The sequence below is a fragment of the Theropithecus gelada genome, chromosome 2 (genome assembly GCF_003255815.1).
Source record: "Theropithecus gelada isolate Dixy chromosome 2, Tgel_1.0, whole genome shotgun sequence".
Taxonomy (NCBI): domain Eukaryota; kingdom Metazoa; phylum Chordata; class Mammalia; order Primates; family Cercopithecidae; genus Theropithecus; species Theropithecus gelada.
In genome coordinates this window covers 121,056,423-121,127,190 of record NC_037669.1, presented here as the reverse complement: position 1 = coordinate 121,127,190, position 70,768 = coordinate 121,056,423, and the positions used below count along the sequence as shown (strand labels likewise).

Here is a 70,768-nt window from a genome sequence, read left to right as displayed (position 1 = left end):
AGCATCTGCCAGGTTGTAAAGTTTTTTAAGGACAGAATCTGACTCCTGTTTTTAGCACTATTGCACTTAGCACAGCACCTTACATAGAGTAGATGCTAAATGCTTTGAGTTATATGTCAACAGCACCACCATTCTCTTAGCATCCCACATTATCTCAAACCCTTCTTTCCCCTTCATATCTAAGTAGGCACTACATCTTGTCAGTTTTCATAATTTCTTTTTTTAAATTCCTATTGCTTATAATCTTGAGTACAAGACTTGGCACTTTATATCTGTACTAGTAACTTTCTAACTGATCACCAAATCTCCAGGGCCTTCCCTTTCAATTTATTCTCCAAACTATCACCACATTCATCATAACATAGTTTCCTTATGGCTCCTGCTTTTAAATCTTTAATTTCTCTCCTTTGCATATTGGATATTTAGCACTTAAAGCCTTTCAGTCCCTGGCCTTCACTTAACCTTGCTAGTCATAGCGCTTGCTCTTCTCTATATGAGCTCTTCACTTGAACAAAATCAGTCTAAGCTAGGCATGGTGGTGCACACCTGTGGATTCAGGTACTTGGGAGACTGAGGGCAGAACCCAGGAGTCGGAGGCTGCAGTGAGCCATGATTGCACTACTGCACTCCAGGCTGGGAGACAGGGCAAGATTCTGCCTCTAAAACTAAATGAATAAATACATCCATAAATAAAAATTTTAAAAACAAACAAAATCAGTCTATTAAACATGCCCTGAATATGCTTTGTTCATTCTCATCATTAGCAACTTGTTCCTTTTAGTATGCTTGCCTGGATATCTGCCCTCCATCCCAATGCCACCCCTTCCATGATAGTGTACCTGTGCTATGGAGTCTCTTTCCTCACCACAGCAACCTTCTTTCCCTAAACATCAATAAGCTTAAATCTTATCACTCATTTGGCACATAGCATATTGTACTACAAATGCTCTCTTCCAAGGGAAATATAAGCTCACCAACATCAACTTATAGAAAAAACACTATGGGAAACATTATTTTAACTTGGTTCTACTCAATAGACATCTGTTCTTGAGCTTCATCATTATTATCCCCAAGCCCATTATAGAAATACGACAGAAATATTGGCATCCCAATCGTTGAAGTATTTTCTCTTCTCCCAGAAACACATAATATCCAAAGTTTCTGTCACATATACTCAAAACATTTTCTTCTAACCATTTTATCTGTATTTCAGAAGCATCTTTGGTGTACTATGTTGGGTCCAACTTCTTTAAATTCTGCAGCAGTGATCCACATGTCCTGGAAGGCAGACAAAGATGCAAGAATAGAACCTCCCATCCACACTGATATTTTCCTTTCTGGGGGAGCTATAACTTGCACAGCGGTGTTGGCAGGAGCCATCTTTGCTATATCCTTAACTAGCCGCTTGTCTAAACCAGGGAAAGAGGTTGATCCCCCGGCAAGGATAATATTGGAAAAGAAGGAATTCCTCAGGCCTGTATCACATTTCATTATGCTGCTAAGGCATATCTTATCAATGCCAGGGGCCTCAAGGTTCATACAACATGGAGAGAAGAGGGCCTCTGGACAAGAAAAGAGCTGGTCATGGAGCCGGACGACCTGCCCATCAGGTAGTTGGTAAACTTTCTCTAGACAATCAGGTTTCTTGGCCATTTCCTCTTCGTAGTTCATTGCCACATAACAAAAGGTCTCCTTGATGTCTTCAACAATCTTTCTGTCTGAAGCACTAAGCAACATGATACCATGGTTCTTCATTAGCACCATGAGGTAGTTGGTGAGGTCAAGGCCCGCCAGATCCAATTGCTGCACACCATGAGGCAGACAGTAACCCTCAAAGATGGGCACACTCTGGGTAACCCCAGCACCTGAATCCAGCACAAGACCAGTAGTGAAGCCAGCAGCAAAGAGAGCCAGCACAGCCTGGATGGACATATAGAAGGCAGGAACACCCAGATGCTCAAAAAACACTTCCACGATCTGTTGCCGGTTGGCCAGTGGGTTCAGGGCTGGCTCAGTAATCAAGACTGGGCCATCACATGGCTTCAGCTTTAGGTTATAGTCATAGATATGCTTCCACATGATCTCCATGTCATCCCATGAAGTAATGAGACCACGCTCCACTGGGTAACTGTAGGGAGAGCACTAAGATCAATGACAGCTTTTTATTTTTCTAGTTCTATTGTCTTCGACCCTCAGTTAATTCCCCGTGTTTATTACCAATATCCCTTTATGGGCAATAACTGCCACAGCCTCTCACAGAAGGTAAGTGTCAGCAAAAATTAGCACAGCTACTTACCTCTGCAATTTTTGTTGCTTTCTGTTTTCTCTCTCCTTTGGAAGTTTGTGACTTTTAAAAAATGGGAAATGTCCACATTATAGTATAGTTTAAATGTCAATTGAAGAGAATAACCCAAGTGACAAAAGGAACCATGAGTTAATATTCTTTTTTGTTTGTTTGTTTGTTTGTTTTGGAGACGGAGTCTCACTCTGTCACCCAGGCTGGAGTGCAGTGGCGCCATCTCAGCTCACTGTAAGCTCCGCCTCCCAGGTTCACGCCATTCTCCTGCCTCAGCCTCCCGAGTAGCTGGGACTACAGGCACCCACCACCTCACCCGGCTAGTTTTTTGTATTTTTTTAGTAGAGACGGGGTTTCACCTGGTTAGCCAGGATGGTCTCGATCTCCTGACCTCGTGATCCGCCCATCTCGGCCTCCCAAAGTGCTGGGATTACAGGCTTGAGCCACCGCGCCCGGCCGAGTTAATATCCTTGAATGAATTCGTTCGATAACTTTATACGTTTGAATGCATTTGATAGCCACAGAGAGAAAAATGTTCAATTTTTTAGATGTGTGGTACCCATGGAGATTTGTGGCCCGCGCGTTTGTAGTAACTCCAGCTGGCTGGGGTTTTCCTGCTCCCTGCTTCCTTATCCTTTCTGTCCCCATTGCGCACCTCCTTTGGGGTTCTTCCCTGCCCCACCCCAACACCCCCAGTCCCCCCGCCCCCAGCCAACCCAACCCCAGCCCCACCCCCAACCTCCCCAGCCCCGCCCACCGCAACCTCCCCAGCCCCGTCCCCCAACCCCCCAGCCCCGCCCCCCACAACCTCCCCAGTTCCACCTCCCCAGCCTCCCCAGCCCCACCCCACACAACCTCCCCAGCCCCACCAGTCTTGCTGGGAGAAGGAGGTACCTGATGGACAGCGAGCTCCTCCAGTCCTGAGCTTGGTCACCCACGCAGAGTTCTAACCCGCCCGGCGCCGCGCGGCTCTGGCCCTTGGCGCGGCCGATGATGTTCGGGTAGATAAACTGGGGCTCCCTGCTCCCAGCCAGGCCCGCCTTGATCACTCCCGAGCCGTTGTCGATCACCACCGGAAGCTGGCAGTGGTTCATGCCGCCGCTGCCGCCGCCGCCTCCTGTCTCTGGGCCGCTCTGGCTGCGGGCTCTGTCGGGGCCAACTGCCTGAAACGCCGCGTCACAGAGGCCCCGGCACGGCCCAGTGAGGCCCGAGTCCTGGGGCGCAGGCGGGGGTTCGGGAGGCCCCCAGGCGCAAGGACTCGCTGGACGCACTGTGCTCCTCATGTCACCGCCCGCTATTGCTTCTCGCAGGAACTGGGCCACCCCAACCCCTGGAATCCCGGAATCCTAGTATCAGGAAAACCCGACTTTCCCATCAAAAGATTCAACTCTAACACTTAACAAGTGCATTTCTCAAATACCCAGAAGAGCTATAAAAGCAGTTTTATTTTCAAAGCCACTGAATTCTGCTTAATTGGTGGCGGTTCCGGGGAGTTCTAGAATTCGCCCTTGAAACTGGGGAAAAATGAGACTTAAAAGGGAAAAGTTGTCGCAGGAAGGGAGGCAGTGTCTGCTTCTGAAATGTTAAACTTCTAAAATAAGGAGAAAAATGCTAGAATTTAAATGAGTTTTAAGTACGTTTGTTATTTTTTCTGTACACTGGGCAATGCTTTGTTGTGTTTCTTCCTGTGATTTCCAAGCAAAATATACGCAATTAAAACAAAATAGTAGTTCCTCGAATTATATTAATTCGAATTATATCCTTCTGGTGTAATCTGCAAGCCTCATTCCCTACTCTTGATTTTTAGACCGAAGGACGTGCCCGCCTTTTTGGAAGAAAAGTGAAGTTTCTCAGGTCATAGGAAATTCAAGTTTGGAAAAATTTAAAAGTACATTGCATGTCAATAAACGCATCTTGGTGTCTGATTCTGCATACCCTGTAGAGAATTTTAAAACAAGCAGTCAATTTAGAACTTCTGCTTGGTCTTTATAAGCAAAAGGAGGAAATTCAAAAGTAATTTTACACGTCCTTCCACCAGCAGCTGAAAGGATGGCTTTTTCGCGGCTAAATAACGAAAGTTGCCTGCTTCGCCCCGGAGTCTGAGCAGCTCAACCTGCGGAAAGGATGTATAATAAAACCTTCTTTCCCAGGAGACAAAAAAAAAAAAAAAAAAAAGTGCACCCAAAGGAAGGGCAACTCGGGAGTGTCTGGTTTCTACCGCGGTACCCAGGCGCTTTGGAAGAAAGTGCATGCAGATTCAAGCTTTTGAAACGGTTTCGCTCCATCAATTGGGCATAGATCATTTTTCACTTGGAATTGCGAATTGACATATATATATATCAAGGACTCCACAACAAAAATTGAGCGGCGGGGTTTCCGTAGTGTAGTGGTTATCACGTTCGCCTAACACGCGAAAGGTCCCCGGTTCGAAACCGGGCGGAAACAGCCCAAAGGACGTTCTTTTCTTTGCTTGAAAGAAAGCGTGAGATCACTTTTTTTTTTTGAGGTTAGCATGAGATTAATATATATCGGTCTTTCAAAAGACATGATCTTGATAGCAATTTGAGAGTCTGAACTGTAAGTTTTTATGTTACTTTATNGACATGATCTTGATAGCAATTTGAGAGTCTGAACTGTAAGTTTTTATGTTACTTTATTCGTTCACCAAATGTTTTTATGGAAGCCTTGCCACGTGGAACACGTGCCCCGGGTTTTAAAAAATGAATTTGACTCACCAGCTAATACATAAAGAATACTGTACAGCCTAGAAGGAAAGATCAAAGTGTAAAAGTGGTTAGTCCTGTCGCCTCCTGAGCGTTTTTGTATTATGTCACTTGGTTTTTCGTCTGAAGTGTATGTAAATAATCGTATTAAAAATCTTCTACTCCAGACGCAGGAAAACCTTTTCCGGTATAAAGCCCACCTTCCTCTAATGTTGCGCATGCCCACTGTGCCCAGCTGCTCCGCTTTCGTGCATCCCAGACTTCTGTCACCAGGTAAGGGCATCTTGGAAGCTGAGCCACAGTTGGCTGGGGCACAAAAAAACCAGGGGGTGCCAAGAGTTTTCAGGTTCGTAAGCGGGAAAGGGGTGCCGAGTCTCAGCTAAAAAATCCCCCATGGCAGAGATCCGAGTATACATGCAGCAGTTTCCACCGGTGGGGGCCCCGAGAAAGGGGAGGATGATGGGAGAAGACAAGCAACTACAAGCCCCCATATCCAGTGCGCAGCTGGCTTCAGGAGAGAGGCCCGCGGCGCAGTGCTGCCGGGCCTCGGCGCAGAGCCCCGGCAGAGCGCCAGACGCTGACTGCCGACACCAGAATGCTCGCGATGAGGAAGACAGGCGGAGCGCTGCGAGCTAGCGAGTCCTCAGCTTTCGTATCCATGACGCCTGCTGCTTCGAGGGACCCCTGGCATGCTGGGGAGTGGGGCTCTGTGGGCCATCCTGTCCCGCCCTGGCCGGCGCTGGATCCCCACCGCCCCAGAGCCTCCCGCACGGCCACGGGTTGACAGAGCCGGACATGACGCCACCGTGGAAGGAAGGGAGGGGCGGAGCGTGGCGCGGTGACGTCCTCCCAAGATGGCGGAGACAGAGTGAAGAAACTGTGTTCCCCCACTTGGGTTGCTATCGGTGAGTTCCTACTTCACCCCTGGCCCGCCATTCCCGGTCTCTCCAGAACCTCGGCCATCGGAGGGCAGGCTCCTTGGAGTTCCCGCACGGGTCCGGGCGCAGGTGGAAGGCTTGGGTTAGGCAGCCCCGGGGTGGCCTGGGCCACAACCTCTGCTGTGGCATTTCGCGGGAGTGGGAGCTGGGCAGAGGGCAGGGCGGCAGAAGCCGAGGAGGGACTGGCTTTGGTTGTCACTCTCGGATGCCGCCTGGCGTAGAGAGAGTGGGAAGGGAGAAGGTGTGGCCTCCTCGGCGCGAGTGATAGAACCTTTGACAGCAAGCCGTGGCCCGGCGCATTCCCGGCTCTATGGGCAGCCACCTCGCGTTTTGGAGAAACTGCACTGGGGAAACTAACAGGTTTTGGTGACTTGAGAGCAGTTTTTAAAAACTCGTACTGTTCTGCCCCTATCAGTCCCAAGAGATCATGTCTTAGTGGCTTAAAAAATTTTTTTGTAACATAAGTATGTCCACTGAGCTTGAAAATCTGAGGGTTCAACTGATGTGAAGGCGTCAAGTTTTGCGGTGCTTTTTTCAGGTGGTAGAAGGGTTGCCATTCACCGTCACTTAGTGATATGTCCAAAGGATTGTGTTAGTTGGTCAAGGGAACCAAAGATAGAAAGGCACCCATCCCTTCATTCTTAACCATATATGTTTGATAAGGATTTTCAAGGGGGGCTAAAATTGTTAAAGTTATGGCCTCTGTCCCTTCCCTCACTGAACGTTGATGAAACTTACGGTTACTGATTTACTATTTCTTTTTGTCTTTTAGATCAAGGGTAGAATTCCATTCTGATATCAAAATGCAGTATTCGCACCACTGTGAGCACCTTTTAGAGAGACTGAACAAACAGCGGGAAGCAGGTTTTCTTTGTGACTGCACCATAGTGATTGGGGAATTCCAGTTTAAAGCTCATAGGAATGTGCTGGCCTCCTTTAGTGAGTATTTTGGTGCGATCTACAGAAGCACTTCTGAGAATAATGTCTTTCTTGATCAGAGTCAGGTGAAGGCTGATGGATTTCAGAAACTGTTGGAGTTTATATACACAGGAACTTTAAATCTTGACAGGTAAAGTACACATTTTATTTCCAGTTATAAAAACTAGTCAGTAGTCTTCACAGCAAAAGTAGCTTTGTGTTTTTTCCCTTCATTCTCTGAACTCAAATTCTTCAACTATTTTGTGCATACAATGTTTGTTTTTATAAAGAAATCAGTATCACTGATTTAGGATGAGCAGGCAATATTTCATAAGCACAGAAACCACAGATAATAAACAGTAAGATTTCTGACACGTTCATCTACTGAAACAGAGCCTGTGATTTCACTTACGTAAACTTGAACATTAAACACAATGAATTTATTTTATTTTATTTTTGAGACGGACTCACTGTCACCCAAGCTGGAGTGCAGTGGCGCAATCTCTGCTCACTGCAACCTCTGCCTCCCAGGTTCAAGCGATTCTCCCACCTCAGCCTCCCTAGTAGCTGGGACTACAGGCGTGCACTACCACACCTGGCTAATTTTTGTTTTTTTTTTTTTTTTTTGGTAGAGACAGGGTTTTACCATGTTGGCCAGGCTGCAAACACAAAAAATTCTAAGTGACTTCCAGTTTCCCATTGCTTTTTGGTCCTTGTATTCCTCTGGTCTCTCTCCCTCATTCTGACTCCTGTTATCTCTATTAACCTACCAGTACTAATACTGAAGTAAGGTCAAAGATGCTAGAATGCTTCTCTAAGATGCTTACTATTGTCACTGCATTAACAAAAAGTGGGTTCTGAGGAATCTGATATTGCAGGCACTGTGTGTCTCCCCTATATAATGAACCATATAATTAGATTAATATCAATACATTTACTGATTGTAGGGGAAAAGGTGGAGGGAATAAAAACAAAGAGAAACTGATTAAATTACTCCTGTCTTATTTCTGCCTCTCCTATGAAAGTGGGAACATGAGTAGACTGTTCATAATCTTCTGACATAGGAAGATTATAGGCTTTGGAATTAGATCTTTCCTGTCAGTTGCTATGTCTCCTTGAGCATGATGCAATCTCTCTGGGCCTCAGTTTCCCCATCTGTCAAAATGAGATGGTAAGAACTACCTTGAGGCTAAATAAGGTTTTACTTGATCCTTATTCACTTCCCTGTGAACATTAATTTCTTTATTTTTCTTCTTTACCCTCTCCTCCCCCTTTAATTCCACGTTTCTTGGAGAAAAATTAGAAAAAAGAAAAATGAAACACCTGAAATTCTGCTACCTACTGATAACCCCTGTTAACCTTTTGATATATATTAATTCATTCTTTTCCAGATCTCAGTAGAGATGTGCATGTATACAGTAAGCAAAATCTTTCCCTCCCTTTTATATTGCAGCTCATCATGGAAAGATACTTATTTAAAAATCTAGAATCAGGGTGCTCATTAATCCTTTTGACAATGAAACATTCTTGTGCAAGAAGTATCCACTGTGGGGAGGGGAGGGAGAGAAAAGTAAACTTTCATGCTATTTTGGAATTATTTTTAAATTTTGGCATAATGAAATCTTCAAGTGAGTTCTTGATAAGTTGATTAAGGGAAAAGAGCGTGTGAATTTTGACTGGCCTTCAATTTAATAGTTTCCCTTTCTCAATTAACTATGCAAAAAAAAAAAATCTTCATTTGAATACACAATAGAGCACTTTTCTTTGAGACTCCATGCAAAGAACCAATGTGAAGAACAGCCAGGTGTTTTGTTCAGTCTCTTTTGGTACGTATCTTTCCTGGGGACTGGGGAGCTAACTCCTCGAGTTCAGCTAGAAATGCAAGAGAGGACTTATACCAAAATAGAAAGGCTTACAACTTAGTGATTAAGAAAACAGGTAGAATAATAGAATTAGTTGGCTCAGGGGCCACATTACCTTGGTCAAATCTTCATTCTAACATTCTGTGCTCTTGGACAAGTTACTTTATTTCTTTGGACTTCTGATTTTTCACTTGTATGTAAAATGAGGATTATAATAGATTTCATAGGCATGTCCTGAGGATAATCTTATAAAGCATTTTGGCATATACCTGGCAATATGTAATTAAATGACCTTCAATGACTGTTCACAAGATGTTATCTAATACTTATAAACAAAAGCAAATCTGTTAGAAGTAAATGTTGATTGGTGCTCTTAACTGTGACTGAGATTATAGCCGTCTATGAAATAGTTTGTATGAATTACCATTTCAATGTTGAACTTTTTTTTTTTTTGAGACAGGGTCTCTGTCGCCCAGGCTGGAGTGCAATGGCACGATCTTGGTTCACTGCAACCTCCACCTCCCAGGTTCAAGGGATTCTCCTGCCTCAGCCTCCCAAGTAGCTGGAATTACAGGCACCCACCATCATGCCCGGCTAATTTTTGTGTTTTTGTAGAGATGGGGTTTTACCATGTTGGCCAGGCTGGTCTCCAACCCCTGACCTCAGGTGATTCGCCCACCTTGGCATGCCAAAGTGCTGGGATTACAGGTGTAAGTGACTGCACCCGGCCTTGAACAATTAATATATGACTTCCTGCTAACTTATATTGGTCTTAAAGGCTACCTGACCTTGTTATCTGTTTGGCAGTTCATTTTATGGAGCAGTAAACACAACTGGAGACCAAAAGATCTTTTTTAGTGGCCCAGCCCAAAAGACAATTTTTAAAAAGCTGTTGTGACGCTAAATTAAATAAGGGGAAACATACAGATGGCACTTGAGGCAAAGCAAGTTTAATTAGAAGATGATGAGAACATGGGTAGAGATTTGTAGATACTGTAGGATACTTTTAGAGATCTTAGAGGTTCATGACACTAGTTATTTTTTATTTCAAATTTTAGTCCTTTAAAAAAAATAGTGTCACCAGCACTATATTTACATTGTCAGCTATGATTAAAACCCTTTTCTGGCTTATACTTACAACAAAGAGAGAAAGAGATCATCTTCCAAAAGATAAACCGTATTTAGGGGAAAAATCAAGTAGGAAGATTATTTGAGAGTAAGGGGTGTGTGTGTGTTTCTATCCTCAGATACTTATAACAGTCATATTTTTAGTGTTAATACCAACTCAGCTCTAATTTTACAGCTAAGAAAGTTGAACCCCCCAAAGATGCTGACTTACCCTAATTAAGTCAGCTAGTAATGCCAGAGTCAGTGCTAGATTAATCAAACAACCTTTCACCACATTGTGAATTCTGAAGGGCAGAGACTATTTATTTATTAATATCTTAGTACCACACATGGTAGATGCTTAGTAAACATTTGACTACAATATTGAACACGGTTGCTTAAGTCTTTCTTTGTAATTCTCGTATCACAAACACTCCAGCTAATTTGGGTTGAGTATCACCAAAAAAGGTTGAGAGGGTTGCTAGAGAGAGTTTAACATTCTAAAACCTTGTTCCTCTAAGTGGGTTCCTGTTAGCAACATTGGCATCACCAGGGAGTGTATTAAGAAATGCAGGCAGGGCTGGTGGCTCACACTTTGGGAGCCCAAATTAATCCTACCATTTTGGGAGCCCAAGGTGGGAGGATCACTTGAGGCCAGGAGTTCGAGACCAGCCTGGGCAGCATAGCGAGACCCTGCCTCTACAAAAAAAAAAAAAAATAGGCGTGGTAGCACATGCTTGTGGTCCCACTTACTTGGGAAGCTGAAGCAGGAGAATCACTTGAGCCGAGGAGTTCAAGGCTGCAGTAAGTTATCATTATACCACTCCCGCTTGGGTAACAGAGAAATGCCCCATCTCAAAACAGAAAAAAGAAATGCAGAATCTTAGGCCCCATCACAGACTTACTGAATTTGAATCTATATTTAACAAGATTCCTGGGTTATTCGCACGCACAGCAAAGTTTGGCAAACATAATTAAAGTCCCTCACAGGGGAGCAGGAGAAAATAGTAGGAAACAAGTGTCATTAGACTTTGCCTCTTTTTGCCTCTTGCCAATCCAGAAAAGTTGGTTGCTATCTGAAGAGGTCTCAGGATGAATGGAAGAGGTAGTGAGTTGCCATCAGCTATTTTTGTGTTCTAGGGTTTTTTGTTTTTGTTTTTTAAAGCCAGAAAATTTAACATTTAATTTTTCTGCAGTGGTTCACTGACAGCTGTGAATAGCCATTATCTTTCATCTCTTGAAGTTCTGTAAAATTGGAGATTTTCACCTAAACATTATTCTGAATGCATTTATAAATATATTTTTCTCTTAGTGATGTCTTTTTCAGCATTCTGCTTCATTAGGTCTTTAAAATACATTGAAGTATATATGCAGCTCTGTTTCAGAAAGTTTTTCTTTGATCAGAATATTGTCATGTAGCCTTGTTTCCTTACAGTTGGAATGTTAAAGAAATTCATCAGGCTGCTGACTATCTCAAAGTGGAAGAGGTGGTCACTAAATGCAAAATAAAGATGGAAGATTTTGCTTTTATTGCTAATCCTTCTTCTACAGAGATATGTAGTATTACTGGAAACGTTGAATTGAATCAACAGACTTGTCTTCTTACTCTGCGAGATTATAATAATCGAGAGAAATCAGAAGTATCTACAGATTCAGTTCAGGCAAATCCTAAACAAGGGGCATTAGCAAAAAAGTCATCTCAAACAAAAAAGAAGAAGAAGCCTTTCAACTCCCCGAAAACAGGGCAGAATAAAACAGTGCAATATCCCAGTGACATCTTAGAGAATGCATCTGTTGAATTATTCCTAGATGCAAATAAACTGTCCACACCTGTAGTAGAACAAGTTGCACAAATAAATGATAATTCAGAACTCGAGTTGACATCAGTTGTGGAAAATACTTTTCCAGCACAAGATATTGTGCAGACTGTTACAGTGAAACGGAAACGTGGAAAATCACAGCCAAACTGTGCTCTGAAAGAACACTCTATGTCTAATATAGCCAGTGTCAAGAGTCCTTATGAGGCAGAGAACTCTGGGGAAGAGCTGGATCAGAGGTATTCCAAGGCCAAGCCAATGTGTAACACATGTGGGAAAGTATTTTCAGAAGCCAGCAGTTTGAGAAGGCACATGAGAATACACAAAGGAGTTAAACCTTACGTCTGCCACTTATGTGGAAAGGCATTTACCCAATGTAACCAGCTGAAAACGCATGTAAGAACTCATACAGGTGAGACGGGTGTATGGGGAGATATAATTATTTTTATACTGTGACTAAAATAGTGTATTTTTATAGAGAGTACTTAGCACACACTACTTGTGATCAGAAGTTGGTATATTTTTCTATTCATCAAAGTATTTAACAGTGTTAAACTGTTGAAAATTTGTTTGTAATTGTAGCCAAGTATTTAATGGCTGTTTAAGCCCTATTGCATCAACTCCTTATACCATTTTCCCTCCAAATAAGCATGTTGATTTAGCTTACCAAGTATTTAACAGAGACAAAGACATTAAAACTGATAAAGAGAAAATGTAATTACAATTCAGGCCAATTTTCAGATATTGCCAGCACTTATTACATACTTTCTAGACTTTGTTGACTTCTGAACATGTTCATTGGAATTACACATACAGTGTTCCCTCAGCTTCTACAGTTGCCTTTATTTTGCATGTCCTCTGGTTGTAAAGTATGAACACCCATTGGTACATTTAGATTCGTACTTTTTAATTTATTTATTTATTTAATTTATTTATTTTTTTTTTTGAGACAGTCTCACTCTGTTGCCCAGGCTGGAGCGCAGTGGTGAGATCTCGGCTCACTGCAAGCTCCGCCTCCTGAGTTCACACCATTCTCCTGCCTCAGCCTCCAGAGTAGCTGGGACTACAGGTGCCTGCCACCATGCTCAGCTAATTTTTTGATATTTTTAGTAGAGACTGGGTTTCACCATGTTAGCCAGGATGGTCTCGATCTCCTGACCTCATGATCTGCCTGCCTCAGCCTCCCAAAGTGCTGGGATTACAGGCGTGAGCCACCGAGCCTGGCCCTAGATTCGTACTCTTTTAAATGCTGTATGTACTTCTCTCATTTTGAATTCAGAAACACTAATTTCTTCTAATTTTACTGGTGTTTTCAATGGTCTGGAAAATATTGTATTTGTTTTCAATTCCACCAGTTAACATTTTCTTAATAACAAAGCTAGTACTGTTGATGAAATCTTATATGACTTATGCAACCAAAACACTATTTTCTTCTAAATATAAATTTTATTGTCCTTTAGGTGAGAAGCCATACAAATGTGAATTGTGTGATAAAGGATTTGCTCAGAAATGTCAGCTAGTCTTCCATAGTCGCATGCATCATGGTGAAGAAAAACCCTATAAATGTGATGTATGCAACTTACAGTTTGCAACTTCTAGCAATCTCAAGATTCATGCAAGGTAAAAAACCAAATGAGTTGTTTGATCTTTTAGTCTCTTAATCACCGTAGTCTTATGAATAGACTATTATATTAGAATTCAGGACAGTAGAATTTTAATTGTGGCTCCACCAAACGGTATTAACACATTCAAGGAACCACAAGGAAGCCATAGTAGTTGATAGGAAATAAGCGAGGTCGGGGGACTACTAGGAAATAAGGTCAGACTGATCCAGAAATAAGATCAGAATGGTCCAGAATGCAACTTAAGAGGATCATTCTGGCTGGTATAGGATTATAAGAGTGGAATCAGGGTAAACAGGAATCTATAGATAAAAGCCAAGCAAGGGTGATGGTGGTTCAGGCCAGGGTGGCAGCAGTGAAAGAAATAAGTAGTAGTAGATTCTGGATATATTTTAAAGTTAGAAATAACAGAATTTGCAGACAGATTGATTGTATGTGAAGTCTGGAAGAGAGTCAAAGATGATTCTGAGGTTTTGGGCCTGAACCCCTATAAAGATGGAGTTGCCATTAACTGAGATAGAGAAGGTTTGTGGGTAGAACAGTTTAAGTGGAAGTGCAGGAATTTACGATTACAGTTATGAGCATGTTAAATTTGAGATGACTTATACTTCTGAACAGAGATGTACAATAGATAATTGGTTATCTAAGTCTGCAGTTCAGGGGTCTGGTTTAAGGTGAAGATACCAGTTTGGCAGTCATTAGCATATGACAGTATTTAAAGCTATAACCCTGGCTAAGGTCACCAAGAAGGTGAATGTGGATAGAAGAAATCAAAAGATGGTCCTGAGGCACTCTAACTTTATGGTTCTGAGAGATGGGTGAGAAACAGCAGACTTAACTAGGAAGGAGCAGCCAGTAGAGGAGGAAAACCAGGAAAGTGGGCTGCCCTGGAATCCTAAGTGAAGGAAGTTATTCCGGTTGGGAGTGGTCAGTTGTAAAATTCTGATAGGAAGATGAAGACTGGATTTAGCGAAGTGGGAAGTCAGCAGTGCTCTTGACAAAAGCATCATTAGTAGAGGCTAGTAGAGAAGAAATGGAAGTAGAATACTTGGAGTCTCAAGGTTTTGGTAAAGGGGATCAGAGAAAGGAGGAGCAAGTAAGGTCAAGGGTGTTTGGTTTTTTGTTTGTTTTTGTTTTTGTTTTTTAATATGGGAGATATCAGTATATTTGTATACCATAATCCAATGGAGTGAGAAACATGGATGATGTGGGATTGGGGAAATTGCAGAAGTGATATCATTAAGTAGGATCTCAAGTATACATACTGGAATTGATGGATTCAGATGAACTGTCACCCTCATGTTATATGAATTTTTCTCAGTGAAATAGGAAGCAGGGGGTGTCACCTGAGAATAATAATGGGTGAGGAGATGCTGATGGTTTGAGGAGAGAGTTTTCACAAGTCAAAGAGTGACTAGACTCGTGGAAATAATTGCCTGCAGTATTAGGGGCCCACTGACAACCATATGAAGATCATGGAAAAACTTTTTGAATTGATCTCAGAACTAATGTTTTGATAATAAATATTTGTTTTTGGCAGTGTTTACACTGAAACAACTACTGATTTTAAATACATAGTCTTGGCCTGTTAAGATGACATGAAATAAAATGTGTAAAAAATTTCATGAATTCTTGCTATATAGACTGATCTCCAAATTGTTTTACTTACTTAACTTTATATTTATTTACTAATAGGAAGCATAGTGGAGAGAAGCCATATGTCTGTGATAGGTGTGGACAGAGATTTGCTCAAGCCAGCACACTGACCTATCATGTCCGTAGGCATACTGGAGAAAAGCCTTATGTATGCGATACCTGTGGGAAGGCATTTGCTGTCTCTAGTTCTCTTATCACTCATTCTCGAAAACATACAGGTGAGTTTGACAGGGAGAGACTGCTTAAAATAAAGTTATAAATAAAAGAAAAAGGGGACTTGGGCCTTTAGCGAAGTAGATTGGAAACTTTGTAGTTAGATATCTGTTTGTACTTCTATGAGCTGTTTATGATTTTCACATACTGGTTAAATATAAAAGCTGACTTATTTTCTAGAATAATACAAGGTGGGTGAAATAAATTATATAACTTACACATTAAAATCAGTGAGATAATTTTGATATTATATAAACTTGCATTGAGATGCGTTTTGTGACTTTAAAAATACCTTTTCAGCTTCCTGAAGGGTCATCTTCTATAGTTAGGGTTGGGGAGTGGGTTTGGATTGAACATGGATTTTTTTAACTTCTTAGGACCTTTCCTACGCAGATATTCTGAGATTTTCAAATTAAGTAATTCAGACACAAAAGAGCAGTTTGGAAACAAACTGCTTTTTTAGGGTACATTTTTAAAAGACTTCCCTACATGCTTTTATTCTCCTTTATTAATATAGTAGATAGCAAGAATATGTGGGTTTATGAATTGACATGTTCTTAATCATACAAAAATCAAATTCCATGCCCAAATCATCTCTACTAGAAGGGACATTTTTAGGAATAAAGTTTTAATATATGAAAACTTATGAACAGTATATAATAATTACTAATATTCATTTACTTGGATCACTGAAAATACCTCTAAAGTACAATATAGAGAGGTTTTAATTTAAATAATATTTCAGAAAAGCTTTAGATTATTTGTAATTGATAAATATTATATTGGTATAGTACACCACTTCGCTATCTTTTATTTTCCATCTAGGTGAAAAACCATACATATGTGGTATTTGTGGGAAAAGTTTTATTTCCTCAGGAGAGCTCAACAAACACTTTCGGTCCCATACAGGTCTGTGTTTAGGGAGAACGTATTATTTTTTGTTCTCTCTTAATTTCTTTTTATGTAAACCTTGACTTTTAAGCCATTATGGACTATATGGTATTTAGTCATACTATACCTATAGCAATATCTTAATGTATAAATATCAACTTATTTGCTTTTTTTTTTTTTTTTTTAGTTGTTTGGAGTATAAATTAAATTTGTTAAAGAATTGTGTTGGTTTTCCAAGAAATATGCCAGATAATCAATAGTTTTTAAATGATTTGGATTAAATTGCACAGATATACCAAGAAATGAAAAGGAATAGGTAATACCAAGATAACATCAGATTTTCTTACTAAACAGTGTTTAGTATGCAAGTTTTAGGAACAAATTTTAATTTTGACATGTTTATCGTAAAAAGTAGTTTGTAAATTGTATAAAGAAAATATTGAATGTAAAAAATTTTAAAAGAAAGGAAAATGCCACTTTGAAAGAATACTGTTTTAACATTCTTTTTTTAAAAATTTCCTCCTCATAATTCCTACCTAGAATAATGTGAGTACTTAATAGAGATTTAGTAACTTTTTGGTGACTTTATATTCGCACACGCTTTAGTTTACACCATAAAGCAGTGAACAGTTCTTATTTCCAAAGAAGTGTAATATTGTAGCATGTTGGCAATATTTTTAAGGATTTTCTAATTTGTCAGGTACCTGAGAGCAGAAATTATGATTATTACACTTATTTTCCCCCAGCTTTATCTCTTAGCCAGTGTCTGGAATATAATTGACACTCACGAAATGTTTCATAGAAATACAAGAGTAGGTTTAGTTTGCAAGTACATTTCTGTTCATGAAAATGCTCAATTTTTCTTGAGATACAGATTTTTTGTATAAAGGAGTGACTAGGTTGTATAGAATCTTTCATTTCACTATACTATAACCAGGTGATTAAAGTGACAATTTGAAACCAAATTTAAACACTATAATAATTTTTGTCTTGTGTTCATAAACATTGATGTTTTTGTCTTAGCTAGCAGTTTTTAAAATATTGAAATTTAAACTTTTTAATTTGTTTTTCAGGAGAGAGACCATTTATCTGTGAATTATGTGGAAATTCTTACACAGATATTAAAAATTTAAAGAAGCACAAAACAAAAGTCCATTCTGGTAAATGCTTGTTTTTTTGTTTTGTTTTTTTTAATTTGGTGCTTATATGAGTTCTATTCCTTAAAATGTTGAGATGAGATGTACATTTAAGCAGTTTAAGTTAAATGTCTATTTCAAAAACTAGGTATATACATATGAGGAAAGTAGCTTTTTTACAGTAACATTCATTTTGGATTTCTTTTCATATTGAGCCTCTTATAAAAAAACTTGAAACATTTCCTCCTTTTAAAACCTGACTTAATAACAGTCCCAAGCATGAAGGAACATATAAGCAAACTATGTGTCACTGTATCCCATACTGGAGTCTGGATAACTCAGGGTTTACTACGGTTATTATGAAAAAAAAAAAAGGAGGGGGGGGTGTTATCATGAACACTAGTCCAGAAATGTTTAAGAGGAAATAGGGAAACAGGTAACCCTACATTGCTATAATATATAAAAATGGAAAGCGAGACAACAAGTCTTGGGTCTGTTGGTTAAAATGAATTCTTGAAAAAGCTTCCCTGTGCTTACTATTTTATTCTGTCATTATTAGAAATGACACTAGGCACTTCTGGTGTGTAGATACTTAAACATCATAAGTATTAAGTTAGAAACATTTGAAAACTACAGTAAGTCATTAATTTAACCACTTGTTAGATTTCTGCAAAATGTACGTTCAGGGAATATGAAGTTAAACAAGGCATAGTTCTGGTACTCAAAGCACTTACAACCTGGTGTGCGAGAACAGAAACCTAAATAAATAATTACAAGGGAAAATTTAGGGCATAATCGACACAAAAGTACTAAAGAAGATACTGTTTTTCTGAGGTAAGTACTAGAAAAAAACTTAATTTTAGGGAATTTGAAGGATGGAGAAGAGTTCAAAGATGGAGATGGGACGAGAGAATTCCTTCCAGGCAGAGAACATTGTAAAGAGTCAATGGGACAAGAAGGAAACCTTGACTAGTTGAAGTGAAGAGTAGTTTGGGAAGAATACAGATAATTACAATTTTACAAAAGCAGTTTTGTCTACCTAACAAGGATGGTGAAACCGAAATCACGTCAACACTTCAGAGTAGCGGAAGCATGTTAAAGCCATTGGAAAATTTGAAGGCAAAAGTACATCTTTAGTCAGTGTGCTAATTGTTCCCTTGAGTAAAGCAGAATTTCTCACCTCTGAAAATATATGAAAGTGTCATACATACTATTCTGAACTCACAGAATAATATGAACAACTTATTAAAAACATTCAGTGAATGAATAGAGTATTTCTTATCACTATTTAATACTTTGAGGGAGTTAAAGAAGTATGACTTGACATTTATTCTCAAAGAATTTACAGTCTGGTTGAGGATTCAAGGCATACCTGAGTAGAATGTTAAATGGTAATAAGAGAGAGAGGTGCCACAAGACAGTATATGAAAATTGACAAATGTATGATTAAGCAGATAAAACAGCTCACCCTGTTTCATTCTTAATCAAGTCCATTTTTTTTTAATGGAGTTAGTGCTTGAACTTAACCTTGAGGCCCAGATTAAATTTACATAGATAGTGAGGAGGGCATATCTACAAAAGAGAAACCACTTGAGTAAAAGTATTGAGGTTGCAATGTAATTTCTGGGAATGGTAAGTACATTAGTCTATCTTATTTTTAAAGATAATGTAGATTTTTTTTCCTTCCATTGTAGGTGCAGATAAAACTCTAGACTCCAGTGTAGAGGATCATACTTTGAGTGAACAAGATTCCATACAAAAAAGTCCTTTATCAGAAACTATGGATGTGAAGCCTTCTGATATGACTTTACCATTAGCTCTTCCACTTGGGACTGAGGACCATCACATGCTTCTGCCTGTCACGGATACTCAGTCTCCTACATCAGATACATTGTTGAGGTCAACTGTGAATGGGTATTCAGAGCCACAATTAATTTTTTTACAACAATTATACTGACTTTGTGAGGAATATGGAATTGCTAAGATGTCATTGGTAGCAAACATCTCTGGTAAGGTGCATATATTCATACTAAATTCCCATTCATTTGAGTTGTGACCATTATTTTTCATTCACTGAAGTAAAAGCACCTGATGCTGCATCACAACTGCAATGTTTGTTTTTATTTTTGGCTTTTATGTCTATACTCCACACAGCTTTTTAAGGAATGAATTATGTAGCACTATTTTGGGTGGATGAGTTTTATTTTCTTTTAAAGCTGCCTTAATTCCATTTTTATTTTGCATTTTAGAATTGCCCTTCATTTACTAAATCAGCCAGTTAATGTGATTCAGTTTTGACCTGTGGGACTTTAAAATTTTCCTGCCCTCAGAATTTAAGCAAAATCCATGATATTATCAGCCCAAGAGTGTGTTACTATTTGTCAGCCCCACGGACCAATACATAAACTATGGAGAAAAAGTAAAATTTCATTATTTCCGCTTGTAAAAATTTAGGTGCTGAATAGGAATTGTGCTATTTCTCTATTAATATATTCTGTTAGAAATAACTTTTCTAATGAAACAACAAATGTTTCTCAAAATCTAGAAAAGTGTGTATAAATTTTTGTTCATTTAGAACTCAGTATTCTGGAGAAAACCAATGGTCAGTACTTTTGGTTTGAGTTATCTGAGATTCTATTTTCAAAATGAATTTTAAGTAGATATTTGGTGTTTTTATCTTGTCAAAGACAGTTTCAGAATTTGATTCAGTTTATGTTTTATTCAGTTTCTAAAATATTGGAGATGAGGAAAATGTACATGAGTTTTGAAATATTTTGGTAAGCCTCTTATTATGCCTGTTATGCACTTTTAAAATAAATATTAAATTCCAGAAAGAATTTTCCAGATATAAACTTAATGCATACTAGAAATCACTCGGCTTCTAAATTTGGTACATTATATTGCATAAAGAGTTAAGAAATTAACCTCAATTATAAGTAAACATTTTGAGTTAGCAGAAAGCCAATTTTAAATATTTTATATTTGAGTTTTCTATAAGTTTGGGGTTTGTTAATTTTATAAATTAAACGACAACTTTTGGTTGTGGTTGTAGTTTCACAATGGTACTTCTCCTTCCAATCGAATGTAGAAAATTCGTTATTATCCTGATATTTGCACCACTCATCCCCATGCCACTTTTCCCACATATTAATTTATTTCACTGCCTGATCTTTGGATATGAAATTATCAGTTCCGTGAAGTCAATTTTTATAATGCCGATCAAACAGCATGGTGACATTCTTTCTTATTCTTTTTTCCCCCCCACAAGGCTATTTTTCAGTGTGAGATGACATCATTTATTATTTCTGCCATGCTGTGACTTTTGTTTTCTGCTTTTAAACTACACCTGTAGTACAGTTAATATGGTTTTTATTGGTGTTGATTTCTTTAATTCATTAATTTTCTCTACTTGGGACCCAAGTCACAGGAACCAATTAGAAGACATAATAAAAATACTTAATGCTTGTAATCTGTAGAGATCTTCACCATTTCACAGCACACACATTGTTTTCATAATAAATTGCCACTGGTGGGACATGGGACTGACTTATTTGAATAGAGTTTGAAATACCACCTTTGTACGATACAAACTTAATATTTGATTATTTTATCTAAGAAATTTATGCATGTGTATTAAGTTAAAATAGTGGGTTTAAATAAAATTCATAAAGCATTAGAATGTTCACCTAATCTCTTCTGGGTTAAATGTGATAGGACTGTATTGGAATGTGAAGAAATTAAAGAAAATTAAAAGACTCAGCCTCTTTAGGAAGTTTGCTAAAATGGGGAGGTTATGTTTAATTTATTTATATCTTCATTAATCCAAGCATCTAATGAACAAAAAACTGCTACAGTCATGTCATAATTCTATAAGGGCAATAGTTGCCAAATTTCCTCTGGTATAATTAGCATTTTTCTTTTGCATAGATTAGCCTTCAAATTTATTATTTTTAGTATTATTTGATATGATTGAAGTGGCTAAGATTGATTGAGCTTTTCTTGATCACATTTTCTGCTTCTTAGCTAAAGTAATTTTATTTAAATTGACATGGCTTGAATTGTCATCATTTTCTGCTCTTCCAGAATGATGTGCAGAGAAAACTTGAAGACAGTATCTCTTCTTTGGCATTCTTCTCTTAATGCTATGCTATTATTTATCATAATATGCTTATATTTAGTTGTATCTGTTATCATTCTGACACTCATAACTACCATTTTAAGTCCAACTTTATATTTGTTACAATGCAGTGTTTTGGGAAAGGTCTATTAGTAATTATTTAAGTATTACATATTTTTATGGAAGTCTTTAGAAGGTGAATATCTTACTGAAAAACTATTTTCTAAATGAATTTAATTTTGTTTTGTATTTGTATCAGATCATGCCTACTGTATGTTAGATTTTAGACTGTTTTAAAAGAAACCCTAGATTATATAAAATTTTTTTTGCTGTTTTTAAATGGCATTTGTTTTATGTTTAATTTCACAGGATGATTTTGATAGACAAATTTTCTAGAAGACCTTTTTTGAAAGGTAATGGTTCTATAAGTTCCATTCCAACAGTAGTTTATTTCTGTGTTTCAGTCCTACAGAAATTTTGCGAGTGAGTAGTTGAAATAATGTACATGTACCAGTTTTTTTAAGTATTCTAAATAGTTCTAACATTTAATGCATATCAGAAACATGTTTAAGAAATACCAATATCCAGGCCCACCCCACTTATTGAATCAGACAGTTCCCGGGGCATATATATGCTGGAGAAGCCCCATAGGTGATTTTAATGTATACCAAACATGTAGAGTCTCACTCTGTTGCCCAGGCTGGAGTGCAGTGGCGTGATCTCAGCTGACTGTAGCCTCCGCCTCCTGGGTTCAAGCAATTCTGCCTCAGCCTCCTGAGTAGCTGGTACTACAGGCACGTGCCACCACACCTGGCTAATTTTTGTTAGAGATAGGGTTTCACTCTGTTGGCCAGGCTGGTCTCGAACTTCTGACCTCAGGTGATCTGCCCACTTCAGTCTCCCAAAGTGCTGGGATTATAGGCGTGAGCCACTGCGCCCAACCATGAACTACTATCTTAAACATTTCTTGATGTTCTACCTTTGGGAAGCAATTTAAAATGATGCTCTTGAATATAATTTTCAATATTTTACCTAGATATGAGTACCTAGAACTTTTTTTTAATATATACTTTAAGTTCTAGGGTACATGTGCACAACGTGCAGGTTTGTTACATATGTATACCTGTGCCATGTTGCTGTGCTGCACCCATTAACTCATCATTTACATTAGGTATTCCTCCTAATGCTATCCCTCCTTCTTCCCCCCGAGTTCCTAGAACTTTAAATACCATCAAGTAAAATTCTTTAAATTCTACATTTTTACTTATTATTTATGGGCAATATTGATACGTAGTTATTACAGCATTAATTTTTTGAGATAATAATATAGTCTGCTCTTCTGTCCTCTGCAACTCGTGCTTCCGTTCATTCAAGAGGTTTGCTGTACAGAGACTCCTTGACTTATGGGTTTATCATAAGTCAAGGAGTATACTGAATATGTATTAGTTTTACACATTGTAAAGTCAAGAAATCATAAGTCGGGGACCATCTGTATTTGTTTAAGAAATTAGATAATTACCATGTAAATACAGTATTTAATTTCAAGAAAAATTTACTAAAATAAACACTATGGATGTGAACATCCACATATTTGGATAACAGTATCTGGCCAGTGTTTCAAATGCTGGGAAAAAATTCAAATCAGAATGCATAAAGCTGCAAAGATGACAAACTACTCTTAAGTTTACAGTCAAATGGAGATGCCAAGCATAAATATAACTTGCAATAAGACAAGCCAGGATGGTGAGTATTATAGTAGGGGAAGGCAAGAAAGGAAATGCTAAGCAGTCATCAGGAGTAGAATGGACAGAGAAACGGCCATTGTTTACCTGGATAGGCAAACAAGGAGATGGCTGATGGAAGAATTTGCACATAGCTGATGAAGAGTGAACTAGGCAGAATGGAGAGAAAGTGTTAAATGGAGAGGAGATAGAAGTCAGAGGCATCTCCGGTACTACACCTACACCATCTTGAAATAGTCCTCTACCCATAGTCTGTGCTGAAGGAGTGAGATTAGATAGCCAGGTTTGTAACCCATGTTCTCACATGCCAACCACAGTTGCGTGCTGGAGGGCGGGGATTAGACAGCCACTTATGTAACACATGATTCCATACTTGTGACCACAGCAACAAAACACTTCACCAGGGAAAAACAATTCATAGGCCAGACTGAGCTGTTAAGATTCTTTCTGACAAGTTTGAGCTATGAAATTCTGAAACAATCAGGTAATGATATACCTATAAATGAAAAGATCATTTCAGAACTGGCCTCGAAGTCAGTGAAGCAAGCTAAAGTCTAAAGGAAATGATGAGTAAGCAGAGAAACCTGATCTATAGAGCAAAACTAGGGAATGAAACAGGTTTGCTGAGCCAAGAGACTGCCCTAAAGAGATCAGAAGAGTGGCCTTACTTTCTGGCTTTGCAACCTACTGAGGTGATGCAGCCATGATTCATTTTCTGCCCCTGGATGCCATTGATTATGGCTGTTGTATCCTTATGTTAAATCCCCTTTTTCTTACACAGGCTGAGTCACTCTCTTTTCCTTGTAATCAGGCAGCCCCAAATTGGACACCTAAGCTTTGATCCTTGGTGATTGAGAAGATAGTGATACCACTGACATCAAGATAAGTCAAGGAGCATGTTTAGAGAAGGGAAGCAATTTTGATGTACCGAATTTGATTGGTGGTGAGATATGCATGAAATTTCTGGTAGTGGTTGGAAATGGGGCCTGAACCAGGACAAATTAAAGCTAGAGATACAGATCTTGCAGCTAATAAGTTATAGAAATGATTAAGGCAGCCCTGGGAGATGGTATCAGAGAAAAAAAGATGAGGACAGAATTTGGGGGAAAATTCATTTAAAGGATGAGCATAGACGGAAAAGAAGATGGAAAGTGATAACAGAAAGGAAGAAAACCAAGGTGGCACACATTTTTCAGAGGCAAAAGTGGCTTTGTAACAGTCACATGGTACAGAGAAGTAGGATGTAAATCTGAGACAACATTGGGTTGGATAATTGGAGCATGATGATCCTTTAGAAGGCAGGTACAGTATAACACTGGGAGCAGAAACCAGATGGATATGGTTATAGTAGATATTAAGAAGACATAATAAGTAATACTATAGAAAAGTTTGAAAAGGACAGCATTTAAGACAAATCATCGTTATTTTCCCAAATATGTGAAAAGCACATACTGCTTTATTTTTTGCTTTCAAATTTGAAACATTGTAAAATGATGAGTATAATATGATCTGCAACAGTGTAAGATGGAGCAGTCTTTGAGCTGGGTCTTAAAGGATGATTGCTAAGAGAAAAATGAAACAATACATACAATATGGTTGCAGATTTGCTCTTTATAATTTAGATGTGCAGAGGAAATGAGAGTTTTCCTATGGAACTTATATGTCCTTCCTCTTGAGCCCATACCCAGTGGTGAGTCTGGAAAAAATTAACTTTTACTTTTAGCCAGTTTAAAACCTAGTCTGATATAAAGGGGATAGAATTTATAATATCTTAAGGGATTTACAGGTAATGCTTAATCTTTTGGAGAAATGCTGTTTTATTTCTGCCCTTTGTCTCGCTAAAATGGTGTCCAGACATATCTTACAAGACGGTGGCCATCAGGATAGACAGAGTCTTTCTTGAGCCCTTCCATTCTCTGGGCATTATACTGACCTCTGTTGCGGCAGGCAGCAGCTTATAAAATAAGACACTGAGTCTTTCCTAGTCTAGTCAGAGCCCAGTTGTCCTTTGCTGAACTGACTTCATCTCAGTTCTCTTGGATTTGGAAAACTCTCTGGGGCCCTGTCAACTGCAGCTCTGCCTCAGGCAGCAGTCTAGGTCAGATTATAGGTTTACCACCTGCACCCCACTGTGAGCTCAAGGTAAGCCTACTTGCTTCCCCTTCAGCCATCTTCTGAATCTCCCTTTGGGGGAATATGGGAACTTGTGGGTCCCTTCTGTAGCACACAGGAAGAGACCGTAGCCATCTAGTAGACTCCCTAGTACCCAGCATGTGAGGAATACTACAAAGCAATGAAAAGTGAACAGACTACTGCTACATTAAACAACATAAATGAATCATACTAATATAATGTTGAACAAAAGAAGTCAGACACAAAAAGAGTGTATACTGTATGCTTCCATTTTTATAAAGGTCAAGAACAGGCAAAACTACTCTTTGGTATTAGAAATCAGGACAGTGGTTATCTATGAGAGGAGGGTGGGAGAAGCTAGCAGCACTGACTTGGGAAAGGGGTATGTATATGTTTATATATATTTGCCTGTATTTATGAAATTGTTATTAATACCTGTCTGTAACACGTAAATAGGATAGGTAGAATACTTTTTCAACTTCTGAACTTTGAAACCCTTTGAAAGTCACTGGTAATTTGCTATCACAAACCTTTTTATTAATACTACTTAATAACTTTCAGTTAGATACCTATAATGACCTTTACTTGCATGCTATTTCACTACTTGGTTATATTTTCATTATAAAAAGAAATTTAGTCTAGTTCCTTGGCCTCTTTCTCCAGGGTTAAAACTTTAGTTTATATTGTAAAATTTCTTTTAAAAAATTACCCTACTCAGTTTTTCACAATAGACAGTTATACGAAGTTATTATCTTTTACACATTTGAAAAAAGTAACCTGTTTTAATTTATAAAAGAAAACAAATAGGCTATAGAATATTAACCTCTGTGAAATAATAAGACAAATGTATGAAAATTATTTTAGAGCTACTTTTTCATGGCTGCTGACCTACTGGAACAAGAGCAAAACCTGCATTAGATGAATGGTCATAAGATTCTCCAGAAGTTGATGTCCAATAATAATGCTTTTTAAGACCATTGGAGACTTCTGCAAGATATACGCGTCCGTCTACCACAAATGGCTCCACATCTGTATTGTCTGGTTTTAGACGACCCATTTGAATTAAGTCTGAATATGCCTAGGATTTTTAAGAAAAGAAAAACTGTATCATTAAGAAAAAATGTATTCAATTTACAGTGCTTAAATTTAAATATTCAAATTAGCTGTGCTAATTTGTAGTTTAAAATAAAATATTCTGAATAACATTGCAGAATTTTAATATTTTCCAGGTATTGTAGGTAGATTTTTATTCATTTAATTACACAGAATGAAATTATAATGTTGCAAAACTTATTTCTAACTTTTAATGTATTAGACATGTTTTGTCATTTTGTGACTCCTAGAGTTAATTTTCTGTACTACCAATTTTGTGGACCAAAGCTCTTACGGTCAAAATTTTCAAGTCCCACAGATGTTCATCAATTGGAATAGGTAGGGGGGCTGGGTAGGAGGGCTGTTGTATACATTCTCAAAAATCTGCTGATAGCTAGTTAGTTACCCATTCCTCAGAAAAATTAAGGGAATCCCAGATTTGGACATCCAATTATATGGAGTTCATGACCCCCCTGAATCTAATCTACAGATTTAGGCTAAGAGAGACAATTCCATAGAATTGGATGCTGACCTATTATTTCTTAATTGTAGAATTTATATATATATATATATATATATATATATATATTATCTTTTTTTTTTTTTTTTTTTGAGACAGAGTCTCGATCTGTCGCCAAGCTGGAGTACAGTGGCACGATCTCGGCTCACTGCAACCTCTGTCTCCTGGGTTCAGGCAATTCTCCTGCCTCAGCCTCCCGAGTAGCTGGGACTACAGGCCCACGCACCACCACAGCCAGCTAATTTTTGTACTTTTAGTAGAGATAGGGTTTCACCATGTTGGCCAGGATGGTCTCAATCTCTTGGCCTGGTGATCCCCCTGCCTTGACCTCTCAAAGTGCTGGGATTACAGGCATGAGCCACGATCCTTAGTATCTATGTAACAGAGTCATACAAACATGTTGAACTGGTTTGTCAGTAAGGTTGGCATTATGGAGAAAGATGGAAATTTAAACATTAAAAGATTTAAAAGTCAAGTTGGTTTTTGCTTGAGCTTGTCATTCATCATTAGTTCCAGTTCCAAACTCAACCTATTCAGCTTCTGGTGTGTAGAACCTAAAGGATTACGGATGTTTTTCTAAAATTAAGGGTTGGTTTTTTGGGGAGGGTGGTTTAGACAATACTGTATGTTTTATTACTCTTTTTAGTGGTGGAATTTTGGTTAGTCCTTTTGCAAATTTTGAGAATTTTAACATCTACTTTTTCCCCTCATTCTTTCCAAATGAAAACTGTTACCATTATTTCTGCTTTGAAATTAGTATCAAAGGCTATCTGTATTTATGTGAGCAACATGCCAAATATTTTGATAGCTTGTACTCTATCTCTCCCATTCCATATTTTGGTATAATTATTAGGGAGCAGGTCAGAAATTTTGCTACATCTGATCGATAATTATGATTTTTTTTAACCTTAGAGGAATTCGAACTGTGTCATTCAGTGATGTGTAATACTAATACATAGTTTTAATGTCTTTTGTTATTTCAACCACCAAACTCTCTAGTAGCTAATTTTAGGACTTATGTTAATTATCAAAACTGCGGTGTCTCACTGTGTAACCATTTCTGAGGCACCTGTAAATAATATCTGATGTTACAGAGATGATCCCAGAAAAAGCCTTCAGTGAAGGAAAAAACTTAAAACTTACTACACACGTAGCCTCATCAAATTTGTTTCCCCAAATGTAGATATGAGAGAATGTGAGATTTGTTTTCATTGATTGTGAAAGTGCAACAAGTCCTTCTCCCTCTATGTTGTTGCTGACTACTGACAACCTGAAACCAATAGTTCACAAGGAAAGAATACAAAAATTAGCAACATTTATTACAAACATTTTCTTGTGTAGTCTTAGCATTATTCCTCAGTATGTTGTAATGTAGTGGTAGAAATACTGACCATTTAATTCCTAAAATCCAAGAAACTTAGTTTTCTAATTAGATCCTTAGGTACTTAGTAGAACTAACTACATTTTGAAAGTCTTCTGTTTTATATTTTTCAGTAAATGTTTGGGTGGATAGCAGATATATTTTTCTGGATAAATGCATCCAAGTATTTTATTCTTTAGTTAATTTTTATTTTTAAAAGTCTTGATCATATTGAATGCTTCTGATTTTTCTATTGCAATTCAGGATAAATAATATAAGCAATACAAATTTTCTCATTAATTTGAAGGAATCATTAGTAGAACCAGTCTAATTGTAAGACAGTACATTTGAAAAATAGAAATTTAAATGTTTACTGTAACTTAATACAATGTCAGTTTAGAAGCTGAGTTTTCATATTTCATCATCATCTTAAGAGTTAAGGGGTTTGAGGTTAGTATTTAAAAATTTGCTTTTTTGTTATTTTGATTAAATATAAAACCATACTAACGCTTTAAGACTCCTGTTGTGTGAAGTAAGAGTTTCACTGAGATAGTTTGCACCTGCATTTTCTATTCTGTTAAAGGAAAGATCTATTACTTCCAGGGTAGTGTTGCTTTTCAGTACATCAGCCAAATACACCATTCCATCATGAGTTATTTTGTTGCTGAGAAAGGAAAAATAGTTATATTTGAAAATATGAAATAGTGTTTTCATTCATAGTGAGAAGATGCTTGAAAACTTAAACAGTACTTTGTGTTTTAGTAAAGGTTTATTTTAATCACTTGATTTCCAAGAAAGTTAATGAAAATTCACGATAAAATATTGCTTTCATTCTTGTTTACACAACTAAATTGCTCATTTATGTTACTAAAAGACAGCAGTATTAAATATTAAAGCTTAGGACAAAGGGTTGACAATTGGTTGCAGTTTCTAATCATTGGAAATAATGTCTAACAAAGTATCCCAATTACCATGAATATTTATATATAGATTATTCCCATGATTTAACTTTGAATTATTAATGTGTAAATTATCACTTACCAGCTGACATCAAGGTAGCGCAGGCTACTGTTCAGATACAGTGCATCACATAACTGTTGTATACCACTGTTTTTTATATCATGCTTACACATGTGTAGTACAACAAGACAGTGATTTTCTTTCAACATGCGGCCTATATGGACTGTGGACTCTTCCTAAAAGTGGATAAAATCTTATTTCTAAAATATAATTTTGAAGTAGTACATGTTTATCAGACATATGCTGTTATTTAAATTAGCTTTTAAAAAAGATTATATTGGTTAAAACTGTTAGTCTACAATTTGCATTTGTTTAGTCTATCTTAAAAAAATTATCTTTGCCACAAATGATATTTTTTACCTTCTCAGAAGGTAAAATATAGTCACTATATTTTACAAGTGCCTGCTACCTAAGTGATGTAAAAGATGCTGGTTAATTTGGTTTTTTAAAGGAACAATAATCAGTCATTTCGAAAGGAAAAAAAAATGGTCCCATCATGTATTGAGCATGTAATCCATCTTTCAAATCTCTAAACCTTTCTTGTACCTTCCTTATGTTCCTGAACTTTGCTCTTGATCTCTACTCTTGACGGTTTTCAGACAAAATACGAAGACATTTCCCAATCTTTATTTTATATTAAGAATACATTCATTAACCCTGTGATATATCTGATCCTTCCCTTTTATATTCATCTCAAATTCCTAAGAGGTTTTATTCTTATATTCTGATCATCAGAAGACCTTTTTTTAAGTTCCACAATCTTGCTGCTTCTAGGCAAAAGATACATAGCATCAGTGAAGATTTGAATACCAGGCATTTTAAGTTTTTAACAAAATCAAAGCATATTTTCAAATGAATAGCCCGAAGTATTTTGTGACAAGAAGTACTCTTGCATGATTGCTGTATAACATAAGTTTTTTAGTCACTGGAAATGCTGATGATGAACATAGATAACTATATGTGTTCTTGTTATATATAAAGGTACTTTGAAAAAAACTTTAAATGAAACCACATAGCAATAGCAGAAAGTACATAAGCTTTATAAAAATCAAATCTGGCCGGGCGCGGTGGCTCACGCCTGTAATCCCAGCACTTTGGGAGGCCGAGGCGGGCGGATCACGAGGTCAGGAGATCGAGACCATCCTGGCTAACACGGTGAAACCCCGTCTCTACTAAAAATGCAAAAAATTAGCCGGGCGAGGCGGCGGGCGCCTGTAGTCCCAGCTACTCGGGAGGCTGAGGCAGGAGAATGGCGTGAACCCGGGAGGCGGAGCTTGCAGTGAGCCGAGATCGCGCCACTGCACTCCAGCCTGGGCGACTAAGCGAGACTGTCTCAAAAAAAAAATAAAAATAAAAAAATAAAATAAATAAAAATAAAAATCAAATCTGTCAGATACCAGCTTTACCTTTTACTGGCTATATGACTTTGGGCAAATATTTTCATCCAGCTGAGTCTCAATTTCCATTTTAGTAAAGTAGCTGAAATTATGCTTCCCTCACAGAAATAAGTTAACTGAAAAAAGGTACCTAGCACAAAATAAGTGTTCCATAGGCAGACTACAAAGCATTTATTATTGTTCAATATTCGGTAATTCTGTATTTGCTGAAATTGCTTTGACACTGAAAAGATATACCCTAAGGAATGTTATGTGGACTAGTATCTTCAAAAATGCAAGCCAGCCATGCTAAAGGGATGCTGTGTAGTCTAGGAACGTAAAAAAATGCAAACCAATCACACTTAGGGGGTTCCACTATTGCTCTACCTAGTGCCAGGCACAGAAGACAAACTTACTATGTTTTTGTGTTTGGGCCTTGATTGCAGTTCTAGGCTACAAAGCTTGAAAGCAGGGGTATCCTAATTAAGGGAGGAATTATTGTCAGAAATAGTAAAGGGTTTTAGCCCCATTCACCGAGTTTGTGACTTGATTTGTCTAGCGTGGCACCTGGCATCAGTATTTTTCAAGCTCCCCGGATAATGCCAATGAGTGTTAAGGGTGAAGTCCAACATCTTAACAGCTTTTTGTTATGCCATTCCTCCATGGTAATAAAACAGTAAAACCCATAAATGGAATTAATTTGCAGGTTTGTATTTGGGAACAGCAATTTAAGAGCAGAATTGTAGCCTTGGGGATAGAGAAGGTAGTGGCTGTCCTGGAGAAGAACAAAACAGGCTAGCACCTAGCTGGCTGCCAGAAACACCAGGCTGAGAGCAACAAGGGGGCCTGGGCTTTTAATAATAAGCATCCTCAGGTGGATTTAGGAATGACACCACTCAACATATTTTAAAAAGGGATCATGCTTATAATGTGATCTCCTATATATAAACATATTTCTGCACAGATACAATCCAGAAATTTTTTATTTAGCCTTCAAATCTCCTGTCATATCCTCAATCTGAGAACCTCCCTATCACACTCACCTCCCCTGCTTTGATTTTGATTACCCTCCTTATGTCCCCATGGTACCCCAAGCATATCACTCTCCAGACTTGTCAAGCTTCTTCCACCTAGATGGAAAACTCACTGAAGACAAGTGCTATGTAATTTATTTGACTTTAATACCTGTAGCACCTCGCTAGCATTGTTTCTGGTTTAAGGTTGCATTCAAATATTCATGGTGTGAATGAATCATGAGTGAAGCAATTCACTGCATGCCTATTTTGAGCTGTATTTTGCTAGCCTTTTAAATATTTTAAAAATAGGAATCTGTTTGAAGATTCTGAGGGTCTTGTTGAATAGATTGGATTTATGTACATGAAACAAGGTGATGTAAAACTGCAAAAATTCTGGTACTGAAAAGTGCAAAGATAACTCAAAGGGAGATATCTATGTAGGCAAAGAATGTAAAATACACTTCTGAATATGAGACTACTTTAAAAATATCGTTAATTCTCAGTTATTCATACTGAGGGGGAACAATGAAGTAGATAATTTTAAATTATCTAAAGTGCTTTGATCATTTAAAAAGTCCAGAGTTTGGCTGGGCATGGTAGCTGATGCCTGTAATCCCAGCACTTTGGGAGGCCAAGGCAGGTAGATAGCTTAAGCTCAGGAGTTCAAGACCAGCCTGGACACCATGACAAAACCCTGTCTCTACCAAAAATACAAAAATATTAGCTGGGCATGGTGGTGCATACCTGTGATCCCAGCTACTCAGGAGGCTGAGGTGGGAGGATCATTTGAGGCCAGAAGGTGGAGGCTGCCGTGAGCCGAGATCATGCCACCGCACTCCAGCCTGGGTGACAGAGTGAGACCTCATCTCAAAAAAAAAAAAAAAGTTCAAAATTCAAACATTGACATTGATTGATTGGTTGAGATGAAGATGAAGTCTCACTCCGTTGCCCAGGCTGGAGTGCAGTGGTGAGATCTCAGCTCACTGCAACCTCTGCTTCCTGGGTTCAAGCGATTCTCCAGCCTCAGCCTCCCAAGTAGCTGGGATTACAGGCGCCTGCCACCATGCCTGGCTAATTTTTGTATTTTTAGTAGAGACTGGGTTTTGCCATGTTAGCCAGGCTGGTCTCAAACCGCCTGCCTTGGCCTCCCAAAGTGCTGGGATTACAGGTGTGAGCCACCGTGCCCGGCCAAACATTACATTTTAAACATTGAACTTTAGAAAGTGCTTTGACCATTTACTTTTCCTAATAGTTAGATATACGTTTTTGTTTATACCAATAATAATGTGAGTTCTTATTCTCTAGCTGTTTACAAGTGATAGGAGAAGAAAGCCACCCAGAAGGAGCAAGAAGTCATGAAAGTAGGAACCATGTTTTTACTCATCTTTCTGTCTCCAGCAAGCAGCTTATCTATAGATAGGATCAAGTCCAAACTTTCCAGACTGCTTTTCACACACATTTTGCTTTTATTACTCATGATTTCAAAGGTGTAATGGTTCAGCCACATCAATGTAACAAACAGTTCACACTGGGCTCTTATAATGTAGCCTTTAAAATCTTCACTATTAGGAGAATGGTGTGAACCCAGGAGGCAGAGCTTGCAGTGAGACGAGATCGTGCCAGCCTAGGCAACAGAGTGAGACTCCGTCTCAAAAAAAAAAAAAAAAAACCACTTCATTATTTATGCTTTCATCTTGACCACTTTGACCCTCGCAGGTTTACTCACTAAGAACTTGAGTTTCAAGAGAAAAGATGACATGTTTGCTGCTTAAGTAAGCAATATCTAAAAGCATATTTAGTTATAAACGTCTTACCAAGAATTGATATAATTTTCCTTTAAATAAACATTTTTATAAATAGTAGTTTACAAGATATAGTACACACATGTCTAAAAATAGTGTATTCATGTACCTTGACATAAACTTGTAGTAGTACCTTAGTTTCATTCATGTTGTTATATTAACTACCATCACTTTGAATACATACCTGTTCACCATACAGTATAGGTCGGTTTAGGTTTATTGCCTTAATTGCTTGGTTTCGAGTTAGTACTGTAGCAAATGCTATCACACTTTGCATTCCCTAAAAACAGGTAAATTCATTAAGGAAACTGACAAAGTATATAATAATCTCGCTACATAAATATTTCAAGATCAGCTATCTGCATTCTGATAAAATTATTTTTAAAATTTAAGCATTCCTTGCACTTTGAATTGTAAGTTGATCAAATTCAAAAATGAATTGTTACTGTATTCTTTTCTCCTGGCCCTAAAATCTAACTAAAACATGGCATGGGGAGTTTCTTAATGTTTTAGTGTCCATTTCCTGGGTGTTTCCCTCTAGGTTTTTATTCCTCACCCCTCAAGCTTCTGTGTGGATCCGAGCTAGAGCTCATACTACTTATGCAACACATATCATTGTACAAGCACTCTTATATTCATACTAGTACTTTAAGTGTGTGTGGTGGGAAAAGGTTACCAATCACATTTTTCACAGATCCCATAGGCTTCTCTTGCTCTATCTGACTGAAAGGGCCTAGTCCTCCCCCATATCTGTGATGGACACCACCATGTACACCCAGCTGGTATGCCGGAAACCATGGTCTTCCTCTCACTCTGCCATTTCTCTTAACCTTCCCATCCAGTTGATCACTAAGTCTTACAGATTCTGCTGCCTCCAAAAGATGTCTCAAATTAGTCTGTTCCTGTCCATCTCTGTGGCCACCACCCCAGCCCAAGTCCTCCTCACTTCTCACCTGGACTTCTAAGTGGTCAGATGGCTTCTTCTTGCCACCCTTTAATTCTCCACAGAGAAACCAGTAATCTAAAACTGCCAGATCATTACCCCTAAAAAATTATTTAAAAATATAAAAGAGCATTATAAGAGCCCAGTGTGAACTGTTTGTTACATTGATGTGGCTGAACCATTACACCTTTGAAATCATGAGTAATAAAAGCAAAATTGTATCTCTGGAAAAGTAAGAATCAAAGTAAGAAAGGAAGTTGGGGCCAGGCACGGTGGCTCACACCTGTAATCCCAGCACTTTGGGAGGCTGAGGCAGGTGGATCACCTGAGGTCAAGAGTTCGAGACCAGCCTAGCCAACATCATGAAACCCCATCTCTACTAAAAATACAAAAAAAAATTAGCCAGGTGTGGTGGTAGGCACCTGTAATCCCAGCTACTCAGGAGGCTGAGGCAGGAGAATCGCTTGAACCTGGGAGGTGGAGGTTGCAGTGAGCCGAGATCATGTCATTGCACTCCAGCCTGGGCGACAAGAGTGAGACTCTGTCTCCAAAAATAAAATAAAAAATCCTTCAGAATCTATTAAACCAGAGAGCCCCCTGGCCCATCTTATTTTCATGTCACATTGATTAACCTGAGGCTATACAACAGGTTCCCAAGAGTAGGCCTGAAGATTTGAAAACATGTCAGAGAAAGTGAAGCCTGGAATTTGAAGACATGCAAAAAAACACATTTCTCATTATCAGGCCAGGTGAAGGTTGAAAGCAACTTTTATATTTTTTAATAATTTTTAGAGACAGGGTCTTACCATGTTGCCCATGCTGGAGCACAGTGGATGTTCACAGGCACGATTGTAGTGCACTGTAACCTCAAACTCCTGGGCTCAAGAGATTCTCCCACCTCAGCCTCCTGAATAGCTGGGACTACAGGTACATGTCATGTCACCCAGCTTCAGAGCAGCTTTTAGCATCATTTTAAGTTTTTGTGCTACAATATAAGTAACTACTAAAAAGTATTTTATTTTTGTTTTGAGGCAGTCTCGCTCTGTCGCCCGGGGGCTGGAGTGCAGTGACATGATCTCAGCTCACTGCAGCCTCCGCCTTCTGGTTCAAGCGATTCTTCTGCCTCAGCCTCCTGAGTAACTGGGATTACAGGCTCCCGCCACCAAGCCCTGACTAATTTTTGTATTTTTAGTAGAGACGAGGTTTCACAATGTTGGCCAGGCTGGTCTTGTACTCCTGACCTCAGGTGATCCACCTGCCTCGGCCTCCCAAAGTGCTGGGATTATAGGTGTGAGCCACTGCACCCAGCTTAACATGTATTTTCAAAAGTAAAAAAATTATATGAATAAAGTAATATTTGTTTAATTAAAGTGAACATGATCTTTTTCTAAAAATTCCATACAGTTTAAGATGAGCTATGTAGATGGAAGTTTAGGAATATTTTTATTAAGTATTTTTCTGTTATTTACTATAGTCTGATTTTATTAATCTGCACTATTATGTCTAGGGGAAAAATACCTTTTCTCTGATATTAGACATAAGAAGCAAAATTAGTCATTGATAAGACTCTCATTTAGCTTATCTGGATGATTTTCTCATAACCATTTTACTCACCAGGTCACAGTCACCCAGATCTAATTTCTCTAACGATGAATTAATTTGCAGCATTGCAGCAAAAAACATTCCACCTTTATTTTCAATTTTGTTTCCAGTCATTCTTAGGTATTTCAGAGTCTGATTCTTCTGAAAAGGAAAACAAAAATTTTATTTAAAAATTTTTAATCCACAGAATTCTATACATTACATGAATTAGGAGACTATTACTATTTGCAGCCTCCAGTTTTCATGGAGACAGACCAGGGTATATTCCTTTTTTTTTTTTTTTTTTTGAGTCTCGCTCTGTCACCCAAGCTGGAGTGCAGTGGTGCGATCTCGGCTCACTGCAAACTCCGCCTCCCGGGTTCACGCCCTTCTCCTGTCTCAGCCTCCCGAGTAGTTAGGACTACAGGCGCCCGCCACCACGCCTGGCTAATTTTTTTTTTAATATTTTTAGTAGAGACAGGGTTTCACCGTGTTAGCCAGGATGGTCTCGATCTCCTGACCTCATGATCCACCCACCTCGGCCTCCCAAAGTGCTGGGATTACAGGCATGAGCCACCGCGCCCAGCCAGAACAGGATATATTCCTTAAAGGTAACATTCAATCTACCATAATAGATAAAAATCTAGTTTAACAGTTGAGTAGAAATAATGCCCAAGAAACAGATGCCCAAGCAATAACCAGTAAATAAACCATATATTAATAAACTTTCCTTTCACTGGAAAAATCTGTAAATTTATCTTAAGAAAATTATAGCACTTCACTTTTTTAAATTGAGGTGAAATTCACATAACATAAAACTGACCATTTTTAAGTATACAATTCAGTAGCATTTAGTACATTCACAGTATTGTGCAGTCATCACCTGTAGCTAATTCCAAAACATTTTCATCATCCCCGAAGCCAGTCCTATTCCATTAACCAGTCACTCCCCATTCCTCCTATATCACTTTTAAAGTAATATAATGTGATAAATATTTCACAAAATTACAGACATTTCATCATTCTAATGAGTAAATATTAGGACATATGTAGGGAAAAGAAAGATCAGACTGCTACTGTGTCTATATAGAAAGAAGTAGACATAAGAGACTCCATTTTGTTCTGTATTTGAGATGCTGTTAATCTGTGACCCTACCCCCAACCTTGTCCTTGCAAGAGACATGTGCTGTGGTGACTCAAGGTTTAATGGATTTTGGGCTGTGCAGGATGTGCTTTGTTAAACAAGTGCCTGAAGGCAGTATGCTGGTTAAAAGTCATCACCATTCTCTTAATCTCAAGTACCCAGGGACATGTACACTGACAAAGGTCGCAGGGACCTCTGCCTAGGAAAGCTAGGTATTGTTCAAGGTTTCACCCCATGTGATAGTCTGAAATATGGCCTCATGGGAAGAGAAAGACCTGATCGTCCCCCATCCTGACACCCGTGAAGGGTCTGTGCTGAGGAGGACGAGTGTAAGAGGAAAGAAGCCGCTTGGCAGTTGAGATAGAGAAAAGCATCTGTCTCCTGCCCATCCCTGGGCAATGGAACATGTCCGTGTAAAACCCAATTGTATGTTCTGTTTACTGAGAAAGGAGAAAACCGCCTTAGGGTGAAAGGTGGGACTTGCTAGCACAATGCTGCTCTTTATGCACTAAAAAGGTTTATGAAGATATTTGCATATGCCTATCAAGGCACAGCACTTTTCCTTAAACTTATTCATGTCACAGAGATCTTTATTCATACAGAAATAAACCCCTGTAATGATGGTTACTGATTTTTGGACAAAGCTGTGAAGACAATTCAATGGGAGAAAGAAGTCTTTTAACAAATGATGTTAGGACACGTGGATATACACATGCAAAAGAATAAAGTTGGACTCCTACCTCATACCATATTCAAAAATTAAAATGGATCAAAGAATTAAAGAGCTAAAACTATAAAACTCTTTAAAAAACATAAATCTTTGTGACTGGGTTTTCAAGATGAACCTTGAAAACATTAAGCCAGTCACAAAGGCCACATATTGTATGATTCTGTTTATATGAAATATATGAAATGTCCACAGTAGGCAAATATATAGAGAGATGAAGTATGTTAGTGACTGCCAGGGGCTGGAGAGTAGGGGGTGGAAAAGATGGAGAGGGGATTGCTTATGAGTTTAGGGCTTTTCTTTTTAGGGTGATAAGTATGTTTTAAAAATAGTGATAGTAGTGATACTTGCACAGCTCTGTGAATATATTAATACTTAAAACACCACTGAAGACTTTCAAAGGATAGATTTTATGTATGTGAATTAAATCTTAGTAAAACTATGACTTCAAAAGTGTTCATGCAATGTTTACACCTCAATAAAGTATAATAAAAATATGTATTCCTACAATATTAAAATAAATTCACTTCAACATCGGACGCTGTTGGTTCCAAGCTATCAGAAGTTAGAATTTCCAAATAAAATGTTAGTTTGAAATACATAAATGCTTACATGTAGCACTTTAGCAATCAATTCTCCACCTTCAGGCCCAATATCATTAAACATGAGGTTTAAGTAAATGAGATTGAGTTGTTTCTATGAGAGAAAATAAGCTATTACACATTATTATTATTATTGGAAATTGATCAGTTTTACATACATACACACAGTATATATATATATACACACACACACACACACACATACACACAGTATATACTTTATTTGAATAAGTGTTTTCCTCCAAAGAAAATCTTTATAACCAAGAAAGACTGTATCCTAGCAAAAACAACTACCATTAAGGAAAAAAAAAATCATTCTTATGTAAACAAAATATAATTACAATATAAATGAAAGAAAAACTTTCGTTTTGATCAATCTGAAAGATGGATGTGGTGTATATATTTAATCATGGTGTACAAGTTTGCAAAAGAACTCAGGAGCTCTAGCTACTGGCTCCATTGAGACCAAATTCACAGTGGGTTTCCAGTATATTTCAAGTGTTCTAGCACAGAGTCGGGACCCTTGACATCGGGTAAAACTAGTATTTTATGTGTGTGTCATTAGACTAATTGGTTTCACTGTAAATGGAACTAAGGACATTTTGTAGTAAAATAATACCTGAACCAGTTTCGCAGCATAGTATGCACCAACATCACTTAGAAGGTTATATCCGACATCCAAACCTGAAGCACAGATGAATAGAGCTGATATTCCTTATAAAGAATACTTAAATCAGATCAATGAAAAGCAGGAGGTATTGATTCTTATGGAAACATACCATTAATATACAGACAATTCTTTAAAATTCTGGAAAGAATCCAAAAATCTTCACCTGTAACTCTTTCTACTGGCACTAAGCAATTGTTACCAGCAATGTTTAATGTGATTCCTGCTGCTAGCCTGTTAAAATACAAAAAAAAAAAAAAAAAAGATTTTGAAATAGAAACCCAGTAAAGAATTAAAGTATGTTTCCTTCATGTATAAATAGTCATATCACAGATAACAGTTACTGGAAGCAAGCATATAGTAAGTAGACTTATATAGTATGTTTATAACAGGTAACTTAAAACTACTGAACATTCTGCAGACTGCAAAGTGCTTTAAAAGATTCTGTATAATTTCTCTCACACACACTCACACTCACACTCACACAAACAGTATCCCCACTTTTATAGATAACAACACTGAAAACTTCAATGATTTTCTTAGACTCACCCAGCTCAGGTCAAGCGCGGTGGTCACGCCTGTTAATCTCAGCACTTTGGGAGGCCAAGGCGGGCGGATCACCTGAGGTCAGGAGTTCGAGACCAGCCTGGCCAACATGGTGAAACCCTGTCTCTACTAAAAATACAAAAATTAGCCGGGCATGGTGGCAGGCACCTATAATCCCAGCTACTCAGGAGGCTGAGAGAGGAGAACTGCTTGAACCCAGGAGGCAGAGTTTGCAGTGAGCCAAGATCATGCCACTGCACTCTAGCCTGGGGGACAGAGGGACACACTCGTCTCAGAAAAAAAAAAAAAAAAAAAAAAAAAGATTCACCCGGCCCACACACACACACAAAAGATTCACCCCGCCCACAGAAGTTAAAGATCACTCTGGAGCCCAAGCTTGGGTACTCCCGGTCTAGTGCTCTTTCCTGAATGCTATACCACCTCTAAGACCTACTAACAGTGTTGCTCGTCTGCTTACTTACCTGAATCAAACGGTATATCCATTTTACCAAGCATTTTCAAATGGCTATAAAATCACTCAGTATGTTAGGATTTTCACACACATGAATATAAGCAAACACTATTAATGTAATCAAGTATTTGTCTTTCTTACCCCTTTTTAATTTCTTCATCCACTTCTTGGAGTATACGCAATATAAAAGGATTAATTTTCTGGGATTTTTCCATACACAGATTAGAATAATGTTCCTGGAGACCAGATTCTGGAGATTCTGAAAAATATATGCATCCTCCATCACATATAAATTATTCTAGAAACTTTTTGAATACCATAAAAACTATACTTCTTTCAAAGATATGAGTTGTACGTGTGTATAGTGAGGGTAGGGAAGAAAAGGAAACAGAAATAAGGTTAGAAAAAGAGAAGAGAAAAATAATGGGATAGATAATTAAAATGCTGTTTGGAGAACTAGGGCCACTGAACCACCCACTGAGGCTTGGCAGACACTGGCTTAAGTGAGCACCCTACATTGGAAGTGACATTAAGGGAGAACTAAGCTCCATTATGTGCCAGACCTGGTGGCTGAGGAAAATGACTTCCAAAGACATTATATATTTTGTCCTAAACCATGCAGCTAATAAGGGCAGAGTGCAGAATCAAACTGATTCCAAAACCTCTTTCCACTGTGCCCTATTGGGTTGCAGTGACTCAACATTTCTTTTTTTTTTTTTTTTTCAGTATCTCAGCATCCATCAGAGGAAAAGGTTTCTTAAAATAGCTTCATATAAAAACAATTTTATCTAATAACCTAACTCAAAAGGGATCTGAAAAATGACCTACTCCCACAAGCTTCTTGGATACCCTCTACATCATCCCAAGTTTGAATGTAACTGTCAGTTCTTCATACCAAATCGAGGCCTGGCTCACAGAAGCTCTTCTCCTACCCAGCCTTCCATCTCCTCTTTCTAAAGGTGACTTTTCCCTAAGTTCTTAAGAAGATAGAAACAAAGCAGGAATTGAGATCTCCTTTCTGTTATACATGCAGCCTTCCTTAATGACCTTACTGTTTTCAGTAATACCTCAAAAGCATCTTCTGCAAGGCCTACGTCTTCTGGGGTAGAAGTTATGCTGTTACTTTTCTTAGAAGCACAGGCCACTGTTTTTGTTTCTATACTTCTACCTTTTGTGGATGTCTTTTAAAAATTTGTGCACAGAGATCTCATTGCTCAACCAGCCTAGCTTTTTAGGAGCTGGCTTCTCTTCTAAGTCTCTATATCTCAGAAATGTTTACTGAGTGTCCTTTGCACTCTGAAGAATAATGAGTTTGCTAAATGGATCTGCAGAACAAGATTTAACATGAGGAACATTACATTTCAGATGAAAGCAAACAAAATTTTCTTATAGTTTTTAATAACCTTTTTAAAAATGAATTTAATATACTTATTCCAGACAATTTGGAAATTTCTTTTTTTTTTTGAGACCAGTTCTCAATCTGCCACCCAGGCTGGAGGGCAGGAGCGCAATCTCAGCTCACTGCAACCTCTGCCTCCCGGGTTCACGCGATTCTCCTGCCTCAGCCTCCCAAGTAGCTGGGACTACAGGCACACACCACCACACCCGGCTATAAAGATGCAGTTTCACCATGTTGGCCAGGCTGGTCTCAAACTCCTGCCCTCAAGTGATCAGCCCGCCTCAGCCTCCCAAAGTGCTGGGATTACAGGTGAGCCAATGCACCCGACCGGAAATTTTTAGTATTAAAAGAAAATACATGTTACTCTGCAATCCCACTGCCAAAGAACAACCACAATTGAGGTCTAGGCATACATACTTCCTATAGTTTTTCTTTCATATGCATATTAAGTATTTTTTAAACAAAATTAGAATCTTTGGATATAATTTTCTATGCTGTTTTTTTCAGTTAACGTTATATTGTAAGCAGTTTTCCCATGTCACTAGATAATCTCTGACAATTTTAAATAGCATAATTTCTGTCATGTGGATAGATGTACATATTGAAAAAGCTTCACCTATTTTGGAAAATTTTCATGTATTTAAATGATATTGTAGCACAATATTTCCCAAATTGTATTTTGTGGAATATTCATGTTCTACAGGATGATCAAAGGTGTTCCAAACAGAATAGGTTTTATTATCAAGTAAGTTTGAGAAGTGCTAAAATAAACAAAACTATACAGAGACACAACACTTCTCAGAGTATTTAAAACGTGCACACTCTTCAAACTGTTAAGCTTGAGAATAGGGAAGATAAGAATGCTGCATTTCTGGCCGGGTGCGGTGGCTCATGTGTGTAATCCCAGCACTTTGGGAGGCCGAGGCAGGTGGATCACTTGAGGCCAGGAGTTCGAGACCAGCCTGGCCAACATGGTGAAACCCTATCTCTACCAAAAAATACAAAAATTAGCCGGCGTGGTGGCGCGTGCCTGTAGTCCCAGCTACTTGGGAGGTTGAGGCGACAGAATCGCTTGAACGCGAGCAGTGGAGGTTGCAAGATTGCAGTGAGCGAAGATCGCGCCACTGCACTCCAGCCTGGGCGACAGAGGAGACTCCATCTCAAACACACACACACACACACACACACACACACCTCACTTGGAATGCAATCTAGAAAATGCTGCTTTAGCGTCCTCCCCAGGAAACAAAGCAAGTAGATCCCAAATAGAAGATGGAGCTGGGCTCCCAGTAGGCTTCTTTCTTCCCTACTCTCTTCCTTGGCATTAAGAGAAAGATTGCCCTGAGAATCTCCGAGATTCAGCGCTGCCCACACCACAAACAAGGCACAGAAATGTGTCAGACTACAATTCATTTTCGCAAAGGCATGAAGGAATCTTAGACTACGAGCTAAATACAGCTAAACAAAATTATGGAAATATTATTATTTAACAAGCTAGCCACAGATTTACAGTATTTAAAAGTTTCTGCTACCCTTCCTTTGACTTAAAATTCACCTATGTATTTTGTATGCCAGGATTTTATGGCACTAATGAATTTATTTCCTATACTGTATAGTAAAGTAAAAACTAGGAAATAACCCAGCTACGCAGAAAAATGTAAAGAACCCAACCCAAATTTCATTTTTTCATCCACGACTCTGGCAGCACGTTTTACAATTTCCAGAGAAAGGACTTATTTAGGAGGCAGATCCCTCCAAAACATGCTTTTCTATACTTAGCCAAGCACTGGGAAATCCAAGAGATGAGCATGAGTCAGAACGTGGGTGCCCCACCCAGAATCCGCAGTGTGCACAATTGAACAAATTGTTATCCCAGCTTTAATTTCCTCTCATGCTAAAGGCAGAGCCTAACACTGCCCATCTCCTGGATTCAGTGAGTACTATTAAGCCAGCCTCCGAACACAGTTCCGTATCCACAAACATACTTTAAAACAAGCATATAAAACGGAAATGGCGTGTAAGGGGTGGCCCTTCAGGGTATGCTTAACTCGCTAAAGATCATTCATGGGCGCAGAAATATTTAAAATGGAGACAGTACAGAGGTGCAAAGTCAGAAACGGTATCAAGACCCTCATGCCCACCTGTGACCTGCTCTCTGGGACTTTCACAAAAAGGGGTCTGAGAAGAGCCCCCCAGCCACACCCTCCCGGAGGGAGACCCTGGAGATACCGAGAGCACGGCGACAGACACCATCTGCACAACCTATCGCACAAACGGCGGGGACTCCTCTCCTGCCCTCGTTTCGGGGCGCCCCAAACCTCTGGTCACAGATGGGGTTCCCAGGGGCACTCTCCCTCCGCGCCGCCTTGGGCTGGCGGGCTGCTAGAAGGACTCCGGCCGTGGGACCCCGGCGCCCCTCGCGCGTTTCGTCCGGGCCAGGCCGCGCAGACGGGCTCCCTACTTCTTACCGCGCTGGCCCACCAGGGCCGCGCCCGGAGTACGGGCCTGAGTGGGGGCCCAAGCCGGGGACCTGGCCGGCGCACTGTCGGCCTCCCGGGGGCTCCCCATGCTCCTCTCACCCACTGGCCGCGGCGGCTGCGCTGCCATGGCGACCGCGCGCGCGCTTACAGTCCGCCTGCAGCTGTGAGGCGGCCACACAAGCGCCAGCGCCAGCCTGCGCCGAGTCCCGCCAGCTGTGCCTGCCCGGGCCCCGAGGCCTAACTGCTAAGGCAGTGACCGCTAACTCTGTGGAGGTCCTCTGTCACTCTGCCCTGGTTAAAGGCAGCCTGAGGGAGGGCGTCCTGGCTCCTTTGCAGGGAGGAGTTCCCGAGGTTTGAGGGGCTCCGCTGCTGAGCTAGGGCTGGGACTACAAAGAAGATTATGACAAAGCCCGCTCCTGCAAAGTGTTCACCGGCCTGCTCGGCCAGCGAACAAGCAGAGAGTAGCATCAGCACATGATAAAGCCGTAGGGCTTTGGGAGCAAACAGGGTTTTGTGCTCCCAAAGGGCGGGGCTACCTCCCCAAAGGGAGGGCTTCTTGAAGGAGATGATATCTGGATGGTCGGAAGGAGGCTGCCAGAGGGCAGAATGCTCGGTGCGTTCTGGGCATGCGCAGGTACTTAACTATACTCAGATCAGTACAGACAACCGGGAGGCGGGCGGGGCCAGATCTACATGTGTTACTAAAAGGCCAGGGGTTGCGTCTAGATCCTGCTGCTCCTGGCACAGAATGCCAATCACTGAAACAATGAGAATTCCCAGGGAAGAAGGCAATTGCCAGGGAAGAACAAGATTTAACATGGGGAACATTATATTTCAGATGAAAGCAAACAAAATTTTCTTATAGTTTTTAATAACCTTTTAAAAAATAAATTTTATATACTTATTCCAGACAATTTGGAAATTTCTTATTTTTTGAGACCGGTTCTCAATCTGCCGCCCAGGCTGGAGAGCAGGAGCGCAATCTCAGCTCACTGCAATCTCTGCCTCCGGGGTTCAAGCGATTCTCTGGTGCTGCAGCCGAGGAGATGGGAAATCAGTCTCAAATCTGTCTCCCCAACCAACTAGAATCAGGGGTTTATATAGCGAGAAAGAAATGTGACTACTTGCAGGAAATCAGGAATTAGGGAGGGGTAAGGAAGAGGAGTTAGTCAACAGGAATCAGGTGGTCGCTTAGGGAATCATGATAGGTGAGGGATCTGGTGTCTCATTGTCCAGATGTGATGATCTGGTAAGTTTCATTTCCTTGATACTGAAAGGGTAATAGTTTCCTTATCACCCTTGCAGGGCATGTGATGGTGAGGCAGAAAAATAGGGTCTGGAGGTAGGGAACATAAGGCCGATTCACACTTCAGCTATAACAGGAAATATCCTCTCCATAGGGTGTACACCATAAACGACTTTGTAACCTTACTTCATCTTCTTCATTTACACAGGGCGTACTCCAAGTAACCAATGGAATCCTCTAAGGGGTATTTAAACTCCCAAAAAATTTGTAACGGGGCCTTTCAGCCCCAGTGCTCGGCCCATTCCCACACTGTGGAGTGTACTTTCATTTTCAATAAATCCCTTCATTCCTTCCTTGCTTTGTTTATGCGTTTTGCCCAATTTTTTGTTCAAGACGCCAAGAACCTGGACACCTTCTACCGGTAACAATGGGGGTGTGGCTTGCTTCTTTGGTGCTCTGCTGAAACCCTTAGGGGGAGCATGCAGACGGGCAGGTTGTGGGGCACGTGAGCTCAGAACCCAGGGCAGTGTCTAGGAGCGAAGGCTTACAGCTTCTGAAGCGAAGCTCCGGTGGGCGTGTGTTACAGGGTGCTCTTTTAGTTTTGCTGTCTATAGGCGGATTGTGTTAATCAGCTCAGTTAGACCCTCTGTCTTATCGCAAGGACAGAGGGCTTTCTGCATCCTGGGGTTCTTGCCTTGTTGTACCGGTAAAATCGGATCACACAGTGGGCTTGGAAAATGAATGCAAGGTTTATTGAATGGTGGAAGTGGCTCTCAGAGTTGGATGGGGAGCCAGAAAGGGAATGGAGTGGAAAGGTGGTTTTTCCCTGGAGTCCCGGACTCTTCGCTGACTACGCTGGCCAAATTCCCCTCAGTCTACGCATTGTTCTACCTGTGGATGGTCTGGCAGTGTCCGCTGGTGCCTGTCGGTGTGCTCTTCTGCTCCTCTGTTCCTCTCAATGTCCAGCCACCTGTGTGCTCTTCCACTGGTGTGTTCCTCTCAACATCCAGCCGCTTGTGTCTGTGCCTACTAGGGTCTCTGGATGTGTGTTTGTTTTTTGAGACAGTCTCCCTCTCTGGTCCAGGCTGGAGTGCAGAGGCATGATCTTGGCTCACTGCAACCTCTGCCTCCCAGCTTCAAGTGATTCTCCCACCTCAGCCTCCAGAATAGCTGGGATTACAGACACCCACCACTACGCCCAGCTAATTTTGCACTTTTAGTAGAGACAGAGTTTCACCATGTTGGCCAGGCTAGTCTCGGACTCCTGACCTCAAGTGATCCACCTGCCTCTGCCTCCCAAAGTGCTGGGATTACAGGCGTGAGGCACCGCGCCTGACCCTTTAACCCATTTTGGTTTGATTTTTGTATGTGGCAAGAGATAGGAGTCTAGTTTCATTCTTTTGCATATGGATATCCAGTTTCCCCAGAATCATTATTGAAGAAACTATCTTTTCCCCAACGTATGTTACTGATACTTTTGTCAAAAACGAGTTCACCGTAGATGCATGGATTTATATCTGGGTTCTCTATTCTGTTCCATTGGTCTATGTGTCTATTTTTATGCCAGTACCATGCTATTTTGGTTACTTTAGCTCTGCAATACAATTTTAATTTAGGTAATGTAACTCCTCCAGTTTTGTTCTTCTTGCTCAGGTTAGCTTTGACTATGCTGGGTCTTTTGTGGTTTCATATAAATTTTAGGAAGTTTTTTCTATTTCTGTGAAGAAGGTCTTTGGTATTTTGATAGGAATTGCATATAATCTGTAAATTTCTTTGGATAAAATGGACATTTTAACAATAATTATTATTCTAATCCAAGAACATAAGATATCTTTCCTTTTGTGTGTGTGTGTGTGTCCTCTTTAATTTCTTACATCAATGTTTTATAGTTTTCACTGTAGAGATCTTTTACTTCTTTGGTTGAGTTTATTCTTAGGTATTTTATTTTATTTTTAGCTACTGTAAATGAGATTATTTTCTTTTTATGATTGTTTGCTGTTGGCATATAGAAATGCTACTGATTTTTGTATGTTGATTTTGTATCCTACAACTTTACTGAATTTGTTTATCCATTATAATAATTTTTTTGGTGGAGTCTTTAGGATTTTCCAAATATAAGATTATATCATCTGCAAACAAGGATAATTTGAGTTCTTCTTTTCCAGTTTGGATGCTCTTTATATCTTTCGCTTGTCTACTTACTCTAGCTAAGACTTCCAGTGCTACATTTAATAATGGTAGTTAAAGTGAGCATCCTTGTGTTGTTCCAGATTCTAGAGAAAAGATTTTCAGTATTTCCCATTCAGTATGATACTACCTATGGGCCTGTCATATATGGTTTTTATTGTGTTGAGGTATCTTCCATCTACTCCCAGTTTGTTGAAGGTTTTTATCATGAAGGGATGTTGAATTTTATCACATGCTTTTTCAGCATCAATTAAAATGATCACATGGTTTTTGGCCTTCATTCTGTTGATAGGACGTATCACATTGATTGATTTGTGTGTCTTGAGCCATCCTTGCATTCCTGAGATGAATGCCACTTGGTCATGATGAATGATTTTTTTGATGTGTTGTTGAATTCAGTTTCCTGGCATTTTGTTGAGGATTTTTGCATCAAGGTTCATCAGGGACATTGCCCTATAGTTTTCTTTTCCTTTTCTTTTTTTTTTTTTGGTGTGTCTTTATCTGGTTTTGGTGTCAGGGTAATACTGGCCTCATAGAATGAATTTGAAAGTAGTGTTTCCTCCTCTATTTTTCAGAATAGCTTGAGTAGGATTGGTATTAGTTCTTCTTTAAATGTTTGATAAAATTCAGCATTGAAGCCATTGGATCCCAGGCTTTTCTTTGCTAGGGTAACTTTTTATTATGACTTTGATCTTTTTACTTGTTATTGGTCTATTGAGGTTTCAGATTTCTTCATGGTTCAATCTTGGTAAATGGTGTATATCTAGGAATTTATCCATTTCTTCTAGGTTTCCCAGTGTGTTAAAATATAGTTGATCCTCGGAATTTCTGCTGTATCAGTTGTAATGTCTCCTTTTTCTTTTTTTTTTTTGAGACGGAGTCTCGCTCTGTAGCCCAGGCTGGAGTGCAGTGGCCGGATCTCAGCTCACTGCAAGCTCCGCCTCCCGGGTTCCCGCCATTCTCCTGCCTCAGCCTCCCGAGTAGCTGGGACTACAGGCGCCCACAACCGCGCCCGGCTAATTTTTTTGTATTTTTAGTAGAGACGAGGTTTCACCGTGGTCTCGATCTCCTGACCTTGTGATCCGCCCGCCTCGGCCTCCCAAAGTGCTGGGATTACAGGCGTGAGCCACCGCGCCCGGCCCAATGTCTCCTTTTTCATCTCTGATTTTATTTATTGGGTCTTCTCTCTTTTTTTCTTAATCTGGCTAGAAGTTTATTGATTTTGTTCATCTTTTCAGAAAACAACTTTTCATATAATTTTATTAATTTTTTGGATTGTTCTTTAATTTAATTTTATTTATTTCTGCTCTGATTTGCTCTGATTTTTATTATTTCTTTTCTTCTGCTTTTTCTTTTATTTTTATTATTTCTTTCCTTCTTTTTTTTTTTTTTTTTTTTTTTGGACAGCGTTTTGCTCTGTTGCCCAGGCTGGAGTACAGTGGCATGATCTCAGCTCACTGCAACCTCTGCCTCCTGGATGCAAGCAATTCTCATGCCTCAGCCTCCTGAGTAGCTGGGATTACAGGCACACACCACCACGCCTGGCTAATTTTTGTATTTTTAGTAGAGATGGGGTTTCACCATGTTGGCCAAGCTGGTCTTGAACTCCTGACCTCAGGTAATCCACTTGCCTCAGCCTCCCAAAGTGCTGGGATTACAGGCGTGAGCTATCACTCCAGCCTTCTACTAACTTTGAATTTGGTTTGCTCTTACTTTTCTAGTTCTTTAAGATGCATCATTACATTGTTTATTTGAAGTTTTCTTGCTTTTTTGATGTAGGCACTTACTTCTGTAAACATTCCTCTTAGTACTGCTTTCACTGTATCCCACAGCTTTTGTTATGTTGTGTTTCCATTTTAATTTGTTTCAAGAATTTTTTAAATTTTCTTAATTTTTTTCATCGACCTACTGGTCATTCAGGAGCATGTTGTTTAATTTCCATGTATTTGTATGATTCCCAAATTTCTTCTTGTTATTGCTTTCTAGTTTTATTCCACCATGCTCAGAGAAGATATTTAATATGATTTTGATATTTTTGAAATTTTTAAGACTTGTTGTGTGACCTAAAATGTGGTCTATCCTTGAGAAGGTCCATGTGCTGAGGAAACGAATATGTATTCTGCAGCTGTTGGGTGAAATGTTCTGTAAATATCTAGGTCCATTTGGTCTATAGTGCAGATTAATTCCAGTGCTTCTTTGTTGATTTTCTGTCTTGATCTGTCCAATACTGAAAGTGTCCAATGCTGAAATCAACAGCCATTATTATACTGGAGTCTATCTCTTTCTTTATCTCTAGTAATATTTGCTTTACATAACTAGGTGATCCAGTGTTGGGTGTATATATATTTACAATCATTATATCTTCTTGATGAATGAACCCCTTTATCATTATATAATGACCTTTTTTGTCTTTTTTTTATAGCTTTTGTCTTGAAATCTATTTTGTCTAATATATGTGTAGCTACTCCTGCTCTTTTTGTTCTCCATTCACATAGAATATCTTTTCCCATTCCTTTATTTTCAGCATATGTGTGTCTTTATAGGTGAAATGTATTTCTTGCAGACCACACATCAATCACTGGGTCTTGTTTTTTAAAATACATTTAGCACCTCAAGAGCAATTCCTCAGAGCCCAGCACAGCATCAAGATTTGCCCAGGAATTGCAGTCCTTGTGACCTGGACTGCCTTTCAAGTTTATTTAGAACCCCCAGAGCACTTTATCCCACAGTATTGGGGCTAGCCAGAACTCAGGTTCCACCCACTGGCATGGACAATTCGCCTCTGGCTAGGGCTGGTCTAAATGCTCCCTCCATGAGCACCACCTGAATTCTACCCGGTATTGCTTTCCACTGTGACAGGCAGCACTGAAGTCCATTACAAAGCCCCACAGTCACTTTCCTCTCCCTCCCCAAAGCACACATATTCTCTCTCTGTGCCACATGGCTGCTGCTGGGGGATGGAGGAGGGATGGTTCTGACAATCCAGGACTGTCTTTCCTACCCTCTTCAGTTCCTCTTTCCTTGCTATGATGTTAAAACCAGGGACTGTGATTGCAAACTTGATTTTTGGTTCTTATGAAGGTGCTTTCTTTTGTGAATAGTTGTTCAATTTGGTGTTCCTGTTGGAGGGGATGATTGCTAGAGGGTTCTATTCAGCCATCTTGCTCTGCCTCCAGGAATTTTTTTTTTTTTTTTTAACAAGATGTATTTGTACAGAATTCTCTCAGCTATGACTCCCTGTTGAAGAATTTTCTTTCTGATATAGGGAAGGCATGTTTTGCATGGGAGGTTTTAGCTCCTGTTTTCAAGGAGGGAAAGGGAAGATTAGAATACACTTCTTGCATCTGCCATTTTTCAAGTGTCTTTAGCTTAAAGTAATCCTCATACCAAAGTGGCACATTTTGGAGTGGCACATTCTGCCACTCTTTATTACCGTTGTATGAATTTCCAGTCTGAAGTCAATTAAGGTTACTTTTAGTTTGTTTGTGGTTCACCGGTTTTTAGAATGAATAGATCTGCTGAGTGAGGTTTTAAGCAAAATCTTGAAATTCTTTTAACTATAAATGGGTTTTTATGCTAACAGAGAGAGTCACGCACCATATTGACCTCAGGAACCTAGTCTTACCTATCCAGTTTGTGCATAGACGGACTTGGAAACAAAAGCATGAACACTCACTGTAAATTTGAGAGGGCTGATTAGTTTCTTAAATGATTTTCTCAGGTGTTGGAGTTACACAAAGAAAGCTAATTGTTAAACTATCCAAATCTTGGCTCCTTCAAATGAAGATGCAACAATTATTTAATTTAGAAACCACCCCACCATAATATTGGATTGTAATAATAAGTAAATTAGATCACATTTGGGTAGCAATCCCTAGGGGAAAAATGGCCAATAAAGACCAAATCTTCCCCATTCTCATTTACTGTGGCAGAATTACTGGCAAAGCTATTGCAAATCAGGGCTTTACAATCTCCTTTTATTAAACCCACAAATGAAGGTGAAATATGGGCGTATATATAGCTTTCAGGGGGCCGTCAAATTGATGGGATATATGATTAAGGTGAGATAACATACACACACAATTAGATATTCCAGGCAGGTCTTATTATGGAGAAAGATGAATGTTAAGAGAAATAAGTTATTTCATGTGTCTGGAAGCCCAGACACCCTCATATTAATTCTAATCCACATAAATTTCTCCCAGGTGACTTTGTTGTAATGCTGCACAGTAAAATCAAGTCTAAAATCTCACACCCAAGAATAATGATTTTAATAAATGCCAGGTTTCCAGTAAACAAGTGGTGTTAAAACTCTAGGTGAGGTTGTGTCCAATTCTCTGCTCTTACTCACACTTCCTACGATGTTCTGAGAAGAGCCCTTTCAGTTATACAATTTCTTTATCTGTGAAACAGGGCTAACAGTGATGCCTCCTGCATAGGATTGTTGTAAAGATTGATTAGGTTACTTTAAGTAAAGCCTGGAGTACATAATCATTGTTCTAGGTGTTCCCTATTTTTATTTGTATTATTGCCTCAGTCTACATACTGTGGAGAATTTTCAGAAATTTGCAAGTAGGAAACTGGAGATTTTACCTTACAGGACTAAATAGTATTAGATAAATTTAATCTGCCTGATGACTAAATGACAAAAATGTTGGAGACAGCTAGTTTTAAACAAAATCAGTGTTAAATATTTCCTTTTATTTAAATAACACTGTCTTGGAGCTGGTTTTGAGTCCAGGCATAAAGCAACAAGCTCCTGAAGCACATAGTGTTGTGTTTTGAGGAACAGTAGTATTATGTATAGAACTAGAAATGTATCCCCTTCATCTAGGGACCAGGCCTCTGCGATGGATGAGAGGCCCAGATACTCCAGAAGGACTGCCTTCATCCTAAAAAGAAGTTCAAAGACGCTACCGCCAACCTTGCCACTATCATGTCATGTTGTTCTCTGCCTTTCCCCCATAGACTCTGTGTGTGTGTGTGTGTGTACTAAAGACTTACCCTTCTGAAATACAATATTCACATCTTGCATTTATAAGATTTATAAGCCTAGTAGTGTAAGTCTGCTGATTTTGTTTTCACTAAAGATTATCTTTAGTTCCTTTGCATTTTCACATAAATTTTAGAATCAGCTTGTTAACTTCTACCAAAAAAGAAAAAAAAAGTTTGCTAAAATTTTGACTGACATTACGTAAAAACTATAGATCCAATTGGGGGATTACTGACATCTTAACATTATTGAGTATTCTAATCCATGGACATGATTTGTCTCTCCATTTATTAGACTTTAATTTGTTTCTGGGTTGGGCTTTAGTTCATTTCAATTAACTGCAGTTTCAAATGTCTCGCTTAGACAGAGTTAAGCTCCTTCCAGCCAGGCTTCGGTACTTAAGGCCATGAAACTACAGGACCTCTGTTCTTTAGTCCGGCCTGCAATTTTCCCTGTGGCCACTTAGCCAGTCAAAGACTAATGGGAAGAACTAGTTAGTGGGGAGAACTGACTTTGCATTTGGGGCTACTCCAGATTCTAATCCACTATGCCAGCCTACACATGACTGTTAAAAGTTTGGCAGGTTTATTCTTCTCCCGGAAGTTCCTTTGCCTGTGCCTATTAAAGAGTTGTTTCTCTGCCTGACAGTCCTCAAACTTGCAAATGCCATCAGGCATGAGAGGGTCTACTCACAGGTCTCTCTAGTTATTTAGGAAAGGCTGGTGCATCTCTAGAATATAGTTTTTTTGGGGGTTTTTGTTTGTTTGTTTTTGGTTTTGGGGGGGTTTTTTTTGTTTGTTTGTTTTGTTTTTTTTTTTTTGCTTTGTTTGTATCTTTGGCTCTCTGGTGGCTTTAAGGAAAAATACTACATCTTAAAATATGAGGTTTTTTTCCTAGTGTTTTCTCAGTGTTATGGTAAGAGCAAGAATCTTTTACAACCTTCTGCATCCTACTGGAAACATTCAGAATAGGTTTTTTTTTTTTTAAGTGAAATTAGGCTGGGCACGGCGGCTCATGCCTGTAATCCCCACATTTTGGGAGGCCAAGGCGAGTGGACCTGAGGTCGGGAGTTTGAGACCAGCCTGGCCAACATGGTGAAACCCTGTCTCTACTAAAATTGCAAAAAAATTTAGCTGGGCATGGTGGTGGGTGCCTGTAATCCCAGCTACTCCGGAGGCTGAAGCAGGGGAATCACTTGAACCCGGGAGGCAGAGGTTGTAGTAAGCCGAAATCACACCATTGCACTCCAGCCTGGGCAACAAGAGTGGAACTCCATCTCAAAAATTAATAAATAAATAAAACTGAAGTTAATCTCTTTTTTTTTTTTTTTTTTTTTCATGTGAGTCTACGTATTAGGGGAAGGAGTCTACACTTTAATTCTTCTAACACGAAATGCAAAAACCTAAATTTTATGTTCTGCCATAATTTCAAGCAGTAAGTTTAATCAACTAGGTTTTAATTTTATTTTTTTAAGGATAGCAAGTCTGGTGGCAGGTAAATTCTGATTTTTTTTTCATCCTTTTCACAATATTTCAGATTTTGAATATTTGAGCTTTTCTTCACAATAATGTCAAAAGACATAAAATCAGTAGAACATTCACCTAAAATTCATCAGAGAAATGATCCACAGCACGTCAATGATAGAACATTTTTCATTGATGCCTCTAATCAGAGCTTGACTGCCATTCCGTTGGAAATCTTCACATTCACAGAATTAGAAGAAGTACATTTGGAGAACAACCAGATTGAAGAAATTCCCCAGGAGATTCAGCGTTTGAAGAACATCAGGGTCCTCTACCTGGACAAGAACAACCTGAGGAGCCTGTGCCCGGCGCTGGGGCTGCTGAGCAGCCTGGAGAGACTGGACCTGAGCTACAACCCCATCTTCTCCTCCTCCCTTCTCGTCGTCAGCTTCCTCCACGCCCTGCGCGAGCTCCGGCTCTACCAGACCGACCTGAAGGAAATTCCCGTCGTCATCTGTAAAAACCTCCACCATCTCGAGCTGCTGGGACTGACTGGAAACCACTTGAAATGTCTGCCCAAGGAAATAGTGAACCAAACCAAGCTGAGGGAGATCTACCTGAAGCGAAACCAATTTGAAGCTTTCCCCCAGGAGCTCTGTGTTCTCTATAATCTGGAGATCATTGACCTGGACGAGAACAAAATCGGTGCCATCCCAGAAGAGATCGGGCACCTGACGGGGCTGCAGAAGTTCTATGTTGCTTCTAACAACCTTCCCGTTCTGCCCGCGTCCCTGTGCCACTGTAGCCAATTGTCGGTGCTCGATTTATCCCATAACCTCCTCCACTCCATCCCGAAAAGCCTCACTGAGCTCAGGAAGATGACGGAAATAGGGCTGAGTGGGAACCTCCTGGAGAAGGTGCCATACCTCATTTGCAGGTGGACCTCGCTGCACCTGCTCTACCTGGGAAACACAGGCCTGCACAGGCTGCGGGGCTCCTTCAGGCGCCTGGTCAACTTGCGCTGCCTGGACCTAAGCCAGAACCATCTAGACCACTGCCCGCTGCAGATCTGTGCGCTGAAGAACCTTGAAGTCCTGGGACTGGATGACAATAAAATAGGACAGGTACGGATTCCCTTTCTGGCTGTGACTATGCTCTCATCCAGGGTCCTTCCTGCCCTAAGTTGGTTCTGTGTCTAAACAGCAAATTTAAACTGACTTTATGGGCGAAAATCCAAGATTACTAAATATTCAACAAGGTGATAGTTTGTATTACTTTCTTTTTCCCTAATAGCAGCAGTAATCATAATAGTAGCTAATGTTTATTTAGAGGGTGTATGTGCCAGTCACTGAGCTAAGTGTTTACATGGATCATCTCATTTACCTCTCACAACGACTGTGTCCTCAATGATATATGAAGGAAGTGAGGGGCAGGGAGCTTAACTAACATGTCCAAGGCTACACAGCCTGTAAGTGATACAGCCGCGATTCCAGCCCACAGCTGCCAGGCTCCAGGGTCTACATTCTTTTTTTTTTTTTCCCCCAAGATGGAGTCTAGCTTTGTCGCCCAGGCTGGAGTGCAGTTGGGTGATCTCGGCTTACTGCAACGTCCGCCTCCCGGGTTCAAGCGGTTCTCCTGCCTCAGCCTTTCGAATAGCTGGGACTACAGGCACCTGCCACCATGCCCAGCTAATTTTTGTATTTTTAGTAGAGACAGGGTTTCACTGTGTTGTCCAGGCTGGTCTCAAACTCCTGACCTCGTGATCCCCCCGCCTCGGCCTCCCAAAGTGCTGGGATTACAAGCGTGAGCCACCGCGCCCAGCCCAGGGTCTATATTCTTAACAAAGACTATCTCCCGACAGAGTTTCCATTAACAGCAGATGTTTCTAATACATACAGCCTTAGAAGCCTAAAGTTTCATCCATAGGAAACTGCAAAACCAGATCTGTCCCTAGAGAAACTGTCCCGTGTGTGCAGGGTGGCATATTCAAAAATGGTCATTTAGCATTGTTGATAATCATGAAATTATGGGAGACAATCTAAATGTCAGTAGGGGAGTGGGCAAATAAACTTCAATATATTCATAAAATGAAGTTATATAGTAATTTAAGTGAACTGGTACTGTACGTGCCAATATGGATAGATCTCAAAATTGTGATGTTTGTTGAAAAGAAAACCTAAGGTTCTGCATCAAATTGCAGAACATTATGATACCATTTATAAATTTTAAAATCACACAAAACTATATATAAATATATATATACATACACACATATATACACAACACATATTTTATGGATATTTTTATATATAATGAAAATATAAAATACTAACTGGAAGAAAACTAAATTCCTGAAGGTGGCTGCCTCTGGGAAGAGAGAAGGAAGTCAACAAAATAGAGAAGCAGCTGGGTGCGGTGGCTCACTCCTCTAATCCCAGCACTTTAGGGGGCCAAGGAGGGAGGATCATTAGAGGCCAGAAGTTCAAGACCATACTGGGCAATGTAGGAATGTGCCTTTAAAAACCAAGAGAGCAAATGGGGAAGAGATTCTAAGGGGACTGAACTTAATTGCAGTGTTTCATTTGGTTTATTAAAAGATTTGGGCAGTTGGGCATGCATGGGTTTATGTTTCTTTATTATTTTATAATATTCTATTTATTTTAATTTTATTTATTTATTTTTAAGATGGAGTCTCACTCACTCTGTTACCCAGGCTGGAGTGCAGTGGTGCTATCTCAGCTCACTGCAACCTCTGCCTCCCGGGTTCAAGGGATTCTCCTGCCTCAGCCTCCCAAGTAGCTGGGACTACAGGTGTGCGCCATCATACCCGACGAACTTTTGTATTTCTAATAGAGACTGGATTTCACCATGTTGGCCAGGCTGGTCTCAAACTCCTGGCTTCAAGTGATCTGCCCATTTTGGCCTTACAAAGTGCTGGGATTATAGGCGTGAGCCACCATGCCTATCCTATAATGTTTGATTTAAAAAGAAAAAAAAAACAGCTGTTAAGAGCAAAAGACAACTGTAGAGGGAGTAAAAAGGGGAATTTGGAAATCAACAACTATAATCAAATAATAGGTCTGCTTTACCTGGCCATGGACACCAGTCTCATGTGTTCCCCATACATTACAAAAGTCCTGGTCCTTACAGGTTTATTATTAAAAATCTTTTTTTTTTTTTTTTGAGATGAACTGTCGCTCTGTCGCCCAAACTGGAATGCAATGGTGCCATCTCGGCTCACTGCAACCTCCACCTCCCAGGTTCAAGTGATTCTCCTTCCTCAGCCTCCTGACTAGCTGGGACTACAGGCACCTGCTACCACACCCAGCTAATTTTTGTATTTTTAGTAGAGGCAGGGTTTCACCATATTGACCAGGCTGGTCTCAAACTCCTGACCTCGTAATCCGCCCACTTCAGCCTCCCAAAGTGCTGGGATTACAGGCGTGAGCCACTGTGCCCGGGTGCTAAAAAATCTTTTATTTGATTTTTTATTTCTAGAACTTTTTTCCCCGAATTGCGATGGGATTTTAAAGCTGCCTTTCAGAAAGTAACATTTTGATGGTAACTTGTAGATTTAGGACGAGATTCTAGGACTTAATCTCTACTGATGTAGCAACTCACCTTGGAGGATTTTTGAGGTTCCGTGAGAGCCTATTCCTGAACTATTCCACTGCTGATGTAAGAAATTCCTTTTAGTGGACAAAGTCTGTCATTCTGCAGTTGGAGTGAAAGACTTAAAATATAAAGTACATGTGGGAAGGATGACACATTATACTGAGCCATGAATAATACCAAATCCTGTTCTGAGAGAAATTTTAAGAAATCAAAGGAGCGAATCACACACAGACTGCTTGTTAAAAATAAGCTTCATCCAATACCAAGTTTTACCACAAGTCAAACTGCACTGAAATGTAGACAGGTTAAATATTACTGTATTGAACATGACAGTCTCTAGGTACCATTGCTTTTTCCTCTTCAGTTATTTTTTTATTTTTTTATTTTTTTTTATTTTTTTTTTTTGAGACGGAGTCTCGCTGTGCTCCCAGGCTGGAGTGCAGTGGCGTGATCTCGGCTCACTGCAAGCTCCGCCTCCCGGGTTCACGCCATTCTCCCGCCTCAGCCTCCCAAGTAGCTGAGACTACAGGTGCCCGCCACCACGCCCAGCTAGTTTTTTGTATTTTTAGTAGAGACGGGGTTTCACCATGTTAGCCAGGATAGTCTCGATCTCCTGACCTCGTGATCCACCCGCCTCGGCCTCCCAAAGTGCTGGGATTACAGGCTTGAGCCACCGCGCCCAGCCCCTCTTCAGTTATTCTGATGGGCTTTGTGTGTGTGTGTGCATTTGTCCTCCCTTCTCAATTTCCTCTCATGCTAATACCACCTTCCAATGCATTTCTCTCCTTAATGAAACATGGCCTTTAAGCCAGCTCATTATCTCTCCCTCCCCAAAGACTCAAGCCTGACCAGTAGCTTCTACTTGCCTGTGTGCATGCAAAAATATCTGATTTTCAATGTGCACCTAGATGGATTTTATTTGTAGAGTATACTTCTATTAAAGGAGAAAACCAGGCCAGGTGCGGTGGCTCACGCCTGTAATCAGAACACTTTGGGAGGATGAGGCAAGTGGATCAACTGAAGTCAGGAGTTTGGCCAACATGGCAAAACCCATCTCTACTAAAAATTCGAAAATTAGCCTGGCATGGTGGAGGGCACCTGTAATCCCAGCTACTAGGGAGGTTGAGGCAGGAGAATTGCTTGAACCCAGGAGGCAGAGATTGCAGTGAGCTGAGAGTATACCATTGCCACTCCAGCCTGGAGTGGGCAAGAAGAGCGAAACTCCATCTAAAAAAAAAAAAACAATGTACCGGATCCCAAAATGGCTATATGTCAATTATAGTGTCATCAGTAATTGTCTTCATCTAATGCTCTACAGATTTTCTATTCTATACATCTAGATTTCTTCTCATTATACTTTGCTATGACTGTGATGAAACTAACTACTGGATCTTAAATATTCTGAAAAAATATTTTGAACATTCAATGTGCTTTGAAAAAGAAAAGCTAAGCCTTTATGAGTTAAGTAAACAGCAACAAGAGTGAAATTTCTAGGTTATAATGAAATGGTTAGATTGAAAAATATTTTTTTCATTGTTTTGGATTGCACAGAAGGCAGGCATTTTGTATTGAAGGGCTCCAAGTGCTTGATGAAGAATTTTGAAATAGCCAAAGAGGAAAGCTTAAACATCAGTTTCTCCAGAGACTGACTTGATCTAATTAAAATATATAGGTAAATTTAAAAAACTGGAAAACTGTTACAGCATTTTTAGGAAAATGAGTCCTTACTCTACACAAAAAAGAGAAAAATGCATTATGGAAGATTCCAAGTATGTGAAACTTTTACAGATAGGTTGTCCTACAGTGAACTTTCTTTTTTCTCCAACTGTAAGTGGCTCATTCACCAATGACCTGTCTGTTCTAGCTATCGATAGAGAGGTGGGGTGGGAGCAGCTCAGCTGTGCTCTAGCCAGAATGAAAGTCGGGTGACTGACTAGGGAATGGCCGGCAAGAATGTCCATGAGCTCAAGCAGGGAACTGTGGGGAAGGATTTCCCAGTTAGGAAGTAAGCCAGATAAAGGAACATATGAGTTAAGGAGCTGTTGAGCTACATAGCTGGGATTTTTTTTTCTACAAGAAAATAAGGCATCTCTGCAACCCAGTCAACAGAGTGATTGTCGCATATTTTAAGAACGAAATTTTTCCCATGTGGTTCCCATGGTCCAGAAAGAAACCGATAGGCAGACAAAATGGTGAAGCTGATTTTGGCTGTACTAAAGTGGGAAATCTGATGGTTAGAAGTAGCCATAGAAGACAATGAGCTTTTCTTCACAGGAGGTGGTGTTTAGATACAATCGGATGGCTCGCTATAGAATGTATGCAACCACTGTATTAGAAGGTTGAAATAGAGAACCTTCTTAAGGCCTTCCAGCCCTGAAAGCGTGGCACTCTGTGAAATGCCAACCCAGTTCCCACATAGGGTACACAAGCCTGGGTGTTCACTGAAAAGCGGAACATGACACAAGAGGATCATAATGGAGTTCACTGAACACTGATTAAATGGTGTGAATATATGTTTGCCTTCAACTGAGATTTCAACTGAAGTTTCAAAATTATTAAAGCCTTTTAGGATGAAGAGTCATATCACTAAACGTATTAGTTCCAGTAACTGAATTTATTATGAATATTCTTATTGCATTATTACACATGACTTTAGTATTTTTCTTTCAATAGTGTCAAGCAGTTGCCACACTACAGTCCATAAATGGCAAGAACGTAGGTTAAAAATTGCTCCAAATTTTTTTTTGAGACAGCCTCTCACTCTGGCACCCAGGCTGGAGTGTAGTGGCACAATCTCGGCTCGCTATAACCTCTGCCTCCTGCGTTCCAGAGATTCACCTGCCTCAGCCTCCCAAGTAGCTGGGATTATAGGCACCCACTACCACGCCCGGCTAATTTTTGTAGTTTTTAGTAGAGACAGGGTTTCGCCATGTTGGCCAGGCTGGTCTTGAACTCCTGACCTCAGGTGATCCACCGGTCTTGGCCTCCCAAACTGCTGGGATTAAAGACATAAGCCACCGTGCCTGGCCACAAAAAATTGCTCCAGTTTAAAGTGGTGCATAAAAGTGAAATCAGAGACTTTAGATCCAAAGTATAAATACTGTAATGCAGATACGTGCACAAATTTTTCATCAGTAGGAGAGGCTAAGTTACTTCACTTGTTTAGCAGTCTGCCTCAAAACCAAAAGCCCAATTTATCTCTGCTGACTGTTAAAAATAATCTTGACCTGAAACTTATCTTTTTGGAACACTTCTAGTTACCTTCAGAATTGGGCTCACTTTCAAAACTGAAGATACTTGGACTAACAGGAAATGAGTTCCTTTCCTTTCCGGAGGAAGTCCTTTCTTTAGCATCTTTAGAGAAATTATACATTGGGCAAGACCAGGGATTCAAACTTACCTATGTGCCAGAACACATTAGGAAACTGCAGGTAAGCCTCCCCAAATGAGCAAGCTAAGAAGCACCTGCCACTGCCTCTTAAATTGACTGAAACTGAGAAAATACGAGGTCTCCACAGGCTGGATGTAGCATCATCCATACTAGATTTCCAGCTTCAAACAAGCAATCATTTTTACATTTTGAGGTTTCCACTGTCTGTGAACAACCCTTCATCATTTCATTGTGATTGCTGCTGGATATGTCCTACCATACTTCTTTCCACTGTGTGATCTGGTGTGTTTCAGTTACAGAAATTGGGTCTACTTCTTTCCATTTAACTCCCACTTTTTATAAGTAGCCCCCCGAAAACTGGACTATTTTGAAGTTAAAGAGTATCATACAAGTGACATGCTAGGAGCCTGCATTTTGGTGCCCAGGATTTCCTGTAAGGGGAAGTGAGATCTCTCTCCCTGCTTGGAAAAGGGAAATCATGTTGCACTAGCTTCCTGGATCTACAGGGCTATGAGGAATACTTGCAAAGCAATAGGATAACTTCATTCAAAGTAGCCATACTAGAGTGTCTTCATGTGTTCATCCTTTAAAGAACTTTTTTTTTTTTTAATGTTCCTGTTGTTGCACATTTTTTTTTTTAGACAGAGTTTCACTCTTGTTGCCCAGGCTGGAGTGCAATGGCACAATCTCAGCTCACTGCAACCTCCACCTCCCGGGTTCAAGCGATTCTCCTGCCTCAGCCTCCCAAATAGCTGGGATTACAGGCGCCCACCACCACACCTGGCTAATTTTGTGTTTTTAGTAAAGACAGGGTTTTGCCATGTTGGCCAGGCTGGTCTCGAACTCCTGAACTCAGGTGATCCACCCTTCTCAGCCTCCCAAAGTGCTGGGATTACAGGTGTGAGCCACCGTGTCTGACCTGCTGCATTCTTAATGATGATAAAGTAGGCATGGGCCGCCACATAACCCCCAGTCATGCAATGCCATGTACAGCATAGGTAGTTCTCATTATGACACAGGGAGTCTATTCCTAATTCTCCATTCCTTTGCCCTGTGTTCATAGAACACCTTTCATCGTCTTTTCCTTTGTACCTGTCGTGCCGCAATCTTAGGGTGAAGTACAAACATTAGATTTTTGCCCAGTGAAGTTAAAAATAGTTATTTTGAATACATTCAAACCCATTCCCTGTGCGTTTTGGCTACTTTCACATGAGGCAATATTGGGTTGATAGTTGAAGCAATTATCATTCTGTAGCAACTGCCACAGATAATTAGCTATTAAAAAAGAGTTAATGATAAATGTAGTTAATTATTCAAATTATTTTTTCATAAAGTTCTGGTGAACAAATAAGCACTAGATGTCTGTAGTCTCTTTTCCCTGCATAAATGGAAACCAAGTCTAATGGATTTACTCAAAAATAATTTTATGTCTTGATGATGGTCCTTTAGACATGCTTTTTCCCTTTAACCCAATGCATAATTTCCCCCATTGAAAGTAAAAAAAAAAAAAAGCATAGGCACCCACAAGTGATTCTGGTTACTATAATTAATTAATCAAGGTATATTATTATGGTATACTCATGTTATTTCAGAGTCTTAAAGAGCTATATATAGAGAACAATCATCTGGAGTACCTGCCCGTATCCTTGGGGTCAATGCCTAACCTAGAAGTTCTTGATTGCCGGCACAATTTGCTTAAGCAACTTCCAGATGCCATTTGCCAAGCACAAGGTGAGGAAACTTAGTAGATTCACAGCCTAGTAGAGTTTGTGGCCAGTACTTCCCATGGGAATGGCTTCCTTGCCTTGCTAAAGACCGATCTGAGTGTTGGGAGAACTGAGTCTATCCCATTACTTTCTTGCAGGGCTCACTCAGTGACATGGGGGAGGCCAGGTGTCCTGATTAGTATAGCTAAGAGTCTTGCAAAGGCAGTTAAGTCATTTATTAGAATGGAAAAGTAAATAACAACTGCTAAGAAAATTAGCATTCACTCATACATTCATTACACTACCAACAAGAATTTACTGTACACTTACTGTATGCCAGAATTTGGAATTGGGATCCTGCAGTAAATTTCATCTACGTCACTGAGTCACTTGAATAAAAGAAAAAGTATTGGCCCACAGTGGTGAAATTAACAAGGGACTTTCTTGGACCTACATGATTGACCTGGAAAACTATATATGATTCCTATTTAAACAGCCAAACATTTTCTACTAGACTAAGCCATTCTTTGTCTGTACATTCATCCATCCACTTAACATGCTTTTGCTGAGTACCCACTGGGACCAGATTTTAAATGTTTCTTTTTTTTCTGAATCCCTAGGCTTATGCACATGTTTTCAAACTACGGCGATTTTTTTTCTTTCTTTTTATTTTTTTAGACAGAGTCTTGCTGTGTTGCCCAGGCTGGAGTGCAGTGGCAAGATCTTGGCTCACTGCAAACTCCGCCTCCCGGGTTCACGCCATTCTTCTGCCTCAGTCTCCTGAGTAGCTGGGACTACAGGTGCCCGCCACCTCGCCCAGCTAGTTTTTTTTGGGGGGGTTTTGTTTGTTTGTTTGTTTTGTATTTTTAGTAGAGACAGGGTTTCACCGTGTTAACCAGGATGGTCTCGATCTCCTGACCTCGTGATCTGCCCACCTCAGCCTCCCAAAGTGTTGGAATTACAGGCATGAGTCATCGCACCCGGCCCAAACTATGGCTATTCCTTAATGAAAAAAGAATGAAGACATATTAGAGTGGAAGCTGATGCCTACTCATAAGACATTCAAAAATTGGGGGCAAGGCCGGGCGCAGTGCTCATGCCTGTAATCCCAGCACTTTGGGAGGCCAAGGTGGGCGGATCACCTGAGCTTAGGAGTTCAAGACCAGCCTGGCCAACATGGCAAAACCCCATCTCTACTAAAAATACAAAATTAGCTGAGTGTGATGGCACGTGCCTGTAATCTCAGCTACTTGGGAGGTTGAGGTAGGAGAATTGCTTGAATCCGGGAGGCAGAGGTTGTAGTGAACCAAAATCACACCACTGCACTCCAGCCTGGCGACAGGGCGAGATTCCATCTCAGGGAAAAAAAAAAAACAAAAAACTGGAGGCAAGGGGTTGTATGCAGTACTTCTTAGTAATGCTCCTGACCATAAACTTTTATACTGTCCCTGGTCCCTGGAGGAGTGAAATATTCTCAAAATTTTCAGTGTTTTCTATTTTTCTGTCTCTAATATTTATGGACACTGGCTTCAACAACTTTGAATTGTTATAAAGAAGTTGTAGGCTGGGTGCGGTGGCTCATGCCTCTAATTCCAGCACTTTGGGAGGCCGAGGCAGGTGGATCATGAGGTCAGAAGTTCGAGACCAGCCTAGCCAATACAGTGAAACCCCATCTCTACTAAAAATACAAAAATTAGCCGGGCATGGTGTTGGGTGTCTGTAATCCCAGCTACTCAGGAGGCTGAGGCAGGAGAATCACTTGAACCCAGGAGGCGGAGGTTGCAGTGAGCCGAGATTGCGCCACTGCACTCCAGCCTGGGTGACAGAGCTAGACTCCGTCTCAAACAAACAAACAAACAAAAATAGCCAAGTGTGGTGGCATGTGCCTGGAATCCCAGCTACTCAGGAGGCTGAGGCACTTGAGTCGTTTCAACCTGGGAGGCAGAGGTTGTAGTAAGCCCAGATCATGCCACTGTACTCTAGCCTGGGCAACAAAGTGAGAGACTCTGTCTCAAAAAAAACAAAAACAACAACAACAACAACAACAAAACTCAATAGCCCGCTGAGCTTAGGAGCAGCAGGGTCTGAGAGTGATTTTTCCCAGTGGGCTGTCAGTTTCAGCTAAAAACTGTTGCTCTAAACAAACAAAACATTTGGAATATCTGGAGACTGAATTTTGTTCTCTTCATTATGGGAAGGAGCAAACATAGAGCTAGAACTTTTATTAGATGGTAGAAAAAGTTTTGTTGGATCTTGTGCATCTTTCCTCTCATCCTTTTTGCAAATGCAGAATTGGATCCCTCATCTATGTGGGCAGGATTAGGTGACAAGTTGATATTGTTTGTTCTAAGATGGATCCACCATTAAAAAAAAAATCTTTTCAGCTTTGAAAGAATTACTGCTGGAGGACAACTTGCTCACCCATCTTCCGGAGAATTTGGATTCCCTAGTGAATCTTAAGGTTCTGACACTGATGGACAACCCCATGGAAGAACCCCCAAAAGAAGTGTGTGCTGAAGGCAATGAGGTCATATGGAAATACCTCAAGGAAAAGAGAAATAGGAATATAATGGCAACAAAGGTAAAATCAGCCCAGATTCTTGATAACAGTTGCTTTAGAGGGAGTCTAATGGTAAACACATTACAGATTATCCTATGGAGCAACTCCTTACACCCTTGTCCTGCTTCTGAAAAGAGAAGTTACTTAGTAACTTTTATGTCCCCAGGGCTAAGGGTAAGAAGATTTTTTAATGTCAGCCCTAGTATTTTTGTCTTTTATGTCCCTTATTTCTTTGTCCAATAAGAAGCCAACAAATAGGCAAAGGAAATCAAAACTTCAAAATTTCAAACAATCTTAAATTCTTGGACTATTTCATTGGAATGAAAAAAGCTTGTATTCACAAAAGCAGTAAAATAAATTTTAAAAATTAGAAATGAAAGCATTTATAGATGAGAGGCTGAGCCCAGGGTTCTGAGCTGCCATTAATTAGGATCAAAAGGCTGAGATCCTTGTAATTCTGCTGTAGCCCTTTGAGCCCATGGAGATGTAGGACAGTTCTGGAATGTGTCCACTTCAGCCAGTGTTCTTTGTTCTCCAACTGGCCCAAGTCCCCATCACCTCACAGCCGGATGACTACGTAAGCCCTTTGACTAGTGTCCCTGCTTCCATGCCAGCTCCCCTACAATATACCTTCTGCTCAGCAGTAGCACTGATGCTGTTAAAACATGGGCTAGAGCTCCCCACTCCACTGAAATTGGCAACCCTCCATTTCACTCAGAGTACGAGTCAAGTCTTCAGTCCGTAAAATCCTCTCTCAATAGCCCTCAACCCTATCAGACCTAATGTCCTCCCTTTTATGATAAATCTTTTGTGATACCTCTTTTACCATTCCAAAATAAATTCAGAGATAATAAAAACCTACAAAAGCACATAATTTTAATCAAAACAATCCCTGAGTAGCAATTTAAAGGAGAAAGAAAAGTAATTTGTATACAAATATATATTTCAGGCTGGGCGCGGTGGCTCACGCCCATAATCCCAGCACTTTGGGAGGCTGAGGTGGGTGGATCACTTGAGGTCAGGAGTTCAAGATCAGCCTGACCAACATGGTGAAACCCTGTCTCTACTAAAAATACAAAAATTAGCTGGGCATGGTGGTGTGTGCCTGTAATCCCAGCTACTCTGGAGGCTGAGGCAGGAGAATCGCTTGAACCCAGGAGGCAGGGGTTACAGTGATCCTAGATTGTGCCACTGCACTCCAGCCTGGGTGACAGCTATCTCAAAAACTAAAATAAAAAATTATTTCAATGTGTATATGCTCAGGATGGATTACACTTGAAAGAATGAAAATTGTGGTTTTTAATTGAATACTTCCTGAAAGCATTTTGAAAAACCATGCACCCTCTTGCACATTCTTAAAATGATATTTAATATTGCTGGGCACAAGTTTATATCATTGCAAAGGATGTAATTTCCAGTGAATTTTAAATGTTGACATTTTAAAAATAGAGCTGTTAGAACAATATTTTAACTGTATCCAGTGGAAACTGAATATCATTATGATTTGTCAACACCAATTTACAAATACTTAAACAAGTTATTATTGTATAGGCAGAATTTTTATATCTTTTCTTCTTAAACATGTACTTCCATTCTACTTTCCCCTCAAAATTGATCCTAAGGTTATATATATACACATATGTCTTTCATAGATTGCTCTTTTGTACTTCTAGGCAACAAAAATATTTATATAAATTAAATTTTAAAAATTTAAAAATGTATATACATTATAACTATTAGTAGTATAAAATCACCTAAAACAACATAAAATTTCTTACAAATTTTAAAAATTATTAGACATATAGGATTTTTTAGAACAGTGTACCAAAATGAGAGGGTTTTTTTAGTGTAGTTTATATATTCATGCATAAATATTGATGATTATTATAACAACACAGGGTTTATTACAGATTCTACTCCTGTTTTTCATTTTACAGATGAAAGCCTTGAGAAAACTTGTTCACGTAGATGAGTTAATGAGAACGGAAGAAGCTTTTTTTGCCTGTAATGTTTTATTTTAAAAAAACAATGCTTCATACATCTCTGAACTTCTTCCAGATTTGTATCCCCCAAACTGATAGCAGGTCTTAACTGACATGTTAACTAGGTTTCCCTTATTTTTCTTGAAGGTAGAATTAGAAACCACCTGTCTTGCAAAAGGATTGGTTAACCAGTCCTTAGAGTCATTCATTTTCTCATCAACACTTGTACTTTGAATTGTCTTGTGTGTGTGTGTGTGTGTGTGTGTGTGTGTGTCCTAATGATTTTTGGAATCCAGGGCAATGCACCATAGTAAGATTCAGGTGGGTTCAAGGCATGCCCTTCCTCTGTGGAGCACCAAAGGGGAAACTGGGATGGGGGATCTGCAGTTATGTTCTTGAGATGATTTTAGGAAGGGATGCATATGGAAGCTGAAGCTCAGGAAATAGACTGTCTTCAACCTATCCATGCCTGCACACCATTGGAAAGGCTTTGTAGACCAGGGTACAGACCACACAATTGAAGACTGCTTAATCTTTTTTTTTTTTTTTTTTTTTTTTTTTTTTTTGAGACAGAGTCTCGCTTAGTCGCCCAGGCTGGAGTGCAGTGGCGCAATCTCGGCTCACTGCAAGCTCCGCCTCCCGGGTTCACGCCATTCTCCTGCCTCAGCCTCCCGAGTAGCTGGGACTACAGGCGCCCACCGCCTCGCCCGGCTAATTTTTTGCATTTTTAGTAGAGACGGGGTTTCACTGTGTTAGCCAGGATGGTCTCGATCTCCTGACCTCGTGATCCGCCCGTCTCGGCCTCCCAAAGTGCTGGGATTACAGGCGTGAGCCACCGCGCCTGGCCGAAGACTGCTTAATCTTAAGACAATAAAAAGTCCCATAAATTTCCAAACTGCCTCTAGAGAGTAGTGCTGTTCCCTGGATCCTGATCAGTCTGCTGTTTTCACTCCCCATTTCATCTTTCCGACTCTCACTGGGCTTCAGTCACAAGCAGATACCTGGTGTTCTTCCAAGGACCAAGCATGCTCCTGGCTCAGGGCCTTAACACTGGCTCTTCCTGTGCCCAGAGATGCTTCCCTCAGATACGGGCAAGATTCTGGCCCTCACTTCGTTCCATCTCTGCTTAAACGTCCTCTTACCAGAGAGCCCTTCCTTGATCCACCTTATATAAAACAGCATACCCCCAGCCACCTCTTTCATTTGTTCATTCATTTAACAAACATTTACTGAGCTTCTACTATGTACCAGACACTGTTCTAAGCCCTGAGATACATCAGTGAACAAAACAAATATTTATGTCCTCACAGCACTTAAAATCTAGTAGGAGGGAAATAAAAGCATGAAATATAAAACAAAATTAAATACTACGTTAGAGAGTGCTACTGTGGGAAAAAAAAAACAAGGTCACCCTAAGGGGAACTGAAATTGCTAGTAGTGTTTGGAGGTGGGGAAGTGGTTAATGTAAATAAGATTGTCAGAGTAGGCCTCATTGAAAAGATGACAGTCTTAGCTTAGGCTGCCACAACAAAATACCACAGAACAGGCGGCTTAAACAACGGAACTGTATTTTCTCACAGTTCTGGAAGCTGGAAGTCTAAGGTCAGAGTATCAGCATGATTGGAGTCTGGTGAAGGTCCTCTTCCTGGCCTATAGAAGCTGACTTCTCCCTGTGTCTTCATATGGCAGAAAGAGAGAGAGACAGAGAGAGAGAGAGAGAGAGAGGGAGAGAGATGGAGACAGAGAGAGATTGCACTAGAGAGTGCTAACTCTCTGATGTCTCTCCCTATAATGCCACTAATCTCATCATGAGGTCCCCACCGTTATGACTTCATCTAAATCTAATCATCTCCCCAAAGCCCCTTTTCCAATTTCCATCACACTGGGGATTAGGGCTTCAACATATGAATTTGGGGCAACACAGTTCAGTCCATAGCAATGACAATCGAGCAAACCCTTGAAGCAGCGGAGAGGTGAGCCATCTGAATACTGAGAAGAGTTCCAGGCAAAGGAAGCAGCGAATGTACAGGCCCTGAGTCACAACTGTGCCTGTGTGTCTGAGCAGGGAGGAGGCCTACACGGCTGGAGCAGAGTGAGCCAGGGAAAGGGGAGTTAAGAGGTTAGAGGGGTCAGGATTGGGGAGGCAGATCAGAGAGGGCCTTGTAAGCCATATAAGCACTTTGGCTTCTATTCAGAGAGAAATCTGGAGCCACTGGACAAGTCTGCTACTAGAGGAGGGGTGTTGCTGGGTAGGTAGGAGGGAATAGGATCCAGGGAACAAGTGAGGGCTGGCTTTAGGCAGGAGCACAGACAGCCCAGTAAGGAGCAGGAAGGCAGGGCATAGGCACTCAGATCCCCTCAGCATGCACGGTTGCTCTCCATAGCACTCATCACCATCTGTCAAATTAAACATTCATGTGTTTATTTTTTACTGTCTCTTCCCTCACTGGAATGTGAGCTCCATAAAGTTGAGACAGTTATTTCTCTGCTGTTGCCCAAAAGTCTAGAACAGGCCCTGGCACATAAAAGCAATAAATGCATTTTTTAAAAAATTTGTCTGAATGCCTGGCCAATTGAGAAAGATAGAAAATAAAATTTAGAGTTCTGATCATATCCCATTCTCCACATCTTCAAGACCATGTATCAGAATAAAGAGATTTAACAATCTCCAGTTCATTGTGATACCAGCCAATGCTGAATATGGGTTTATTTTGTTTTCAGATTCAGGCGTGGTGGCGTGGAACAATGGTACGGAAAGGACTTGGGAAATTCGGTGAACTACTAAAACCACGAAAGAAAGGAAAGACTTCTCCAAAAGATAAAAAAGGAAAGAAGGATGTAAAAGGAAAACCAGAAAAGGGAAAAAAGAAATAATCCTATAAATTGATAAACTGGGGTACTGGACCTAGATGGATTAAGAAGGCAAAATATCTAGGAATTAGATGCCTACTACATTAAGATTATTCATAAAATTATGTTTATGTGTAAAAATAAATGATTCTTACTTTTACTGAAATATTTATAGATAAAATGATATAACACCTTGGAATTTCTTCTAAATAATATGGGAGGGGGAGGGGAAAGTGGGTAGGAGTACAAGTGAAACAAGATTGGCCATACACTGATAACTGTAGAATAAGGTGATGAGTACACAGGAGTTCGTTATACTATTTGCCTACTTTTATTTATTTTTAATTATTTTTTAAGACAGGATCTCACTCTGTTGCCCAGGCTGGTGTACAGTGGTGCAATCTTGGGTCACTGCAACCTCCATTTCCCAGGTTCCAGCAATTCTCATGCCTCAGCCTCCTGAGTAGCTAGGACTACAAGCACATGCCACCATGCCTGGCTTTTATATTTCTTTGGTAGAGATGGGGTTTCATCGTGTTGGCCGGGCTGGTCTCAAACTCCTGACATCGAGTGATCTACCCGCCTTGGCCTCCCAAAATGCTGGGATTACAGGCATAAGCCACTGCACCTAGCCAGTCTACTTTTGAACCTTTTATTCTGAAATAACTATAGATTCACAGGAAGTTCCAAAGAAATATTTAGGTAGGTCCATGCACTGCTCAGCCTCCCTCAGTGCTGACCTCTTTCATAACCACAGCACAATAACAAAACCAGAAGATTGACATTGCACTCGTGTGTGTGTGTGTGTGTGTGTGTGTGTAATCCTATGCAATTTTGTCACATATAGTTTTGTGTAG

At 39.9% G+C, this 70,768-nt stretch overlaps 4 protein-coding genes and 1 non-coding gene across 7 annotated transcripts; 3 read left to right on the top strand and 2 right to left on the bottom strand.

Moving 5' to 3' along the window:
• Positions 1-706: 706 nt before the first annotated feature.
• ACTRT3 (actin related protein T3) lies at positions 707-4,049 on the bottom strand. The gene is made up of 2 exons (XM_025376537.1): positions 3,191-4,049; positions 707-2,128 (listed from the first exon to the last, which is right to left on the bottom strand). Exons 1-2 carry the CDS (start codon positions 3,577-3,579, stop codon positions 1,210-1,212), a joined length of 1,308 nt encoding a protein of 435 aa, XP_025232322.1. The 5' UTR covers positions 3,580-4,049; the 3' UTR covers positions 707-1,209.
• Positions 4,050-4,668: 619 nt separating this feature from the next.
• On the top strand, positions 4,669-4,741 carry TRNAV-AAC. Its single transcript has one exon. It is a non-coding gene; the product is annotated as a tRNA-Val (tRNA).
• A 549-nt stretch (positions 4,742-5,290) lies between these two features.
• MYNN (myoneurin) lies at positions 5,291-20,855 on the top strand. The gene is made up of 8 exons (XM_025377422.1): positions 5,291-5,924; positions 6,730-7,026; positions 11,280-12,073; positions 13,122-13,281; positions 14,979-15,157; positions 15,978-16,061; positions 17,117-17,203; positions 18,874-20,855. Exons 1-8 carry the CDS (start codon positions 5,815-5,817, stop codon positions 19,134-19,136), a joined length of 1,974 nt encoding a protein of 657 aa, XP_025233207.1. The 5' UTR covers positions 5,291-5,814; the 3' UTR covers positions 19,137-20,855.
• A 5,034-nt stretch (positions 20,856-25,889) lies between these two features.
• LRRC34 (leucine rich repeat containing 34) lies at positions 25,890-44,431 on the bottom strand. Of its 3 annotated transcripts, none has more exons than XM_025375993.1 (11): positions 44,067-44,431; positions 40,181-40,298; positions 39,134-39,255; positions 38,974-39,038; positions 38,365-38,448; positions 35,915-36,043; positions 33,542-33,637; positions 29,185-29,339; positions 28,652-28,807; positions 27,927-28,053; positions 25,890-26,249 (listed from the first exon to the last, which is right to left on the bottom strand). In XM_025375993.1, the coding sequence occupies exons 2-11, from the start codon at positions 40,252-40,254 to the stop codon at positions 26,046-26,048; spliced, it is 1,212 nt and encodes a 403-aa protein (XP_025231778.1). In that variant the 5' UTR covers positions 40,255-40,298; positions 44,067-44,431; the 3' UTR covers positions 25,890-26,045. The 3 variants fall into 3 exon arrangements, with proteins under 3 accessions (XP_025231778.1, XP_025231776.1, XP_025231777.1); XM_025375991.1 differs by having other exon boundaries at positions 43,907-44,391; XM_025375992.1 differs by lacking the exon at positions 33,542-33,637 and having other exon boundaries at positions 43,907-44,391.
• Positions 44,367-70,077, top strand: LRRIQ4 (leucine rich repeats and IQ motif containing 4). The gene is made up of 6 exons (XM_025375990.1): positions 44,367-44,552; positions 53,881-54,931; positions 60,680-60,853; positions 62,406-62,544; positions 64,904-65,100; positions 69,783-70,077. The coding sequence occupies exons 2-6, from the start codon at positions 53,912-53,914 to the stop codon at positions 69,933-69,935; spliced, it is 1,683 nt and encodes a 560-aa protein (XP_025231775.1). The 5' UTR covers positions 44,367-44,552; positions 53,881-53,911; the 3' UTR covers positions 69,936-70,077.
• Positions 70,078-70,768: the final 691 nt, after the last annotated feature.

Bases quoted from the DNA above. Each gene is read 5' to 3' on its own strand.
- ACTRT3 (XM_025376537.1), bottom strand. From the start codon at position 3,579: ATGAGGAGCACAGTGCGTCCAGCGAGTCCTTGCGCCTGGGGGCCTCCC. The intron at 2,129-3,190 runs GTACCTCCTTCT...CTCTCCCTACAG, and splicing joins AGGAGCTCGCTGTCCATCAG to TTACCCAGTGGAGCGTGGTC.
- MYNN (XM_025377422.1), top strand. From the start codon at position 5,815: ATGACGCCACCGTGGAAGGAAGGGAGGGGCGGAGCGTGGCGCGGTGAC. The intron at 12,074-13,121 runs GTGAGACGGGTG...ATTGTCCTTTAG, and splicing joins GCATGTAAGAACTCATACAG to GTGAGAAGCCATACAAATGT. The intron at 13,282-14,978 runs GTAAAAAACCAA...ATTTACTAATAG, and splicing joins AATCTCAAGATTCATGCAAG to GAAGCATAGTGGAGAGAAGC.
- LRRC34 (XM_025375991.1), bottom strand. From the start codon at position 44,045: ATGGCAGCGCAGCCGCCGCGGCCAGTGGGTGAGAGGAGCATGGGGAGC. The intron at 40,299-43,906 runs GTAAGAAGTAGG...TATATTTTTCAG, and splicing joins GGCCCTGGTGGGCCAGCGCG to AATCTCCAGAATCTGGTCTC. The intron at 39,256-40,180 runs GTAAGAAAGACA...GTATTTTAACAG, and splicing joins GATGAAGAAATTAAAAAGGG to GCTAGCAGCAGGAATCACAT.
- LRRIQ4 (XM_025375990.1), top strand. From the start codon at position 53,912: ATGTCAAAAGACATAAAATCAGTAGAACATTCACCTAAAATTCATCAG. The intron at 54,932-60,679 runs GTACGGATTCCC...GAACACTTCTAG, and splicing joins ATGACAATAAAATAGGACAG to TTACCTTCAGAATTGGGCTC. The intron at 60,854-62,405 runs GTAAGCCTCCCC...ATGTTATTTCAG, and splicing joins AACACATTAGGAAACTGCAG to AGTCTTAAAGAGCTATATAT.